The sequence below is a fragment of the Rhinopithecus roxellana genome, chromosome 21 (assembly GCF_007565055.1).
Source record: "Rhinopithecus roxellana isolate Shanxi Qingling chromosome 21, ASM756505v1, whole genome shotgun sequence".
Classification (NCBI taxonomy): domain Eukaryota; kingdom Metazoa; phylum Chordata; class Mammalia; order Primates; family Cercopithecidae; genus Rhinopithecus; species Rhinopithecus roxellana.
Genome location: NC_044569.1, coordinates 3,636,643 through 3,708,731, shown reverse-complemented (window position 1 = coordinate 3,708,731; position 72,089 = coordinate 3,636,643). Strand labels below are relative to the sequence as shown.

Below are 72,089 nucleotides of genomic sequence, written 5' to 3'. Positions count from 1 at the left end.
AAGTCAAGAAATAGATTATTCCCCTGTTTACACAAAATATTCCATGAACTGGAGGTCACTATGTTAAGCGTACAAGCCAAGCACAGAAAGACAAATAGCAAATGTTCTCACTCATATGTAGGAAGCTAAAAATGTGGATCATGAGATAAAGAATAGATTGGTAGTTACTAGAGGCCAGGAAGGTTAAGGAAAAAGAGGGATGAAGAGAGGTTGATTAGTGACATGGAAGAAATAAGACCTGGTGTTCAATAGATCAATAGGGTGACTGTAGTTAACATTAATTAATTGTACATCTCAAAATAACTAGAAAAGGATAATTTGAATGTTCCTAACAAAGAAAATGTCACTATTTAAGGTGATGGCTATCCCAATTACCCTGCTCTGATTAAATGAATGTATCAAAAAATCAAATGTACCCAGAAAATATGTACATCTAATATGTATCAATAAAAATAAATTAAAATATCCCTTGGCATAAAAACAAGAAAACTTCACAAATCATTTTACAAAGCCAGCATATTCCTTATATGGAAACTCAAGATAAATATCACAAAAGGGAGGCAGGAGAATTGCTTGAACACAGGAGAGGGAGGTTGCAGTGAGCTGAGATCACACCACTGCACTCCAGCCTGGGTGGTAAAGCAAGACTCCACCTCAAAAAAATCACAAAAGGGAAAATTACAGCCGTACCTGTTCAATAAGCAACCATCTAGAACCTTCCCTTGGTGCTCCCTGTCTTTGTCCCTCACTGCACTGCTCACTTCGCACTAGCAAGGTGAGCACCACTCATTCTTTGCACGGTGCTTGACACATAGTAGGCCCGCTACAGACCTATCAAACCCTGTAACCATGTGAATGAGTGGTTGGAATTCAGCAGGTCAGTGGCTGAGCCCAGATTGTTAACCTCATTTTCTAGTCCTTAGCACCTTTCACAACAAAACAGCCAAAGACAGCAGCCTGCTTGTCAATATTCATTCTGCAAAATTTTTCATAAATGTGGCTTACTAAGACCTCAGATAATTCTTTTGAGATAAACTAAGGCTACAGGGGACACTTGCTAAGAAGCAATGCTTAATGTGTTATTGAAAGGATATGTAATCACCTCTGGCACACAACACAGGTTGAGAGAAACTGCAGTTTTCCCTCACCACAGAAACCTTTGAGTGCCTTGGGAACTGAGACTACTCTGTTCTCTGAGGCCAGGAAAAAAACACCTCTCCAAAGTCACGTTTCCTTGCACCCTGCAGATATTACACTTCCTAAGAGTTGGATAGTCAAACAAAAGGATCTAAATATATTTCCCCTACTTTTTTGTTTTTATTGGTACATGATAGATGTATACACTTTGGGTGTACATGTGATAATACGTTCATACAACTTGCTAAGATAAAATCAGTGTAATTGAGATATCTACCACCTTAAATATTTGTCTTTTCTTTACGCTAGAAACATTTGAATTATTCTCTTCTACCTATTTTAAAATATACAATAGATTATTGTAAACTATGGCCACCCTACTGACCTATCGAACACTAGAACTTTATTCTCTCTATTCTTAACTGGTAAAGTGATAAGCTATTCCTTGGGTCATCAAGCCACCTTCCTCTAGAGTCATGCTTTGAGTTACTCATCCATTTGTGCCTTTCCTACAGTATCAACTTTATATGAACAAAGAGTCCCACATCATGTGATAAGAGCGGAAAGATGGTTCATGACCCATGACATAGGAACACAGATGTGATCTCCTCTCACCTCAACCTTCCACAGTTCACCCATTTTAACAAGACAAACTTCTAACTCATTGGCTAAGGAGTGAGTATCAAAAAACCGGCATAATCAGATCACAGGCTGTCTTTCCAATCTCATCTTCCCTCATTCTCGCTATGCCCCGGCCTCATACCTTGAAGTTTCCCAATCTCAGAGACTTTCATTATCACTACTCCCTCTGGTAGGATGACTCTGAGAAACTTCCCTTACTGTCAAGCTCCTACTCACCCTCCCAGGCCAAGACCTGATATCACTCTCACTAGGAAATCTTCCACCAAGCCAGAAATAATCACTCATGTGTCCCAAGAAACCATCATACCCTAGAGTTGAATTATAATTATATGATCATGACTTTTCTCCCCGGAATAAATTATAAGCTTTTTGAGGGCAGGGACCATATCATATTCGTTCTTGTATCCACAGTGCCTAGCACGGCAATGCAGGAGCTCCTTCTATTTTCGTCAAATGACCCTGTTGAGTGTCTACTAGTGGCCTGACACGAAATGGTCGTAATCTGATGTAAAACTTACAGTAATCAGAAGAACTAACAAGACCACCTTATAACAATGGGAAAATGGCACTCATGAGGAGGAAAATTGAGGGCAATGCCTTCTGAGACTGGCAAGAAGAGACGATTCCCAGATCAAATGCGAAGCCCGAGAAATGGAGTCCTAGATCTCCTTGAGAACATTTCTTTCTGCCCTGATTCTCTGATTCACTAGTTGATTTGGTTTCCAAAGTAAACTTTCCTTCAGGGGAGACGGTGGGTGATATGAGCCAATACTTTGGATTACCTAGTGCTGTGGAACAAACTACCCCAAAACATAGAAGCTTAGAAAATAACTGTTTTACTTGTTCATAGTTCTGTGGGGTAGGAATTCAGACAAGGATAGGCTGAATAGTCCTGCTCCCTGTGGCATTGGCTGGTGGCCCAACCAGGCTAGAAGTTCCAACAAAGCTTCGTGTACCTGCCTGACACTCAGTGTTCCCTGGTGGCCAGTTTCTCTGTCAGTCTCTCCACACAGCTAGCTTGGGCTTCCTCACAGCCTACTAATCTCAGGCTAATCACACATCTTGCATGGATGCTGGCTTCCAAGAGGGCATGTCCCAAGCAGTGAAATTGGAAGCTGCAGCTCTCTCGAGGCCCGAGCCTCAGAAGACTGCCAGAGACTTCTACCACATTCTACAGGCCAAAACAGGTGCCAGGGCCAGTCTGGACTCAAGAGGAAAAGAATTAGCTGTCATCTTTCAATGGGATGAAGGTTAAGACATTTGTAGTCATTTTTAATCCACCACACTCATTTTTCCTGGGACCAGATAAACTTTGGATAAACCAAATATCAAAGGTCTAAGCCTACCAAGATGAGAGTATAAATCTTCACAATCAGACCATTGCTTAGCATGAACAAATTACTCATCACTATAATACATAATAGGTATACTTAACTTGGCACTCAGTATATGTTCCTGAAACATGTCTATACTTAAGCATTTTGAGAAATGAATCACATTTTAAAGGCATCAAAGGAGTTGCTAAAGGAAATCTATTCTTCTGCAGGAATTTCTTCACTCATTTCTAAGCTGGTTCCAATTCTGCTTATCTCTATTTATTTCACTAAAAACTATTCAATAAATGTGATACTGAATATATTCCTAAACACCTCATTAAATAAGATGTAATTTTATGAATTGTAAGCATTTCACATAAGTTCACAAAGAAGTAAAAAAAAAAAAAATACTACCAGAATTACCACAGATACGTTAATTTGTTGAGACTCTCCCAGAGTTTGGAATTTTTACAGTTACTTTTGAAAAATTCTGATAAAATCAGAGATGTGACTTGTGGCCAAAACATCTTTTTAATCAAAGCCTCAGGCATTTACTTGGCAGAATCTTATGGTTTTGAGAGAGGTTACTTTGGGAATGATTGATAAGAACTGTCATTTAATCTTTGCTCTCTGGCTAGACAATAGCTAGATATCCGGTGTGAAACTGTGAAGGCCTGAGAGCTATGTAATACAGGGTTAATTAAGCTAGATAGGATGAGAAAAGACTATAAGGTTTCCAGGTCAAGTTCAATTTTCTCAAAAGGATCAACCCAGTTTTTCTCAGTAGCTGTGAGATCTGTCTCAATATTTTGTGAAGTTAATTAGTGAATGAATGCTCGAATGAATATATCACTTGCCCTTTACCTCAATATGCTCTCAAGAAACCCACAGACATACTAGAGGGCCCATTAAAATACACAGGACAGTGGCAACAGGAATGAGAAAGAGGAAACAGATTTCAAAAAAATATATTTGGAGGACCAAATGAAGACGTGATGATCCAGTTAGATGTGACATGTGAGGGAGACAAAACATGTGGTTTTTGAGCCTGGGTGTCTGGGTGGATGATGCTGACATCAAGCGAATTAAGAATAATAGTGAGGGTTCCAGTATTGAGTGGAGGGAAGAATCACATGGCAGGAATGTAGAGGACTTCCGGGGATCCACGGGAGATGTCCTGCAGGCAGCTGGTATATTTTTCTGATGCTTGGGGAGAGGTCAGAGTTAGAAAATCCAATTTGGGACACAGTACTGATGCCCTCAAAATGTGCTTGCTTGTCCAGAGTGTGTGAGAGATAGAAAGACACATGGCAGGATCAGCCCCGTGGAGCACCAACACTTACCTGGCAGGTAGAGGAGACAGAGAAAGAATAATGAAAAGTATACAAGAAACGTGCAGAGTGACATAGTGCAGGATTCACAGAACCAGAGTCTCTAAAAGGAGGGAATGACCAACCCAGTACTCCTATTAAACCCACATGTGAAACCTACATTGAGTGACACTCATTCAAGGAATACGTCTTCTCAGCATTGGATTATCCACAAGCACTCATGGTCCAAGCAGTTAGAAAGACCTCAATTCACATGGCTCAATCTGCCAATTAATTAGCTTTATGACTTAGAGCTAGTCTCTTCACTTTTCTTCACCTCAGCTTTCTTATCTGAAAAATGGGGATAATGTTCATTAAGCCCCTTCCTTCGGTTTCATAGGTTTTTGAATTTTGATGAGAAAATGCATGTGAAAGCCAGTCCATTGGGAACTAAAAAGCATGTATGGATATAAAGTTATTTCTTAACCTTGGTAGGCAGATTAATGATTGTTCATAAATGCTTGAAACTAACAGTATATGAGAATAACATAAATAACTCTGCATTGATGAAGCTCTTTAAACCACGAAGACTGAACAACAACAAAGTGTTCTTTGTTCTGGGAACTCATAAGTCCCTTTCTAGCAGCAACAGTACTGAGCTGGGATTCAGGGTCCTCCACTCAGCCCTTTGTCACCACCTTGTGCCTGTCTCCTTTGTCCACATGCCACAATCGATTGTTACTATTTGATGCTAGGTCTACTTCCCTTCCAAACTGTGAGCTCCTTAAAGGCAGACCATGCCCTATCTATTGCTCTTCTATTTTTATCTGTAGCCCCCAGAACAATGCTTGGAACACAAAAGGGGCTTCATCTGTATTCACTGAAAGAGCAAATTAATAGTAACCTCAGATTGTCATTTAACCTTACCCCCATTATAAGAAAACAAAGTGAGATTACATTTACTCTAAGTCCTTAACAACATTAATATTTTCTTCAGTCACATTAAGCAATACCAAGAAATACTTGGCATGTTATTTGGAATAGATAATTAGGAACATACATAGAGATGAAAGTTTCAAGTATGTTGCAATCATTCGAATGGGTTCAAAGCTCTTAAAGGGTGGCATTAGAATGACGTGATTTCAAGCGTTTCTCACCAGAGGAACAGTTGCCTCCATGCACAACAGAAAATGGTAACAGCTTGCGCAGCAGGTGAAGCTCTGGTCTAGAAAAGCTCTTTGCCCTATATCTCTCTATGTTGCTGGTTGTCCCTGAGCTCACTTGCATGTGTCAACCCCACCTCACCCCACTACCAAGTAAAAGATACTAGTTGGTTCTTAACCCCAGATAAAATATGCTAAGAACCTTAAGAACAGGGTGACTACTATAGAGGTGACTCTGGCCCCTCAGGATGGTGCATTTTTAATCTGGAGAAGCTGCAGCCTATGACTGACCACTGAGCTGCTGGAGGTGTTGTTGAAGGTCACAGGAGGACAAGCACTATGCATCATTTCACTATGGTTATTATCTGTAGGGACTTGTTATAATTGTTGCAAAATATAATTGTGCTGATTGATTTCTTCCACCTCATACTCACTGCTCATCTATATTTAAAAGTACATTTGAGGTGTTTTTTCCCCCAATACTATCTACCACCCTCAGAAATTTGAAAATAAGTGGCCCAAATTCAAAAATCAAATGTCACTTAAGAAATGAATAAGATCAGGGAGTAGCAGGCATGACTTCCAAATAGGCAACCCTGTGAGTATTAGTCTGGGTTAGTGGCCAAATTCTGATGCTCCTCACTTTTTTTTTAAGTCACTTGCTCATAAGTTAGACCCAAGATATGCCTCCAGATGGCCAACTAGGATGTGTCCCTGTTCTAAGAATCTCAGGAACAGCTGGAGTACTAGAAAGTTCACATTTCAGTCCACCCATTTTGATATAGGTTGTGATGGGCTCCAATGCCAGCATTCACAATGGTGGCGCCACTCTCCATCAGTCCTCCTTTGGCTCCATGCTGGTCTTGCTGGTGTCTCAGAGGCGATTTCAGTCTTCAGTGCAGAGTTATGCTCTACATTTCCATCACTAATCTGGTAAGCTATCAGCACACAATGTTTGTCATCTCTGCTTCAGCTATTCTATTTAAGTACTAACCCTACCATTCAACTCTCCATTCTTGAGGGTTCCTTAAGAATCAACAAAGACAACCCAAAAGACAACTTTAGTTATTCACTTAAAGAACCCTGTTTTCCTGAAATGATTCGGTCTCACAGAAAAGAACAAAAACAACTAAAAAAAAAGTATAACTTCATCAGTGCCATGGAAATAATCATACAGAAAAACATAACTTCACAGAGCTACCTTAGACCAAAGAGAAAATTGCAGAAAGGGTAGAGGACTGGCCTGGTGTCTGCATTGTTGCTGTAAGAAACTTGGCATCCTTGCATGAAAAGACCTTCAATTCAACACCTAAAAATACTTTTTATTTGAGAGACTCCCAGTGTAGGATTTATAGTTCAACCCAAAACACCAAAAGGGAACAGGACACTAACTCTTCAATAATGTTGCTACTAAATCTTAAATGGGGCCTTCAAAAAGCTATCTTCTTAAGAACGTAATCAATGAAACTTCCTAATTCAGAGCACATCACAGAAGTAAAAGCTTAATCTCTTAGTATGACAATTAGATCCTTGGATTTGCTGAGCTCCTGTAATTCATTCTATTATCCAATAGGTTTCAGGTTACGTTTTGTCAGAACACAGCTTCTCCTTATCCTGATGACTTTTTTAAGGCGTATTTTCATGTCACTTTTAGATGTCACTTATAGAGCATGTTATTTAACTCATTGCCTTGATTTCTTTTCCAGGAGTTACTGGATATTGACAGTGAACCAGCTGCTATGCTGAGTTCCTCATATGCTATCTTGTCAATCCTGATGACCACAACCCTGCATGGGCATCATGAGATTTCAACAATGTTCAAGTACAAGGTCACACAACAAGGATCAGACCTGTATTCAAACCTACCTCTGTCTGCCTGTAAAATCATTCCTTCTCTGGATATTCCTCCCTACAGTTAAATGTCATCTTCTCAATGTGAAATGTCTCCCCTTACCCCCAACCTTCTAGTCAAGATGGAAGTGAGGACCTATCCCAACACTATCCTTTGGGCTATACTTCAAGTTATCTTCTTCAAGAGCTCCCTGCAAAATCATTTCCTCCTGTGCACTGATCACACTCACAGAACAATATATGACTAGTGGAGGCCAAGTTTCAGGTGGGCAGAAATCAGTGAGGAAGATGAGCTTACTTGCAACCTTTAACCTTTTCCCAGAAGTAGAAGGTGAAGCTTAGCGTTGCAGACGAGAAACAGGAAAAGAGCGTCATTGCCAGTGCCCCCAGGGAGCAGATAGCCCCTGCTGGGTCCTGGAAAAGCCCAGGGGGACAGCTCTCTCTGGGTTATGGATCCAGGGGCTCCAGGAAGTTTCCCCTACATCTACCTTTTGCTCCCTTCCTCCCCTCCACACACAATGTGAGGGCTTGCTGCAGGGTAGAGTTAACGCAAAATGTGTCCTCTGACAGATCATATTTCCCAAACCAAAAAATCAATACCCATTGTTCTCACAATAGTAAATAATATTTGAAATTGAAATAGACTTGGAAAATCTGAGAATAAGGTCTCCCTACAACTATTGTGCTTTCTGTGAACTGCTTGTTTCTTGCAACCAATATACTTATAAATAAATATGCATCTAATTAATCTTCCCTACATTTTATTTTATTACAAAAGTAAACCCTATTTGTATATATACGTAGACTACATTATTTGTTCTTCCTTACGAAGGCTGTCAATGTTGAAGTATATTAAAGAGGATTTACTTGTAAACATGATATCAATTAATGACATGCATTGCCTAACAAATATAAAGTACACTCTTACAAATCATAGCCTAAGTCTTTCAGAAAAAATACCTACTTATTTATGATTATTAGTCAAAAAACACATTATGAACTCTATGGCACATGGCATATTCTCATACCTTGGCTCAAGATGACATTCGGGTGAATATTCTTAAATATAAGGTGATTACTCAGTCATCAATTGAAAACAATTTACAGTTCTTCTAGTCAATTATAATTATTGGTTTGCTGAAGCAGAGATCTCAATCTGTTTCACTCTCTGCTTTGGAAAGTCAGAAATGCAAGTCTAAATTTCACAAGTATGTGAATCACACATAGAGAACATTTTACTCACACTGCCCAAGGCAGGCTCAATAGTTTAGCCCAAAAGTTTCCATGAACTTTTTTGTCCTTCTATTTTCTTCCATGACAAAGATCCACAGATTAGAGCATGGCATGTCAGAACTAACTGGGATCTTAAAGACCTTCTCACTGTATTTAATTGCTTTATCAGCACTTGTCTTCTGATGGTGTTGATTTTTCAAAGACAACATTCTTGTTATACACTGTTTCAAATAGTGGTTGTATCAGTTAAGATGCTTTCCGTTCCAAGTAACAGAAACCCCAACTGAAAGTGACTTAAACAATGAGAGAACTGTGTTACCTGATGTAGCAAGAAGTCTAAAGGTGGCCAGTTCCCAAGATCAGGGTGCTTTGCATCTTTCCATTCTGCTGCACTCAGCAGGTTGATAAAGCTTTCATCTGTATTTGTAAGTTGGCTATAGCAATTCCAGATGGTACAAGCAGACGCCACATCCAAAAAAGAGGAAGTATTCCTCCCAGGCTTCCCTTTATGGATTTCAAGAGAAACATTTCCTAGAGGTTTCCCATACACCTCCCACAATTGTCTTGCTGTAATCAGTATTTGCCTCTAGGGCTAGGGAGGGGTCTCTGAAGCTCCTACAAACCCAGTTTCTAAACAAATGCAGTATGCTACTAAGAAGGAAGAAGGGTCTGGTTGATTTGGGATAAGTAGTCAATAGTTTCTGCCACAGGAGTCTCCCAAAATAATCCGTCTTGCCCTATTCACCTTAGTATTAGTATGAGTTTATTATCTGTTCAATCCCCTTAACATTTTCAGCTCCACAAATTGCGCATGCTTCCACATTTCTAGGAAGTCTACCAAAATTTTCAATGTACTTCCCTTTTCTATCCTGAGCCAGTTTTCTCCTAGGGATTCTGAAGAGTAACTAAATACAGAATCATGTGCTATGTGTGTAGGCCTAACCAGGAATCATGCTTCCACCACCATTCAATTCTGGAAGAAAATCTACCCAATTTTCACTTTCAGCAAGGAAACACGTCAACGCACCCACACACTGCCAGTCCTGTCTGGGAATGATGGAGCAGTGACCATCCCCACCTTTCTCAACCACAACTTTCTTCAGAATACATGTACTCACGAAGTAGTGCAGATTAACCATATTGCTCTTCACATCATTTGGATGCTCACAGATCCTCACCAAAGAGAACTAGAAAAGAAAAATGCCTCAATTCTGATTCTTAGCCAACCAGACTATTTAGCGGCTGAATCAGGTGTGCCTCATTCTAACATTCTCTGATTTGCTTCAGTCCTGGGGCACTTGGGCCAACACTTACTCTCCTCATTAAGATGTGAGTCTGTTCTAAGATTTCCAGCTTTTTTTCATTGTTGTTCTTCTTCTGTCTTGGCCCACAAATACAGGATTTGGCTGGTGAGACCGTTATGGATAGCCAGGTGGTCTTCAAAGGAAAAAACCAGATCGCAGGGAGTGTTGTCATAATCTATAATTTATAAACCCTGTCACTGTGTTAATTGCCATTAGAAATTCATTATTGTCACCACCACCAGCATTCACTGACGAGACACAGGTCAGAGCTCTCTCCAGCTGCCAGAAGAGTAAAACGTGCCAAGACTGTGGTGGGGTTGGCAGTGGGGGAGTAAGGGTCAAGAGACACTCCCAGGTGCAAGGGCTTGAACCTCATTAGCCCTTTCCCTGTGACTGTTTACCCATGAGTGTGCCAAGACTGCATATGCCTTGGGAAATTTCTACCTAAACTTGAACTGAGAGGCCCACAAAAGAATGATGGAGAGTACCATTACAGCAGGATTGTATGGACAGCCTCATCCTGAGGGGTCCAGATCACCTGCCTGCACCCAGTGTTGATCATGTGGACTCGTACACAGGAGCCCCATCAAATGTACAGGAATGTTCGATGATTCTGCTTGCAGGCATTTGTCTACCTTTTCAAAGCTTTTCTATTTTCATTTCCACACAGTCACTAGAGGGCACTTGAACCCCACTTTTACTGCAGACCAAGTCATTGACTCAAGTATTAGTGGTGCTTTTGGAAGGGGGGCGAGCAATGGGGAAGTGGAGGAGGGTAACAGGAGGGGCATATTTATTTTAACATCTTCGATAAACCCATCGGTATTTGAGAAAGCTTCCAAGTCAGACTTTGGGGATCAAAACCTTAATTATACAATATAATTGTTGTTAATGGAACGTGTACATTTCAACCCAGCAAGATTGGTGGTGTTTAATGCCAGCATGACATATTTCCCAAATCGTGGTCTTTATTTGTATAAATAGGAAAGAAGCAAAAATTGCATCAGCTCTCTGCATAATGAAGAGGGAGGGAAGTGCAGCCTGTGCTGTGGTGGCCAGATGCTCTTTTATCTCTTTTCAAATCAACATGCAGAGCTGGTGGCCCTCAAATAGAAAGCATCTTTCCTAAGGGATGGCAGAACTGTATGTTTGGAATGATAACATTCCATAAATAAATAAAAAAGATTATTAAGAATGCTGTGTAAATCTCCTAGTCAAACACCCCTTCAAGTAACCATCATCAGTAATTCAGTCTGGTCCCTTAATCCCACTGTATACAAATACACAGCATAAATACAGTATTTAACAAGCACCAGAGAGAAAGCAGCGCTCTTGCAATAAAGACTCATTTAGGAAGAATGAACATGCCTTGCCCCCAGTCTTGCTGGCCGCCCCCAGGATTCGGTTCTTGATTTGACTCTCCCATCTGGATGAGATGTCCAGCTCACGTGACGGAATCCCAGGCGTAACGCCCTATTTAAATAAAACCTAAAAATATTAACTTGGTTCCCACATCCTTTTTGTTCCACTTCAGGGAATTCACAGGGTATCCATTAGAAACCACATCACATTTACAAGGCTCCACGGCTTCCTTAAGCCTTGATGCTCCAATGGGTTAAACAGTCTAAGAGGTGGGGATGAGTGCAGATCTGAAGTGCGTGGGTGAGGATCTCCCAGCCTCTCAGCCCTGGCATGGGGACTTGCTTTCCCCCAGCCTGTCTGGTTCTCTGTGTTTATTCTCTGTCTGCTTTCCCCATGTCTCTCGCTGTTTCCCTCTAAATCTCCATCTTTCCCTCTCTGTCCCTCTCCCCTTCCCTCCTTTCCTCTCTGTTTCTGTCTTTGTAACTCTCCTTATTTTTACTCATTTTAGTGGTTCACTGTTTGGATCTAGGACCTTGGTCAGCATGAGCATTGTACTCGCAGAGGGGGTGACACAATTCCTTATGGTGAATACAGGCTAAACATGATGGCCCAGCTTTTCTCACTGGTTTCTGGCGAATTGTGACTACCTGCAACCTCCAGGCATGGGACTACAAACAGACCAGTGCTCAGCTGTTTCCTCAGCTGAGTTACTAGCCCAGATACAAGCACTTTGAGTACCTAGTTAAACGAATGCATACTTTTTCCTTTCTTCCTCAGCCTGAAAGAGAGAAATAAGATGGCCCAGGTGACTCCAGGGCACTCTGCCCATTAAGCATCTTCTGTGTGAGTAAGAGGCCATTTCTCCAGCTGTCCATTGCAGCATTCCACAACCCAGGCTGCTGCTGTCCATGCTGATGGGTGTTTGAGAGGGCAGAATGGACCCCTGATTCACTTCCCATCAGGAACACTTGCCACCAGGAAACACCCTCAATCTACTCTTCCCTTTCCCTTTGAGACCTTCTATTTCAGGGTCTTCCCCCTGCCAGACTGAGAGACAACAGACTGAGGACAAGCCCTCAGGACAGAGAGTCTAAGGCTCCATGTCCTGACGCTGCAAGCCCCACCTCAGCTCAGCTCAACTCAACACCTTAGACCTTCAGCTCACAGGTGATGGGGCCAATGTCATTCCACATGTGTCAAATTTCTTAACCATGATCTAATACCTGATTTTTCAACTGTTAGCAAAAGTTGGTTTTTAGAAGCATCTTATTCTTACTATTTTTATGATCTTCTTTGTTATATCCAAATTTCAAATCAAATATGGTGGAAAACGAACTATATTAATTTGCTAGAGCTGCCACAACAAAATATCACCAGCTGTGTGGTGCTTAAACAACAGAAATTTATTTTCTCACAGTTGTGGAGGCCAGAACTTCAAGATCAAGGCGTAGGGAAATTGGTTTCTCCTGAGGCCTCTCTCCTTGGTTTGCAGATCTCTGCTTTCTTGCTGTATCCTTACAGGGACTTTCTTCTATTTATGCTTGTTCTGGTGCTCCGTGAACAAGTTTCCTCTTCTTATAAGGACACTGGTCAGATTGGGTTGGGGTGAAGGTATAGGACACAATTCAGCTGCAACAGAAACTTTCATATTTCAAAGAGCATCTAAATTTTTGCCAAGCTCAGCCTAAAAAGAATTGGAAGGCCTGTTTCTAATCCACCATTGACACATTATATAACAATGACATTGAATGAACATTGCAGTGATAAAAGAAAAAAATAAATTGCAGTTACAAATCAATATCTAATAAATCTCTTAAGGATTTTCAAAATTCAGCTGCTCACAAGCAAGATTTTCTTCCCTGGTTAAAAAGAGGGAGAGAGAGAAGGAGTTTTATCTGTGATGTCTTTTGTTTTGTTTGTTGGGAGGAGGGAGTTATTATGATTGTTTTGGTCTTACAATATTTTCTACTTGGCACTTTCTTAACTGCAAAGCCTTTTGCTATTGTTTATATTTATCACATTCTTTTAATAAGCATCGCTCCTCTCCAGTTCTCTACAGGACACTTGTGAAAACTTGGAAAATATTAATTGCTAACAATCCACTCACAAGTTGAACAGGCAGATAAGAAGGAAAAGCCTTTCTTGTTTGACAAGCTTTCCATGAAACATAACCCCGGGTTTGTTTCTTCACTTATTTTTCCCTTTAATAAATGTAATGGGGTAGTTTGGAGTGAGTCTGAGCATTGTGGTGAAATAGGAAAAAATGCTGCTTTGGACCTCAATTACATTGCACAAAAGCTATCCCAAAGGTCTGTCTCTCCCACACCCTTGTGCCTGATACTTCAGCAGTTGCTCAAGGGGAGACAATGCCCTGAGGGACCTCTGGCACTGTCAAGCCAGTGCAGGGGAGGCCAGGAGACCCCACAGCCGGGTGAGGCTTCTCCCTTTGAGGCAGCCTCCAAGACTTAAAGGAATTCTTGTTTACTGCAAACTGGCTATGAACTATAGCCCCTGATGTTCTCTATGCCTGGGCCTCTATGTGTGATTTCAGAAAGCCATGTAAAAAAAAATAAGAGACCTTAGGTCAGATATGGTAAATATTGTATACACGTTTCTCTCTTCTCCTACCTGAATCCTGACTGAAATGACAATAAAAGAATTAAAAAGATGTAAACCCACAAGTTAGCAAGAACTAGAGAGGTAAGAGCTGTGGGTAAGAAATGTCAGATTTTTGGAGGGGGGAAATGGCAATTACCTCAGCAAAGGAGGAGAGGCTGTAATGAAAGAACACACAAGTTCACCCACAGAACCCTTGACAGACTAGACATCTGCACACCACAGGTTCCGTGGAAGCTGGTGGGAGACCGGGGCTTGGAGCAGAGGTACTGACTAAAAGTCTGTATTTGTACACAGTATGTATCCGCTTCTTCCCTCACTCCACCCCAGCTTACCAAACACTAGCTCTTTCCCTCTGGCCTCTCCCAACCCATCCCCTGCTCCATCCTTTCCAGGCAGGTAAACATGTCTTTTTTAGAGAACTTCAACCAGAGAATCTTCACATTCTGGTAACAACAGGGTGTGAGGCTGAAAACAAGGCACTAGGTGGAAGTCTGTCTTCCAAGTGCCCTTTCTGTCTCTGCTTCCAGAACACAAGTGCCCAGATATATACCTTCCAGGCACGAAAATGAAGAATAATTCTCTAGAAAGACTGACTGGCCCTAGGGACTAGATTCACAGAGACTCCACCTGAAATGTTCTTCATCAAGTAAGCCCACTCATATCCTGATAACACTTACTGAGGGGCAAGCCACCCCATGTACATAGTCTCCTCTTAGCTTTTTAGTGTACCACTTCCTAATTATAAATAAACATCTAAGGATCACCAGACATTTGAAGAAGACCTCAACTATGAAAAACGAGAACTAAAAAATAAACGTTTTTCTGAGGGCTGAGAAGACATAGAGACAATAGAGGGAGCAGAAAAATAAACAACAAAAACAAACAACCCTACAGTCATTATCATCATCAGAAAGTTTTGAGAAAGTGTTGCATTCATGAAACAAGAATAAGATGCAATGAAAAAGTATAATCAGAATGAAAAAAAGGAATTAGCCAAGATAAAAAATATTCTGTAGAGCAGTTGGAAGATAAGGTTGAGTAACTCTCCTTGAAAGGCCAAAGAAAAAGATGAGAGTGAAGAAAAAGAAATCTATCCAACATCTGAAATTCCAAGAAGGGAAAGTGGAGAGAATTATGGGGTGGAAATAATCTAATAAGTGGTTGAATCTCCCAGAACTGAAAGACATGAGTTTCCAGAGAAGGCCCAGCATCATGTGTTTAAAACAACAATCAAAAAACTACCTAAGCAAATATTATGAAATTTCAGAATATCAGAAATAGGACAGATTGTGAATTGGCAGAGAACAAAGGACAAGGAATAAAAATGCCATCATGCCCTCTTACTAGCAACACTGAGGCCAGACAACAATATAACAACTGCTATTCTGAGAAAAAAAAAACATGTTCAGTCTACATCTATACCAACACACACTTTTAGTCAAGTATGAGGGTAGAACAATGAACTTTCAGATAAACACTGACTAAGGAAATATACTTCTTATGCACCCTTTCTCAAGACTAACTGGAGTCAGTGTTTCCCCCAAAACATTTTATCAGCTAACAAGGTGCTATGATGTGGATATTTGACCCTTCCTATGTCATGTTGAAAGCTGATCCCCAGTGGTAGAGGTAGGGCGTGGTGGGAGGTATGGGTTGTGGAGGTGGGTCCCTCATGATTGACTTGGTGCCATTCTCACAGGAATGAGTGAGTTCTCACTCTTAGTTTTCAGGAAAATTGGTTGTTGAAAAGAGCCTGGCACCTCCTCCCCATCGCTCTTTCCTCCCCTCGCCATATGATGGCTGCTCCGCTTTCTCTTCCACCATGACTAGAAGCTTCCTGAGGTCCTCACCAGAAGCAGATGCTGGTACCACGCTTCTTGTACAGCCGGCAGAACTGCAATCCAAATAAACCTCTTTTCTTTATAAATTACTCAGCCTCGGGTATTCCTGTATAGCAATACAAATCAACAAAGACAAATAAACAAAATTGGAATCCAGGAAAGGAGAGAGTGGAAAACAAACCCCAGAATAACACAGGAGAGGAATCCCAAAACAACTATTCAGTGACCCTGACGACTCAGTGAACCAATGAAGACTCTGGGAGTTTGGAGAACTCTAGGAGGAAAGCCTCCAAGCTGGGAGTAGGGGCTAGGTGGGAGAATTCTGTATTATTTAATATCTCGAACTTGGGGAAAACTGTATGAGAAGCATTTACACAGCTGTCAGAAGATGCAAGGAAAATTAGTGATAGGTTCACAGAACACTAAGCAAATGGAAAAAAAAGAGACAGTTATTAACTTCTGGGGAAAACATTGTATAATAGACTAGATGTAAATATAGTACTTGTTTGGCTCAGTAGTAAATAATATTTACATTGCCACAATAATGTAAACCCTGAATATGGGCTATAAATATGAAAATGTGCTATAAATATGTTGAGAGGAAAGGGAGAGACGAAGGGAATGATTAGAGAAAATCTTCACGAGCATAATACAGAGTAAATAGATAATATCTAAAACAGATAAATCAAGCATTAGCAACATTAGCAAATTATTTATAAATGTGCAGGTACATGAGAAAAAAACTAAAATAGCTAGAAGTAGCTGGCAATGAATGGAGAGAAAATGGGGGTGGAGAAAAGTGGAACAAGAGTGCTGCTAGGTTTGATTTTAAACCTTTAACTGATAAATTGAGTCATGGAATTTGTGAGGGAGGGGATTGTTCATTTGTTTGTTTTAAGAGACAAGATCTTGCTCTGCCACCCAGGCTTAAGTGCAGCGGCGTCACCGTAGCTCACTTCAGTCTCAAACTCCTGGGCCCAAGCAATCTCCTGCCTTGGCCTCCCAAATCCTGGAATTAAAAGCATGAGCCCCCATACCTGGCCAAATTGCTAAAATTATGTCCACATAGATGACTTTAATAGCTATACAAATAATACATATAATGAATATAAATAAATAGATAAGAGAGAGAGAATGAGACAGACAGCAGAACGGACAGGAGGTAAGGTTTGAAGGAATAAGCAGGAAGCCTGCTGTTGATGCCAAAGACCATGAAGACCCAGGCTGAGCCAGGCACAGGTGCTGTTTTGCCAGAAATGCAAGACGAGCATTGGGGAATCAGGCAGAAAGAAACAGAAGATGGGCATCGGGGAATCAAGCAGAAAGAAACTGCTTTTTAGATTATGTAGGGAAGATTCTGGCTTGGACTGAGAGAAAAATAACATTGGAACTAAGGAAAATGTACTGACTCCCAGGAGAGTCGGGCAGAAATGAACCTGCAATGGTCATGAGCCAGCCTTGCATTGCCCAACCACAGGGGACGCTCTCCCCATCAAACTCCACATGACCCATGCTCCCTGGAGTTATGCAAGTGGACGCACCAGCCCTGTGGGTGGACATAGGGATCCAGGATCTAAATTTTACTTCTTCAACTGCCCCTTAACTCCTTCAAATTATATTTGTTTTCTGTAACTTCCTGCCTGTATGAAACTATATGATAATTCTTTTTTTTTTTTTTTGAGACGGAGTCTTGCTCTGTCACCCAGGCTGGAGTGCAGTGGCCGGATCTCAGCTCACTGCAAGCTCTGCCTCCCGGGTTTACGCCATTCTTCTGCCTCAGCCTCCCGAGTAGCTGGGACTACAGGCGCCCGCCACCTCGCCCGGCTAGTTTTTTGTATTTTTTAGTAGAGACGGGGTTTCACGGTGTTAGCCAGGATGGTCTCGATCTCCTGACCTCGTGATCCGCCCGTCTCGGCCTCCCAAAGTGCTGGGATTACAGGCTTGAGCCACCGCGCCCGGCCCCATATGATAATTCTTAAGACCTTCAGCAATGAAGATACATTGCCCATAAGACATTGCTGTCTTAGTCTTAAGAAAAAATGCTCTAAGAGAAATAATAAAATGAAAGGCCCCCAAGTGAAGTTCTTTTTTTCTTTTTTAGAGACAGGGTCTCACTCTGTTGCCCAGGCTGGAGTGCAGTGGCATGATCACAGCTCACCATAGCCTTGAACTCCTGAACTCCTGGGCTCAAGAGGTCCTCCTGTCTCAGCCTCCCGAGTAGCTTGGACTACAGGTATGCACCACTGTGCCCAGATAACATTTTGATTTTCTCTGTTGCTGTTGCTGTTGTTTTGTAGAGACAGGGTCTCTCTTAGTTGCCCAGGCTGGTCTTGAACTCTTGGCTTCAAGGGATCCTCCCACTCTGCATCCCAAAGTGTTGGGATTACAGGCATGAGCCTCTTGCCTTGGTAAGAGGAAGTTCTTAAGTCCTCAAATGGTAGCAGAAGTGATAACAAAGCAGACAGCTGGGCTTGGAATGGGGTCTCACAGCCATTCCGTAACAAAAGTGAGAGATCTCAGGCAGATCACTTCCCTAATCTTACCTAAGTGTCAAGACATTTACTGAGATGAGGAGTTGCGCTAAATATGGAGTATGGCCCATTCCAGCTCAGAACACTTAGCTATGTCTAAATTACACTGCTAGAGGAGCAGCAGCTGCCTCGTGGACAGAAGTCCTCAGCCACTGCCACTCCATCGGGTTCCCCCACAGGGTTGGTTACCATTTCACAACACTTCAGGTTCTGCCCAAAGGGCTTCTTCCTCTTCGTGCCACAAAAGCCACTCTACTGAATGTTCATCCTGTACCTCGAGTCAGGTCTAATCAGATTTCCTTTTGTGTGTATTTTCTTCCAATTTTAATGAATTTGTGGTAAAGAACTAGTCATAATCCTCTACTAGCTCCTTCTGGAACAGGTGTTTGGTGGCAGAGGTTATCATGTGGCATCCTTTGGTGTGTCCCTTCTTGTTGTTCCATTTGAGTTGGAAGGTGGCTACAGAGACTTAGCAGAAGACAAAGTCAGGATATAAGACAATCTTCTATATAGTTGCCAAAAGAAGTGCGAGGTGGTGAAAACATAAAACACACAGGGTCTGCAAGTTGACCTTAAACTCAAACTGTAGTCCTTTCGGCCCACACACCACCCACTGAATTTACAGAAGCCCACTTATTATCAAAGCGGTGCCCCAGCTGACAGGTAGTGTTGTCATTTCCACTTTCTTGGACTAGGGTCATCAAGATTACTGCAATCTAATTCTGAGTCTTCTTTTCAGCCTTTTCTGCTTCACACACTACACAACATGGCCACTCCCTGAGCATGCTTTATCATTTCTCATTTTCACCCTTTTTCTCAAATTCCAAGTCTCTGGACTGTTTCTTCTTTACTCTATATTTGGAGTCCTTTGCACCTTTCCAAATTCAGACCCTGACCCCCATCCTAGAACACTTTCCCCAAACCTCACTGGTTGAAGGGTTTCCTTGCCCACCCAGCTTCAGGACATTCATCCCCTTTAGGACTCCACAGCACAGACAAACCTTCATAGCCCTGCTTCCACCATCTTGAATATTACTTAATGATTCCTCTATCTCTGCTAATCTCACCAGATTATAAGTATAATAACATGTCCATCTCTTCAACTCTAGGATCATTTTTACTCAACACAACATGTCACTCAAGTTTAATAACCTTCACTACCAGAAGCCCGGTGTTCTAGAGTTAACCGCATTCTACTGGACCCTGGTGTGGTATTGGCCAACAAAGAGGCAGCAGGACAAAGAACACACAATGGAGCTTAGTGCTCAACTACCTGGGATCTGGGGCCAGACTCCACTTTGAAACTTTGGCCAAGTTATTTCACCTCTTTCAGCTTCCATTTCTTCCTCTGTAAAATTATCCTTTCTCCCCAAAAATAACTCTTTGGTGGATCTTAACATCTTCTATGATTCCGTTACATTTTACAATTCTTCCTTCGAGAGAGTTCTGCATAGGACTCTGAATGACAATCGAAGAGATGGATCCAAGCCTCAGTTGGGCTGATGAGACAACTTCCTTGGCCTCCCCATTTGCAAGCTCTGTATGAATGGTTTTGGTTGTTTGGCATAATAAAAATACTTCTAATAACAAATGTGAGGGTCCTGCAGGAAATTAAGCACGTGATGGTTGAAGATAGCTTTTCTTTCACCAAATGTTTCTGGTCAGCTTCTGCTCACTTCACGGGGAGGGAGAGGGGTACACAGGCTACTCCTGAGAGAAACCTATCTCTTGACTATCAGTAGGGTAGGGGTTGAGATTTACACATTTGAGTATATTTTTTCTTGTGAGGCTTTCATATTGAACAACTCTTTTTTTTTTTTTTTTTAGACAGAGTTGCGCTCTTGTTGCCCAGGCTAGAGTGCAATGGCGCGATCTCGGCTCACCGCAACCTCTGCCTCCTGGTTTCAAGTGATTCTCCTGCCTTAGCCTCCCAATAGCTGGGATTACAGGAACGCACCACCACGCCTGGCTAATTCTGTATTTTTAGTTGATACGGGGTTTCTCCATGTCGGTTAAGCTGAACAACTCTTTTCTCCTTATATACTGAATGACCTTCCCCCGGGGCCTGTGAGCTGCCCTGCACTCTTGGTACTTGGTCAGAGAGACAAGAAGCTGCTGAAGTCTGCGATCTGCCTGTCTGCTGGGTGGAGCCCTGTCACCATGGGCCACTTTTACTGACTTCTACCTCCATGTAAGGCAAGAGAAATGACAGAATAGCTGTGCACTCAGAAATCACAGTGTTTGTCCGAGTCTTAAGAACCATTTGCTACCATAATGATCACTGAGTTATGTGTTCAACTGTCCTAGGGAGAAGCTTACATTTGGGAGACTGGGGAGAAGGAAAGAGTGAGAGAGGGTGAGATTCTCTCTCTCACACATACACAGAGTGAGAGAGGAGACAGTAATAGAGGAAAGAGAAAAAGAGGGAGAGAGAGATGAGAATTTGAAGAACTAGAGCAGAGATTAAACAGAATACGCCCTCAGAAGCCTCATGCACCGGTGACAAGCCATGCAGCAACCGTCATGTGGAAGGGCTTTGATGGCTTTAACCTCCACCCTGAGAGCAGAGCTAGAGCTGCAGGGCCGGGTGTGCAGCAGCTGCACTCTGCCTCTACCTGCTGCAGTGGAGATTTGTCCTTAAAGTGCCAGCGAGGCGACGTTTTCATGAGCTGTCTCGGCAATTGATAAGTGAAGTGGAGACATTCACAGGTTCAGACCTGAAGCCTGGTCCTTAAAATGAATTGGAAGCATCTGGCTGTTTTGCTGTCTGTAGGTAATGATGCAGCCGCGTCACACACCCAGATGTGATTCTACATTTCTGCAGCTGTTCTGGTGGGAGTTTCTACACCCAGAACATCTGCTGCTGGGACTCTGTGGTACAATTCTCACTCCATCTCTCTGGGTTCTTATTCTTTTCCCAGAAAATGTACTTTCTTTCCGCTCAGTATTTTTTCTATTTTTCAAGGAGTTATTCCCAGCAAAGGGATGCCCACCAAATTCTATTTCATGTGGAAGAGAAATTCATATCATCTTCAAAATTCACAGGCAAACTGAGGGGGTATGATGCTAATTAGTTTTATGAGGTTTGATGACATAGAACATTAGAACCAGGCAAAGAATCATAGTTTATTGCACATTTAGAAGAAATGGCTTTAATAAAGTCACTTCTGTATGTTAAACAAAATAGGCATCATGTTTAACATTGACTTCTGTATGTTAAACATAAACAGAACATCTTTAAATTAAAAAATGTTTATCTCCATGATATCTGTCAGCATCATCAAACTGCACACATAAAGCTCTCTCAGTACTACATATTTAGTCAATAAAATACCCTCGTAAAGCATGATTCCTCAAACATTTTAGGTGATAATATAAAGTCACATAATAGCTTTAAAGATCAACAAGAAATATCAAGAGTCATAAAATATTTATCCACTTTGACCCTGTAATTTCTAGGAATTTATTCTAAAGAAATTATCTTATATAGAGAAAAGGCTTATTTATAAAGATACTTATCATGGGATTAATTACAGTGAAAAATGGATTTGATCTATTGTCCCAAAATACAGAAATAGTTAACACAGTGTCTCTACTTCCATAGGACACATGGAAAGTCAATAAGAGGGACTGAATTGTTCCAGCTGTTTGGGCAGCAATTAAAAAGATATTTACTGAAGCTAATCATAACATGGGGAAATGCTTCTGACATAGATTAAGTGCAAAAGCAACATGTAAAGTTGTCTGTACATTATGCTTAGAATCATATCAAAACTCAGCATTTGAAAATGACCCAAAGTAATTGCTCCAAAACAATCATAGCTATTGTGTTTGAGCGGTAGAATTATGAGCAATTTTCTTCTTTATTTTCCTAATTATTTCTGAAATGGTTATATTGCTTGAATCAACAAAAAGACAAAGAAAAGTGAGTTCTTACAGCGTGGCCAAGACACAGAATCTGCCAAGGCAAGGGAGTCTGGAAAAAAAGCAAAACCACTTAAATCTGAAGCAAGTCTTCAAACACAATCTAGAGCAAGCTGACTTCAGACAGAGGCCTGTTTGCCCACTACCGCCGCAGCTTTCCGCCTATTTTCTCCAGCATTTTAAGGATCCCAAAGTGAAATTAACCCAAGATTCTGAGTTTCACCTGACAGAGCTGAAATACAGTGACCAACTATGAGAAAGCCAACCAACCCAGCTTCAGATGAAGGTTCATGAATAACTACATATGGGGAAACTTATTTTCCTTCGTTTCAGTGATTGAAAAAACTTGGAACGCAGTTCCTCTCTTTGTTTCCACCAAGAAACTTTTCCAAGCCCACAAAACTTGGGAAGGATGAATATAGTACTTGTGTCTCACTGCACCCAAATGCCTTTGCCAACTCCTATTAAACTTGAAGGAGAAAACAGACAAGTGAATATTGCTTCAGGCCAACTTTTTTTAAAAACACTCCTCTCAAATTTTAAAATAATACAATTGATTTTTTTAATATCCAAAAATAGACTGCTATTTCATAGCATTTTGGAGGACAGTTTTCCTTTAGAAGTGAAAAGGGATGATTGAGTGATAGAAAACTGATTGATCTCAGGATTTCACAAGGAAATGCCGACCCAGCATCGGGCCCTCACACACACCATTATAATTCTTTGATTTCCTGTCACTGCAGACATTTTAAAAACTGAAAGTAAATAGGAGACATGGAAAATCAATGTGAGGTGCTGAATTGTTCCAGCTGCTGCAGCTCTGTTAATTACATCATATTTTTATGGAGACATTCGGCTCAGACGTGCCAAGTGACCGCATCTGGAAGCATCGCCTGCCATCCTGTTGGGGGAAGCTCTTCTCCCCAGGCATCTTGGTTAACTGCAAAAGGACAAGCTACCCCAGGAAAGCAGCTTGTACAGCCCAAGTCTCTGAGGCAAAATCCGGATGATCAGCGTGTCTTCCGTTACCATAGCGATGAGGTGCTGGGCACTGAAGAGGGGCCATACCTGTGCAGGAAGCGGGTTAGTCAGTAGGCACAGTGCAGACCTAAGGAAAATGAAAGTCTATTCTACTCGGATGGCCAGGCCTCGGTGGGCTAAGTGGGAGAGAGCCAAGAAGAGACCGCATGGAGCAGGCAGAGAGGAACACTGAGAGCAAAAGGACGGGGTTTAAAGTGCCAGGCCCAGGGGAGCCACAGCGGGCTTCCAAGACAAAGTCCTTTGAGCACCTACCTCCTTGCCAGAACAGTAAAATGAAGCTCTCAGCACTAGTACAGACTTCACAGACTGTTTCAATAAAGGCTGTTCCTCATTTCCTTGTAATTTACATGCTTCCGAAGTGCTTCCTGGTTTCTCTTCCTCCTCTCCATCTCATTTCCTTGCCTTTTTCTTTCCTCGCATCTTTCCAGAAGTTTCCAAGGCCCCACTTTCTTTCCAGCTTTATGGGTGCTAGGGCCAGCTTCTTCATCCAGGCATCTCTATCTCAGCACAATTCATTCTCCTTTTCTCTCTTTGTTTTTATCTCTACAGCACCTCCTTCCCTCATCTATTTCTTGCTTTTTTTTTTCTCATTGTAGCTTCTTGCACAAGTAGCTGGATGAAAGAAAAATCTAGTGTTACCAAAGACACTCTGAGACATTCCTCAATGTCCAGCCTCTGCTGCCCACCTTATCCTTAGTGATGGGGTCTGTCTTAGGCGCAGTCTTGGCCCAAGACTCTGATTTTCCAAATCCTGGATTCCTCAGAAAGCATCCAAGGGCTCTATACACATTTTGTTTTAATTTCATTATTTATATGTATTTCAAATGTATGATACCTATCTCCTATTCTCTAACCCCCAACCTGAAAAAAAACCCTACACATTTTTATTGTAAATTAAATGTACATTATATGTAAATGTCAATGCATGAAATACGTAAGTACATAAATTTAACACGTGGAAGTACATTCCATTTTTAATATAAATTCAATATAAATTGTATGTTTTTAAAACATACAACCTTTTGCACATTGTGAACTTGTGCCTATTAGTAAATCGTTTTGTCCAGATCTGGGAATAAAGGTTCTTATAGTTTCTAAGAACTGTCTCCTTGACTAGGAACGTGGTAGGGTTGCACTGATATTTGGATAAAGTCTGGCCTCTGCCTGGCAGTTCAAGTAAAATTGCTTAAAAGCACATCTTACAGCACATGAGTGAAGGGCTTGTTCCAATGCCAGCAAGGGTTCCTGCCTATGCTTGGGGCTTTCTTTTCCTGTAGGGTAATTGCATTCGTGCAATAGTAAGCTAGGTTGTACCATGTCAGAGACTATTTAAACTCTTGTTTCAATGTCCTGGTTGCTTTCTGCAGTGACCTTTCAATGAGAGGAATTTGAATATTTACTAAATATCATGAGTGATCCAACCTTAAAATATAAATTTCCTGTTGCTCCTCATGCAAAGAGTCTAGGTCACTTTGACTAAGAGAATCTCCTAAAATTGCAAAGCCAACTGCCGACAAACTTGTCATTTACAGCATTTATCTGAGCAAATTTGCTGATTCCAGATGATCTAAGGCTGAATTATTATCTGTAGCCACCAATTTCTAATTTTTGTGTTCATTCCAACAGCTTCATCTATATAATTTATCATTATAAAGATAATTGTTATACATTTGAAATAAAATGTATATTAATACATTATTTAATTGGCTTAATCAACTGGAATTTCCACTTAGATTTCATTTGAAAAGAAATGCTTTGCTACCAAAAAAAAAAAAAAAGTTGAGAACCACTGGCTTCACCACTGTCCCCTGGCCCCCTCCTCCTCTCCATCTCCCCGACTTCTGCTTTTGGCCCCAGGGGACCCATTGCCAATATCCTGCCTCCCCATCAACTGTCCTTGCTCTTCCAGGCTGTCCTCTGCTCCCTTGCCTCCTCCTTTCCAACTTGATCCATGACTCTTTGCCTAGAAGTCTGGCCATCGTGCTCTAAGCTGTCTGCTCTAGTGTGATAAACAGACTCACACTAAGGGAGTCATTTCTTAAAATGATTTGAGGGGTTACCACTGCATGGTGGGAGTTGGGGGTGGCAGACTGACATCTTACTATGAACTCTTGTGAGTTGATGTAAAAAGGTGAATCATCCACAGTGAAATTTTAGGCACTTTGACATTCAGAATAATCACAGGCAACCCATGGTCCATCTCATACCCTTTCAAAGTGTTTCCCAAACTATCAACTGAGCACACTAGTATCAGAACCACCTGTGAAGTGCTTACTAAAAAGGCAGATTCCTGGTATCTAGCCCGAACTCTTTGGAAGCTAAGACCTAAAGCTGCCTTTTTAGCCAGCTCCTCAAATAACTCTGCATGTTGAAGTTCAAGGGTCTCTGCCGCCACTGTCTGCACGTGGATGTCAAAGGCTGGGGTAGAGTGGGGACACTGCCTCTGCCTCCATGGGAAGATACAGACTGAATGGCAAGCCAGGGAAGAGAAGTACACAAGCAAGATGAGGACCATACAGAGACAGGACATAATACCTACTGAGCATTCTGAAAAGGAAAAGAAAACTAATGCAAGTTCTCTTTTCTCCAGCTCCAAATTAATTGGTCAGCAGTGACAGAGCAGAAACAGATAGGGGACATCTGAACCACAAGGCAGCCCAGCTCCCAGCACATCCTGGAGGAAACAGCAGCAGGAAGGGGAGGGTGGTGCACGGCAGTGCTTGGAGGCAAAGCCACAGGCCATGGGGGCCCGGTGGAGGCACCAAGCCCTGTTCCCTCTGGTCTGCCTACGTGGAAGGTGTTTGTTGCTGGATGCACTGCCTTTGCAGCCCTTCTCCAGGGCAGGCCCAGAACTCCTGGAAGGCCCAGGCGGAAAGCACTTGAGCAGAACAAGCAGAGTCCCACTTCCTCAGGCTGTCGTTTGTACCTCTGTTCTTCCTTAATAAAAATCCACCGTGCACTCCAAAAGAGTAACTAGGACACTTCGTTTTTATTCCACATGCATCTCATTTGTCTTCAGTAGGTTCTTCCATAATCTCATCATTATTGCTATGGCCCTCAGAGGACAGCTGACTTGCATTAATCAGGCAAGCCCCTCATCGCTCACCAGATTCTTTACACTTTTACCATGCCCTGGGGCATCCTAACTTACTTGAAAAATTAATAAACCTCCCCCCTCTTATCTTACCTTATTAATGTCTGTCTTTGTAACCCATTATCCCCGCATATCATCAGAGATCACTGGAGGGTGCAGTGAACACCAGCTTGCTCCCCTCATTCTATTCCTGAAACTGGAACACCCCTCTCCCTGAGTGGCCAGAAAGAAAATGGCCTTCGTGGGCCAGCAGGGTGTTTGTTTACCAGCTCAGATGGCACTGTGGACCACAGGCAGGAGAATTCTTAGGCTTCAACTAAAGGCTATTAAGGCCCATTAAGTTGTTCTCTCCTCCTCCACATCCCTCTCCCCTCTCTTGTGCACCCTAGTAAATCTGACTCATTAGCTTTAGATGTTTTGAAATAGTGGTACATTAATCACTTGTGTTTGCACACTGTTTATGTGGGTTGTTGGTCATGGTCTGTAGTTATACTGGCTGTCTCCCTTGCTTACTTAAAGGTACAATCCAATTGAAAATAAAGATTTTTGCAGGTTTGCTCATTACACACAGTGTCGGCAGCTGGTGAGTGTCTTTTGCAATTCATCAGAGGCCTCCCAGACCACCTGCTCTCAGCATCCTGCAAACAGCTGGCTCTGGGTAAGTACCATAAGCTATTACCTTATACAACAAATAAATAAATAAATAAAGGGATGGATGGGTAGACAAATAAATAAATAAGTTGAATTGTCGGCCCTGAATCATTGCTTCTGGAAGGAAAAAGTCCATTTTAAAAAAGGGAAAAAATATATCTAGCCCAAACTTTTGGGGTTCCATTTATAGGAAAAAAAAAAAAAGAGGAGGGAGGTGAAGCGCCCAAAACTTTGAGTGGAAATATTTTGTCATTTGGGTCACAAGGCAGTCAAGAAAAGAACTCTATGACAGGCTGGCAATGTGGTTTGGTATGGAACATGAGAAGTGGGGTAGGGGATTGAGTTTAATTGCCTGCTGGATTTTTCTTTTTTTCTTTTTTTCCAGAAAAAGCCACAGGGGGGCTTTGTGGAGCTTGAGCTAAGGCCACCAGATGTCCCAGGATTAAGAAGCCAACCCCAATTTCCAAGGTCGTCACCACTTTAGTTTTTTGTAACGTTTTCCCCAATTTTTAACCCTGAAATGACCCTCTGTGTGGCCGTGCCCTACTCCAGTCCCTGAAGAAAAGCTAGAGATGGTGGGAGCAGGAGCTGAAAGCTGGCCACTGGCAAGAAGGAAGGACAAGTTTAGAGAGGAGACAAGTTGCAGGTCAGCTGCATTGTGGCTGACCTTGACAATACAGAAACCAAAAAGCAGGTGAGGGTCTGGGAACGGGTGTCATTTTGAGAGATTTCCAAAGTTTATCACAGACAGCCAGAAACTTCTCTGAGGTCTACTGAGAAAGTTCTTACAATTTGAAGCTGGATCCTGGATCACCCAACACAACTACAATCCCTGTGAAGGAAGAAGTTATTCATGATACTTGTTAAAGAATGGCGAGGCAAACTCTATTCAAAGGGGCTACTCCGGTGGGGTTTTGTAATAGGGAAGAGAAATCGGGCTCAACTCAGAATACAAGGAAAAGTGGGAATTTACAAGCAAGGAGGTCAAGGGGCAGGCTGGGGAGCAGTCCATGGGAAATTGCTAAGAAGAAACCTCAGGGTTGGGTGTGGTGGCTCACACTTGTAATCGCAGCACTTTGGGAGGCCAGAGTAGGCAGATCACTTGAGGTCAGGAGTTTGAGACCAGCCTGGCCAACATGGTGAAACCTCATCTCTACTAAAAATACAAAAATTAGCCAGGCATGGCTACATGGCAGTGCCACTACAAGCACATGCCTCCAGACCTCCAAGGAGGAGTCACAAGGCTGAGGCAGGAGAATCGCTTAAACCCAGGAGGTGGAGGTTGTGGTGGAAGAAGTCACACTGCCACTGCACTCCAGCTGGGGCAACAGACTCTGTCTCAAAAAATAATAATAAAAGGGGGAAACCTCAGGGGTAAGGGGGACTCTGCCCAAACTGACCTAACAGGATTCTTGCTGACAGCAGGCCAGGGTGGCCAGACATCACCTGAGGAGCTGGTGGGTGGAAGATGAAGAACCTCATCAGACATCAAGGGTGATCAGGTATCACAGGTAGGACAGTCTGTCTACATTGACTTAACAGGGTTCCTGCTAAAACTGGACAATGCATGGAATTCAGTGAATACGAAAGTCCAAAGGTCAGGGCCTAGTTGGATGCAGGGCCTAGTTGATTAGAGTTTAGTCTACAAGAGAATCTTTGTCATCCCCCAGAATGATTTAGTGTGGTCTCCATGAATTGATCAAAATTTGGCTGTGTCTTTTTACCTTGTCCTTGTAAAACTGGAAGGGAATTCTGGCATGGGACGGGTACCTAACTGACTCACTGTTTATGAGCTTCGTCAATCAAATGCCTGAATGAAGATCTTAGAAACTGATATTTTTATCTTATGGCTGGTTAAAATCTGAAAAATTCTGCAGCTTTATTTTTGCCCCCCTTTTAAGCATGTTTTTAGTGTTTTTTTTTTTTAGAGTGTTTATGGTTTGAGTTAATGTAGAAAAATGTTTTGCATTTTACCACATTGAAAAGTTGGAAAATAAAAAATCAATATTCCTAAATTTTTCTTACTTTGATTCTTCAAGAACCTTGCTATTAAGAACCTAGCTACTCTGTGAGGCTAAGGAGCAGTAGCATCAGCATCAACTGGGGGGGCGTGTCAGAAATACAGACTCCCAAAATCAGAATCTACATTTTAACATTTCTGATCCCCAGGTGACTTCTTTGCACATTAAAGGTTGACAAGCTCCTCACCCTCTTCTGTGCCCTTGATTCTTTTAGGTCAAATGTATCTGGTGTAGATTGCTACCACCCACATCAATACTAAGGTGATCATAAGAATTTGAATAAGCAAATGCAAATCTAGCAATTTCCTCACCAGTTCTTTGGAGAAGCAGCACAACGTGGTAGGAAAGAATGATGGAGTCAAAAATCTAGGTTGACTTTGACTCTGCAACTTAGTAGAATCCTAACTTTGGGCTATCACTCCACTGAGGCTTAATTCTCTCACTTGACAACAGAGAGAACAGCAACTCCAACGCTCCCTTCAAGGCAATTCCAGAAATAAAGGAGTTCCTTTATGTGGAATCATATACTAAGCTCTACATGTGTTACACATGTACAATTAAGTTGTAGTAGTAATAGAAATAAGTGATGAGGGTCTTGGAGCTGGATCGCTCACCAACTGCATGAGAATGGAGAGCCACCCTGGTGGAAGGTTGAGAAGAGGTAGGCCCTGGCATACTGCAGTGCTGCCACTATTCACATTTGTCCTTGTGGAAGTGGATGCAATCACTTTTGAGATATTTCTGGCCCTTGAGAAGAATGTGGGATATGTAAAATAAAAGGAATTCCTCTGGACAATTGATTGACTGCAGAGAGATTACAATTAGGACAGTCATTCAACAGTTCAAGTAAACTTATGAAAGCCAAAGCAACTTCTGGGCAACATTTAAGGAAATGCTGATCTCAGGTAGCCAGCGGATGTACAGAGAGAATGATCAGGCTCACAGGTAGCAGAGCTTCAGAGAAAGCCGAATTCTCATCCTACAGAGTTTCCTATGCTGAGATCAAGCTCTATTAGGAAAACCCTAGAACCCTGAGACTTGGAATGGGGATATCTGAGTAACGCCATTGAGAATTTCAGCTCCCAGATTCCCCTGAGGCCTCTGGGTCTGCAGAAGAGGCCCACCCCACTTTACTAGAAATAGTGCCCTGCAATTTGCTTTGAAGCAAGTGTCTATATTAGTGTTTAGAGTCCCCAAGACCACTCCAAATTTGATTATTCGCTAGAAGGACTCACAAGTCTCAGAATAGAGTCATACTCACAGCTATGATTTATCGCAGCAAAGAATATGAAGCAAAATCAACAAAGGGAAAAGGGACATGGAGTGAAATCCCAGGGAAACCAGGCATAAGCTTCCAAGAGTTCTCTCCCAGAGGAGTCACACAGGACACACTGAATTCTGTCAGCAATGAGTTGTGACAACATGTGGAAAATGTTACCAATCAGAGAATCTCACTAGAGACTCAGCACCCAAAGTTTTAACTGAGGGCTGATCATGTAGGCAGTCTCTCCGTGGCAAGTACCAATATTCCAGACTTCCAGAAATGAACCACATTGTTTTAGTATAAACCATGTTGTTTGCACAGACAATTTAGGCACAGTGAGCCACTCTTACCCATTCCAGGAATGGTAGGAACCCTCCCAAAACCCAAGTTACAAATACTAGTCAAAGGCTAACCTTATCAGCAAGCCTTTCAAAGAATAACAGCCAGGCCTGCTATGTTAACTCTTTTCTACACTATCAGTTATAATTTTTTAATTTAATTTAATTTAATTTTTATTTTTTTTTTAGAGACAGGATCTTGCTATGTTGACCAGGCTGGAATGCAGTGGCACAGTCACAGCTTACTCTAAGCCAAACTCCTGGGCTCAAGGTATCCTCCCACCTCAGCCTCCTGCGTAGCTGTGGGAGGTGTGTGCCACCACACCTGGCTAATTTTTATTCTTATTTGTTTTTGTTGTTGTTGTTGAGATGGGGTCTATATTACCCAGGCTGGTCTTGAACTCCTACCTTCAAGTGACCCTCTCACCTTGGCCTCCCAAAGAGCTGGGATTACAAGTGTGAGCCACCCTACCCGGCCTTATAAATTTTATGTAACAAATCATCCCCAGGACTTAGTGGCTTAAAGCAACAAACATCTATTTGCTCACAATTCTGTGGGCTAGCATTTGCAGCTAGGATGAACTGAAATGGTTTGTCTGTGCCTTATGTGCTGTTGTGGGATTCTCTCCTGAGCTTGCAGTCAGTCAGTCATCTGACTAGGATTGAACTGTCCCCACAAATATCCTCACACATCTGGCAGTGGGTTGGTGGGCTGTAACGCAGGACCGCTAAGTTTTCCTACATGTGGCCTATCTATATGATAAAGTTCACAGCATGGCCACTGGGCCCCAGGAAGAAGACAATAAAAGTTGCATGGCTTTTTGAGGCATCAGTTTGTAAGTATCACAATATCATTTCCCAGTCTCCTCTGTCAGTCAAAGCAAGTTACATGATTGGCCCAGGTTCAACAAGGTAGAGAGATAGACTCTACCTCTTGATGGGGGGCATGGCAAAGAGGTACAAGCAGACTTTGGTGCCACATTTTCCAAATTTTCACAGTGCTTGTGCCAGTCATCAATTTGTTCCTCTCAGCTCCAATCCATCCTCCTTTGCTCTGCTTTGTGATCCTAGAGCTAGAGCTTGTAATCATTGCTTTCTTTTCCCATGGTATGATATCTTTATTAACAAAGGGCACTGGGGTGACACTGCAAGGTCACAGCCAAAGGAAGGAGATTCTCTTACTGGTTCCAAAGGGCCATTTTTCTTTGTCCTCGCTGCCAGCAGAACAGCATGCAGGCGGCCTAGTAATGCTCACCTTACCAGCTCTTGTGGACCAATTCCAGCCTCCCTGCACCCTCCAGCAATTTTCTCCACCACCCAGTGGGCTGTTTTCTGCAGACCAGCTCCATCTGTGCCTTCTACTAAGTTTCTTCTTCACCAACACACTGTATGTTCCCATGGCAACCACACCCTCTCCAAGGGAGTTTGGACCTCAGCCTCAACGGAGGAAGATGGAGAAGATATCTTTTCTAAGTTCCTGGTCTCTCCCTCAGCTCTGGCAGTGGTAGCTGTTTTCCACGTGTACTATTTTTATCTTCCTTAGACCCCTCTTTTATGCCTTTTTGTAGTTAAACATATTGTACTACTTAATACTTCTTAGGTTAAAGTTTCTCTGTTCAAATTACTGGTGTGATTTTTGTCTTCTGATTGGACCCTGATTGATGCCATGCCTTAAAAAATAATGTTTGCCTCCCCTGACCCCTGCAGCTCCTTTAAGCAACAGAAAAACAGCAAGGTTAAATTTCAGCACACCCTAACCAGAGATGTACTGGGCTTGCTAAGAGGCCAGGGACTATATACCAAAGAAGCTGTAAGCTCTGGCTAATACGTGCCAGCAGAAGTTGCAAAAGTGTGCATGGGAATGGATCCTGAGAGGTGGGGCTGTAGGACACAAAGTTAGACAAAGGAGAATTAATCAGTGTGGGAACATTCTCCCACGATACTCAAGTCTGGGCAAATACTCCAGAGAGAGTATAACACACTGCAAGGATGGCTCTCAAAAGCTTGAAAAATATCGTGGCCCATCCATCTATTTGGCCCAATGAATTAGAAATACCAAAACTGATATGGCAAATGGTCTGAAAGGGGCATTTAAAGGTCAGAGAAGTGGGTATGCTAAAAAGGATATACCAGGTAAGTCTAGGGAGCCCCCAACCAGCCAGAAATGTGCCAGAGAAGGGCCCCAAGGGCAGTCTTTTACAAAAGGGGTAAGAAATACATTCTTGACAATCAAAGGTGTTGCACAAATTATCCAACTAAAAAAAATCAAGAACAGAGGATCAAGAGCCTGCAAACATCTGCCTGAATAAGAAGTCATGATGTTTAACAAGCATCTGAACTTGAGCCAGTTCTCAGTTCAAGAATGACTGAAGGAGAAGCCAGGTCCCCATGACAAAAAAAACGTGCAATACCACAGAAGTGTATTTAGCAGTAATTCTCCAAGTTCTTCCACAAAGAGATCAACAGCCATTTCCTTAGATAACTGTCCAGTGGAAAAATGGGAACACCCAAAACTTACAAGGATCTAAGTGTAAGCTGACTTCGATTCCCAGGGACCCAAAGCACCATTATGCCCCTCCATTTGAATAGAGAAATATGGGGACCAGTCATGACCCACGTCCAGTTCACTAAGGCTACACTGGGTCCATTAATCCAGCCAGTGATCATTTCCCTGTACTGTGCTCAAAACTTACAAGAATTATTGGACCCAGGGTCTGAATGGGCTGTCATATCCAGGGACACAAAGCTCCATTGTGCTTCCCATTATAATAGGGTGAGGTGAAGGCTAATAATGACCCAGCTCCAATATCCCGATGGGTCCACTGGGTTCATGGATCCATCCAGTGATCATTTCCCTGTACCCAAATGTGTAATTGAAATGGATATACATGATAAATGGCAGAACTCTTACATCAAGTTCTTGATCTGTGGTGCAAAAGCTGTTGAAGCGTGGAAAGCCAAAGGAAGCCACTGAAATATTCCCACTGTCCCCTATCCAAGGCAATAAATAAAGACAATACCATATCCCAGGGGAAATGGCAAAATTCAGTGCCATCATCAAAATTTTGAAGAATGCAAAACTGGTGATGGCCATGATAGCCTCATTTTATTCACTACTCTAGTCCCTACAAAAACTCTATTGATTTTTCACTAGGAGGACTCACAAGACTCAGAATACAGTCATACTCACAGCTGTGATTTATTGCAGCAAAACAAAGCAAAATCAGCAAAGGGAAAAGGTACATGGAGCAGAATCATGATACATGATAAATGACAGTGGACTACCACCAATGACATGCTGGTAAACATTTAACAACAGGCTCTCCAGGGGTCAAGGGACGATTGCTATATAGTATTTGCCAATTTCCAGAGTATAATGGTCCCACCATAGGTTTAACAACCAGCTCACAAGGCTCCTGAAAATTGAACAGTTGGCTCTTACAGGCCAGTATGGGCCTGCTTTAGCACCAAAACTGTCACAACCTTAATCAAAGAGAAGTCTCAATTGCAGCTGCTATGCCAATGTGGTATCTTTACTAGAACAAATGGTTTGAATGTGTCTCCTCCAAAATTCAGATATTGCCAATGTGATAATATTAAGAGGTGGAGACTTTAAGTGGTAATTAGGCCATGAGGGCTCCTCCGTCATTAATGGGATCAGGGTACTCACAAAAGAGGCTTCACACAGTGTTTGGCCGGTTTGCCTGTCTGTCTTGTGAGGACACAGCATTCCTTCCCTCCCTCCCTGCATATTCCTTATGCAGCAATAAGGCACTATCTTGGAAGTAGAGAACAACCTTTATCAGACAACTGAATAATGACAGCACCTTGACTTTGGACTTCTGAGCCTCAAGAACCGTAAGAAATAAATTTCAATTCTTTATAAATTACCTAATCTGTGGTATTCTGTCAAGCACAAAACAGATTAAGACAAATTTCATCATCATAGCCATAACTATGTTGTTGGCTAACTTTTTGTTTCCATTTCCATCCAAAAGAAGAATCAGAAAGCAGTTCACATTCAATATGGGATGGTTAACAATACACTATTATGGTCTTCCCACAGGGCTTCATTAACAGAGTTAACTCTCTGCTAACTGCCCTCACAGCCTCTGTCATAAGATAGTCCAAAGGGACTTGGACATTTCACTAAACACCATATTGGTCCACAGTATCAATGACACTATGCTAATTGGACTTGATTTGTAAAAAATGACAAGTGCTTTGTAGTATCTCAGTAAGACATATGAGCTCCAAAGAAGAAAAGCCCTATGAAGATTTAGGAATCCCTTATATTAATGAAGAGTTTAGATTTAGGAATCCCTTATATTAATGAAGAGTCTGTAGGGACCAAGCTGACTTAGATCATCCCTTCCAAAACAAAAGACAAATTATTAGATTAAAAAAGTAGTATTATGCAGGTACAACCCTAGCACTGTGACATGGGCCAAAGATCCATCACAGCATCTGTGACAGGAAAAAGAAAAAAAAAAAAGAACACCCTGCAAAGTTTGCGATAAAATATCCCACTGGGAACCGGCACTGCCTTGTCCAAGACTGCTCTCCCCTCGATAAGGGGACACCCCAAACCAATGTTGCTGATGTAGGGGCATAAAGGCTTAACCTTTGCTTCAGTTTGGGACAATTCTCAAGACCCTCCAGCCCCACCCCAGAAATTCCCCTGCAGAGATCTGTGGAGAATCAGCTCGGCCTTCAGTTGGAAATGCTTCGCAGATCAGCCTCGCCCTCTATCCAATGCTGTCTTCCCCGCTTCTGTATAGACACCTTCTGTATAGACACCTCTCAGGAGTATCTCCCAGTAAACAATCTGCATGCAGCTCTTCATCTCAGGGTCTGTTTCCAAGGAACCCAATCTAAAAGAGCATATAATGGAACTCGGTCTCACTTTCTCTTTATTTGCTTCTTTCTCTTTGTTTCTTGTTATCAGCATCACCGATACCTGATAAGATTTCTTATAAAGGGAAAAATTTTCAAAGCAAAATCAGGCAATGTCTCAATGAACTTGAAGGGACTCCTCATGTTCATTGCCTCATAACAAACCGTTGTCTGCTAAAAACTTGAAATGAAGCTTAGACTTTGCTACCAAATCCAGTATGTCAAATACATGTTCTTTTCACATGCTACTGGGAGTGACTTCCAGCATAATTTTAAGAAGTGTTCTAAGGTCGTTTTCATCAGAAAATGAGCATAATCAATTAGTCATCATTATTTAATCAACTAAATCAATTAATTAAATAATGAACTAAATAAATCAACCTAATCAATTAATGATGTCAGCCCTGAGTAGGATGTAAGAAATAGTGGTTGCCTATGTGACATATATTTGCAGAACCATTGTAGAAATTATATAAGATGACATACTAGGAATGGGTATGAGCAGAGGAAATTACTGGTATAAACCCCATAACTGCTACAGAATTGAGTATTCTGGGGAGAAGAATGAGCTGTTTTACTGGGAGCAGAACTCCTGGGTTAGAAGCAAGGCAAAAGAGTTCTTCCCATAAAAGAGGTGACACTGGAAGTATTTAACTCAAATGACTATCAGATTGGGGGGCACATGCCTCCTTGACCCCAAGGGCACTGAACAGGTTGTTCTAGAATTCAGAGACTGCTGGGACACCAAACACAGAATTCTTCTGAGACTGTGGTAACTTAAGAGTTCCCAGGAGCAGGAAGGCTCACAGGATTGGCTATAGAAATCACAAAGAAAGGAAAATCAGTCCTGCTTGTGATCAAAAGGAATCAACTAAAAAACTGAAAGCGCTTGGGACTCTGAAAAGCCAAAAAGATGACTATTACAAAATAAATGGATAACAGTTCATAGCATCTAAGACATAATATAAAAAAGTAGATCTTACACTAAATGTGTGTATGTGTGCATGTAGGGAGAGGGGCAGGGTGGGTAATATGGTTTGGGAAATAACCTTGCAAAAGACTCTGTATAGCTGCGGAATCTCTACGGGAGGAAAACCCTTTGCCAGTCTTGACCTCAGATCCATTTCTCACTCTTCCTCTGCTCTGGTCTTAATACAGAGGGCTGACAACTCCAGGCTACATTTTTCCAGCCCCTGTATCCATCAGGATTTGGTCAACGGGAAGGCACTTCTGGGAGATTTATTCCTTCTAGGAGAAGGAAGAAACCCAGGATTTCTTCCAGGAGAAGGAAGAAATTCAGGTATTTTGCCCCCTTCTTCTGTGCCTCAGGCAGCATCTCAATAGAGACAATTTTCTCCATGGTTCCAGCTGCCACATAAAAAGTGCTTAAGCATCCAGCTGATGCCAGACACTGGCACCAATAACACTGTCTCCTCCCTGCCCCTCCAGCCTGGGATGTGGAGATTTCCCATTGCTGCTCCTCTCCGGGTTTCCGCACTATCCCCTGTTGGCCTTCTCAGCTCATTTCCCACTCATATAACCAATAATAGCATTAGATCCCTCTGTTTAAAATACTCAAATTGATAAAAATAATAATAATAACCCCATTTAAAAGTGGGCAAAGGACATGAACAGAGACTTCTCAAAAGATCACATACATGCAGCCAATCTGCACAAGAAAAAAAGCTCAACATCTCTGATGAGAGAAATGCAAGTCAAAACCACAGTGAGAGACCAGCTCACACCAGTCAGCATAGTGATTATTAAAAAGTCAAGAAAAAACAGATGCTGGTAAGGTTGCAGAGAGAAAGGAACACTTTTACACTGTTGGTGGGAGTGTAAGTTAGTTCAATCATTACGGAAAAGAGTATGGTGATTCCTCAAAAACCTAAAAACAGAACTATCATTTGACCCATATGCCCAAAAGAACAGAAATAGTTCTATCGTAAAGACACAGGCACACGTGTTCATTGCAGCACTATTCACAATAGCAAAGACAAAGAATCAACCTAAAAAGCATAAAGAAAATGAGGCACGTATACACCATAGAATACTACACAGCCACAAAAATAACAAGGTCATGTCCTTTGCAGCAACATGGATGGGGCTGGAGGCCATTATCCTTAGCAAACTAACACAGGAACAGAAAACCAAATACCATATGTTCTCACTTATAAGTAGGAGCTAAATGATGAGAACATAGGGACACACAGAGGTGAACAACACACACTGGGGCTTATCGGAGGGTGGAGGGTGGGGGGAGGGAGAGGATCAGGAAAAATAGCTAATGGATACCAAGTTTAATACCTGGGTGCTGAAATAATCTGTACAACAAATCCCCATGACACAAGGTTACCTATATAACAAACCTGCACATATATCCCTGAACTTAAAATGAAAGTTAAAAAGAAATATTCAGATTGTTTTTCTTTCTTGCTTAGACACTATTACAAAAAAATAAAAAATTTATTGCTGAGGAATAAAAAGATTCAGTTATTGAAAAGACCAGTTTCCTGCTGCAGCTTCTCATACCACCCTCCCTTCATTTGTATCCTCCTCAGGGATCCCAGCAGCTAAGCCAGAACATCAACAGTGATCATCCAGACCTCCAGATCAAGATGGACATGGAGGATCCAAACAATTGCTAAATTGATAAAGAGTAGAGTAAAATGCTACAGAAACTAGTATTCAGAACAAATAGCCATCCGAGATAGAAATGTCCCTACTCAAAGGTGAACAACATGATAGCTAAACAATAATTCTGAAGAAGAAGAAGAAAGAAGAAAGAAGAAGAAGAAGAAGAAGAAGAAGAAGAAGAAGAAGAAGAAGAAGAAGAAGAAGAAGAAGAAGAAGAAGAAGAAGAAGAAGAAGAAGAAGAAGAAGTAGTAGTAGTAGTAGTAGTGGAGGCGGAGGAAGAAGGAGGAATGTTTAGCTGGGTATTGGTGGCACATGCCTTTAGTCCCAGCTACTCAGGAGGCTGAGGCAGGAGGATCACTTGAGCCAAGAAGTTTGAGGCTGCAGTGGGCTATGATCATGCTACTGCACTCCAGCCTGCAGGACAGAATGAGATCCCATCTCCCCCACCTCCCAAAAAAAGGGCATGGAAAATAGTAATGAACTAAGAACTGTTTAGATGATTTTTAAGTCTAGAAAACCAAAGAAGCTTTTAGTTGACAACTACTTTGCATTCCCAAGGTAATCAAAGAAATAAAATGAAAGATGGTAGAATTAAATATATTGGGATGAAAAACGAATTAGAAGAGTTAAGTGAAAAATATCAAGGTCAGGAGATCGAGACCATCCTGGCTAACACAGTGAAACCCCGTCTCCACTTAAAAAATACAAAAAATTAGCCGGGCGAGATGGCGGGAGCCTGTAGTCCCAGCTACTCAGGAGGCTGAGGCAGGAGAATGGCGTGGACCCGGGAGGCGGAGCTTGCAGTGAGCTGAGATCCGGCCACTGCACTCCAGCCTGGGCGACAGAGCGAGACTCCGTCTCAAAAAAAAAAAAAAAAAAAAAAAATTTGATATAAATTAAAGCACAGAATTTAAGGCAGTCTTAGAAGCAGAATTAAATCTATAGAATTATGATGATGGCATAGAGCATAGGTTTGCAGAAATCACCCAGAACAATTAGGAAAAGAATTAAAATAATTCATTACCTCTTGAAATAAATAAGTACCTCTTGAAGCCTCTTGCTATGTGGGCTCTGGACTGACACCAGGTAGCCATAAAATGCCATAAACTGGGCACCATAACTCATACACTATAGTTAAACAATGTGTAACTTTAAGTTAAAAAGAAATCCTCAAATTGTTTTCCTTGCTTGCTTAGACACTATTACAAAAAAAAAAAAAAAAAAAAAAATTACTGCTGAGGAATAAGAAGATTTAGTTATTGAAAAGACCAGTTTCCTGCTGCAGCTTCTCCTACCACGCTCCCTGCATTTGTACCCTCCGGGTATCTAAACAGTTCTTAATTAATTACTATTTTCCTTTCCTTTTTGGGGGGGTTGGGGGAGATGGGGTCTCATTCTGTCATGCAGGCTGGAGTGCAGTAGCATGATCATAGCCCACTGCAGCCTCAAAATTTTCCTAATTGTTTTGGGTGATTTCTGCAAACCTATGCTCTATGCCATCATCATAATTCTACAGATTTAATTCTGCTTCTAAGACTGCCTTAAATTCTATGCTATAATTTAGCACTAACCATTGTTATTTCTGAATACCAGCGAGAATTTATGTCAAAAAACTGCATCAGCCCAGTCCTTCTTCTCCTTCACCTTTAAAAACTTGCTTATAACTCGCCGGGTGCCTCACACCTGTAATCCCAGCACTTTGGGAGGCCAAGGCAGGTGGATCACTGAGGTCAGGAATTCAAGATCAACCTGGCCAACACAGTGAAACCCTTTCTCTACTAAAAATACAAAAATTAGCCCTGCATGGTAGCACATGCCTGTAATCCCAGCTACTTGGAAGGCTGAGGCAGTAGGATCGCTTGAACCTGGAAGGCGGAGGTTCCAGTGAACTGATATGCCACTGTACTCCAGCCTGGGCAACAGAGCAAGACCCTGTCTCCAAAAAAAAAAAAAAAAACTTGCTTATAAGCTTATAACAAAAGCTGAAGGGAGCATTCACCAAGGCAACTTGGAAGGGTCCCAGGCTGTAGTCCTTAACCTTGGCCCAAATAAACTCTCTATGTTAATTTTGACCGTTTATTTCTTTAGGTTGACAGAAGGAAGGTTTCTACCTAGACTTAGAGGGCTCACTCTGTATTGGCAAAAATTATCACCACCATCATTATCATCATCTCACAGCAAATGAGATTGTTACAACTCTTAGACAGTTTGCATGAGTCTACTTGTTACACAGGGTTGGGCTGTTTCTGCTAGATGTTTTAAGGTCATAAAACTGTTGTTCCTGTAGTACCTGTGATACTTGCTTATTTTGTGAGTTAAAGCTGTAACAGCTGACTACTGGACTCCTCCAAACCCCTGTACTTTAGGAGTTTGTCTTTATCATGAAGCATCTAATTCTGGGGTCTAGACAAGGGACCATGGTGCGGCCTGGGAACAACACCTGGGCCTCATCCTCCTTGGACTGGCTGTGGCTCTTGTCCATGCTGGAAGATATTAGATCCTCCAGGAATTGTCCTGAGCTCTGCATCTGACACATAATTAAAATTGCCTACCTCCTAGATTTTTACTGAAAATAAGGGTTACTAAGAGTAAACATCACTTAATTATATACAAACATTGTATATAATTAAAACTATTGGATACAAGAGAAATAATTCTGTATACAAAGTGTATAGAAAAAGTAGAATATGTTTTTGGTTTTTAAAAGTTACAAGAAGGCATAAAAAATGTGATTTTTTGCTAAAAGGAAAGTAATTTTGTCTAATTTAGAGGATTTTATAAGTTGTAAATTGAAGGGAAAAATGACAAATAAAACTAAAGGTATCTAAAAAGTTAAGAAAAAGAATGAGGCCAGGCTCAGAGGCTCACACTTGTAATCCCAGTACTTAGGGAGGCCGAGGCGGACAGATCACCTGAGATCAGGAGTTTGAGACCAGCCTGGCCAGTATGGTGAAAACCCGTCTCTACTAAGAATACAAAATTAGCCAGGAGTGGTGGCACACACATGTAGTCCCAGCTACTTGGGAGACTGAGGCAGGAGAATTACTTGAGCCTGGGAGGCAGAGGTTGCAGTGAGATGAGATCACGCCACTGCACTCCAGCCTGGGTGACAGAGTGAGGCTCCGTCTCAAAAAGAAGAAGAAGAAGAAGAAAAAGAAAAAGAATGAAAAAAACTGTTAAGAGGTTATAAAAGGTTTATGGAAATCTTACTTTGTATGTTAAAACTGAATGAGATTGACTGAATTTGTTTATAAGGTTTTGTTATAATTAGCTTTAGCATTAATAATACACTAATGCAAAGGTAAAATTTGATTTTCCTTTTTAAACAAGATGTTTGTTTAGTATTAACGAGGTAGTAAAAGATTTTTGTTTACCTTTTAAGTAAACTGCAAACAAAAAAAAAGTGGGGAGAGAGGGAGAGACAGATACAGTTTGCTTCACGGTGCCTTTCTTAGGTCTTATGATTGTTTAGGAGAGTCTTCCTCTATCAAAAAGTAAAGGTTTTTGGTTTTTGAAATCTTGAAATTATTACTTTGACTAAATGAACAACTATCATTTTACAGTGACATGTGATTCTATTCCAAGCAAGTGTTTTAAACCTTTGATATTTGACAAACTTTCCAAAATCAAAATTTCAAATTCTAAATTCAGTCTCTTGAACCTCAAACTAAGTTTTTGCATATTAGGGCCCATGGAAGTTCAAGAGAGACATATTAGATTTACTTGGTATATTGAAGTCGTACAGAAAACACTGTCAAACATAAAATGGAGTTTAATTTACTTTAGGTTACATTTGTATAAAGGTGATATTAATATATCTTTCAAAATTGTATGTGATTCCTAAAATTCTAATATGTCTTCTTCTTACATGTTATCAGTAATAATTATGATTATTATGTTAAATTGCTTTATGCCACAAAATAACCAAATTTCCTTGTTAATCATGTCTTTAACCACGGCTATTCAAACACTTTTGTCATCTACAGACAATTATTGTTTTACCTTGATTATTCTCAAAAAATGGTTCATAATCAGCAACAGTCCAAAATTTGCTTCTTCTTTAAAGAAATTCATACAAAAGACTCTTACAAATACTCCTGATTGTAGGTTTCTGGTTTCTGATCACTTTGGAGCTTATACCATTGGACAAAAATGAAACAAAACTTTCAGAACTCTAATGGAAAAACTGATACATTTTTGGGAATTGCTCACTCAACATTAAGCAAAAAAAAAAAAAAAAGTTAATGACATAGGACTAACTGATAGAAAACTAACATAATTTTTCATGACTTTTTGTTTGAAACATTGCTGATTATTCTTAGGTTTTGTTTTCTAGAATCAAGAAAATGTTTTTCTTCTTCTTTGAGCTATTTATAGCTTACAACGAGTTGGGTAAAGTATACTTTTGTGAATAAAATTTGAAACAATTGCCTTTCTCTCTACCGATTTCTCCAGAATTTAGAAATGATTTGTGAGTATTCTTAATTCATGACAATATAGTTATTTGCATAAGTTCAGTAAGAACCTCTTTTCTTTTATAACAGGACACAATTGAAGACACTGATTATTTCACCAGAGTTTTGACTGGAATGGCATATTATCAGACGTAAACAGACTGTTTTAAGAAATTGGTCCTTGAGGAATCACCACACTGCCTTCCACAATGGTTGAACTGATTTACATTCCCACCAACAGTGTAAAAGCATTCCTGTTTCTCCATAGCCTCACCAACAACTTCATTACTGGGTATATACCCAAAGGAATATAAATCATTCTACCATAAAGACACATGCATACATATGTTTAGTGCAGCACTATTTACAATAGCAAAGACATTCAACCCAAATGTCCATCAATGATAGACTGGATAAAGAAAATGTGACACATACACACCATGGAATACTATGCAGCCATAAAAAGGAATGAGATCATATCCTTTGCAGGGACATGAATGAAGCTGGAAGGCATCATCCTTAGCAAACTAACACAGGAACAGAAAACCAAACACCACATGTTCTCACTCATAAGTGGGAGTTGAACAATGAGAACACATGGACACAGGGAGTAGAACAACACACATCGGGGTCTGTCAGGGGGTGGGGGTCAAGGGGAGAGAGAGCATCAAGACAAATAGCTAATGCATGTTGGGCTTAAAACCTAGATGATGGGTTGATAGGTACAGCAAACCACCACGGCACGCGTATACATACCTACATAACAAACCTGCATGTTCTGCATATGTATCTCAGAACTTAAAGTAAAATAAAAAAATAAGAAAATTTAAAAAAAGAAATTGAAGTTGACTTTATAGAACTGATAAAAAAGCCCCTTGGAGAAAATGGGCTGGAACCTGTCTACATGGTTTCTTTACAAAGTTTCTGGCCTGCGGTAAGTGAAGAATGATAGGATCCGAAACCTCAAGTAATTCTGGGACCTCGAAGAGGAATTCACCCAATTCACACAAGTATTACAGGAACAGTTTAATGACAAACCCTTGGCTTCATTAGCCTCAGGAGGCTTTTGAAAGTCTTATCTGAAATTCCTTATAAAAAGTTCCAGAAAACCCAATTTTCAAAAGACCATATGTGGCCAATCACTATTTTTGCCACACTTTACGCAAACAATCAAGTCAATTAAAATAAGACTAGGACTTACTTTTCAAATAAATTGTACTATGATTTGTCATTGGTAGAGACAGAGGACTGGAGGAAAATTAAGTTTCAGAAGAAAACTTTAATGTATCTGTTATTAGATTCTAGATTTTAGCCTTGTCCATTGCTTTTCAGTTTTTATGATTTCCATACAATTTGGACTGAATACTGAATTTCTTACTGGCTCCAAACTAATGTTTACAATTTTTTTTACTTAAAATCACTAAAATTAAAATTGCTTTTTCCTAAAGCCTTATAAGCTAAAACTAAACAACTTGATTTTAAAAACTTCGAAAAATCATTACAGCAGCTTCATGTATGAACAGCCTTTGTGCCTGCTGGTGTACAGACTACTCAGAAAGTTCACTGGAACACCTGATGCAAACTGCAAACCATAAAAAAAAAAATCTGTCAGATTGCCACTGTCTGCTCTCACTTCATTGGAAGATGCTTCAAGCCCAATATCTAAAAATCGTTTCAACTGGCTTCCCTCTGGACTCAGAAACTAAGTTTATAGTTTGTTCTAACCATTAGCCTTTGTTTTTCTTTTGTTTCCATAGGAATGCTTCTTATTAAATAACTGACTGCTCAAATCATAAAGAAGCCTGACAGTGGCGGAAGATCACCTGCAACACTGCTGCCTGCAATGAGACACAACTATTAACTGTATCACTGGACTAGCTTATCCTCAGGACTGAGAGGCTGGTTCAATGGATTATAAAACAATCCACCAACCCAATATCTGGACTGTGAAATTTCTGGGGGAAGTTTCAGACTGGGGAATGTAGGGGCTCAGAAAACAATATCCCAAAATGAAGGCCTCAGAAGCAGCCTCAGAAGCCGCCTCAGAAACAAAAGCTTTTTTCTGACCTTTTCCTACCCTCCTGTCTCTCAGAACCATTCTCCTTCAAGGCTATCCATAGAAACTAGAATCCCTCTTCTCCAAAGCAGTTCACAGAAACCAGAACCCCTTCCCGAAAACCAGCCATAAAACCTAAAAATATTCATCTAACTTTTCCTTTGCCTGTCTGTATAAAAACTGACCATAAACAATTATCTGACCTACCTTGTTTGACTGTAGGTCATAAGACTTCCATTTCAGAGGGCCCTGCCGCATACCCAGAACAAAAAAAAAAAAAAAAAAAAAAAAAAAAGCAGCTCAGACAGAGAGGGCAGGAATAATCTAGACAGACAGATCTTGCTGGATTCCCCCACTCACACTCTTTTTTTTTTCCAATTATATTTCTACAAAGCTGTCCATACTTTCACCTAAGCATAAAAATGGAAAATTTCCCCTGTATCTAGTGGTTTTCATTGTGGAGGCTCCCACGTATACATGTTAAATAGATTTGTATGCCTTTTCTCCAATTAATCTGCCTTGTGCATGTTGATTTTACAGCAAAACTTCAGAGGGCCAAGGGAAAAGCTTCTTGGTCCCTACATATGTATATGTCACACGTCTTTATTTACGTGTGTGTGTGTGTGTGTGTGTGTAGATCTGTAAGTTCATGCTGGCACCTCCCATTTCAATCCAACACTACAGGGTTTATTTTATCCAAGATTACCAGATACATACAGGATGCTCAGTTAAATTAGAATTTCAGATAACAAATAACTTTTTAGTATAAATCTGTCCCAAATAGTGTACTGTATTTTTATTTGCTAAATTTGGCAAGTCCGATTCTAGCTGTCTCCATTTTCATATTCCCAACAGTAAGAGATCTGACTCCCATTATCCTCAAAGCATTTCTCAGTCCTCCAGGACACAGCAAATCGCTTAACACAGCCCCATTCCCTCCTTGTTCACAGGCCTTGATCCCTGCTTTGCTTGCCTACTTCATTTTGGCCTGCTGATGGTCTTCGATGATGCATGGATGAGGAGAAGGAAGAACGAAAATAGTTTTAAAGAATGAGTGGGGTAAAGGAAGGGAAACATGGTAACTGCAGCAGCAAGCAACCCCAAATCTCAACAACTTCCCCCAAAAAACATTTACTCTTGCTTGCAGGTCTCCAGGTGGGCTGCACTTCTGCTGGGCTCAGCTGAGCTCTGATGGGCTCCTTGTGTCTTCTCATTCCATGTCCCAAGCTGAAGGGACAGCCACTGTCAGGGGGTTCTTGTGCCAGGAGACAGAAGCTCCAGGGACAAGCCAAACTCATGGTGTTTCTTAAACCTCCGATCAAAACTGGCCACTGTTCCTTCCATCTACACTGCATTGGTCAAAACAACCCCATGGCAAAGCCCAAAGTCAACAGGGCTATAAAATACAGCTAAGTGGGGAAGTGGATAAATAATTGAGAAAACAATAATGAAATCTATCACCATTGCAAATTAAATAAAAACAAACATAACCAACATAACAATCATACATGAAGAATAAAGCATCAATGCAAAAACAAAACAAAACCCCTCATACTGAATCAAAAACTGAAACTCAACTGAATTCTGTATAAAATAAAATAACTCAGGATGCTTGAAATGGAAAGAATAATTGCAAAAAAAGCAAAGATTACTGTCTGAAGATTTGACCCCATATCCCTGTGCAGTTAATCAAGCAATTACTTAATCTAAAAGTCAAAGGGGTCTCCTCCCGCAACAAACCAAGTTCCCAACTTCAAATCTCTCTTTTAAAAAAGTTCCAACCCACACTTAGCAGTAATAGAAATTACAGATGAGAGAGAGAAGACAGAGGTATATGCTAGACAGAGACTGTATTAATAATTTCTTGTGACATTTACAAAAATGGAACCATATTATACTACAGAGAAAACCTCAATAAATTCCAACTAATAAGTGTTATTCAGACCATATTCGCTGACAACAACAGACAAAAATAGATTAATGTTTTGGAAGAAACAAGGAATGAGACCCACTCCTGAGAGGGTAAACCATTCAAATTTCACTGGTAAAGGGAAAAAAGCAAAACTACACTTGTAGAATATTTAAGAGAATAACAATAATGGGAAAACTACATATATATGCTAAAGCTGGCATTTCTAATTAAAGAGGAAAAGATGTTGGAACAATTCGCTGGCCTTCTGGGTGAAAATAAGTAAATTTGTTTCCTTTACTGCATAATTCTTTAAGCTAGATGAATTCCAGATGGATTAAAAATTAAAACATAAAGAAGGGAATTCATACTTAGCCATAGATTTTTTAAATACATTTTAGGGGTGGCCAAGACCTTTTTTTATGTTGGACCAAAGGCAGAAACTAAATAGGTAACATTGGCATATCACATACCACTGAAATTTAAAGTTATGAAGAGAAAAAAAAAATGACTAAAAGAAATTAAATTCTGAGGGAGATACTGCTAAAATTTTAAAACAAAATGTTTAATAGCCCTAATATTCTAAAATGATCATGTAAGTCCATATGAAAATACTGAAACCCAACCAGAAAAAAAAATGCAAATTACATAAACACTTTAGAAGTGAAAAAAAATTAAAATGTTCAGTAAGTATATAAAGAGATGTTTGGCCTGAGTAGTAATATGTGTTTAAGTCTACATGGCCATGTGTATCGATCCACAGGAAAATGTCTGGAAAGATAGACACTAAAATGTTAACAAGATTATCAAAAGATTATCTCTGAGGTGGGGTGAGATTTTAGGGTGACTTTTCTTCTCTCCTTTTTGAAATGGCCTTTTTAAAATTAGCATACAATCATTTTATGACTAGATTACTCAGCATATGTAAAATATACAAATAAAAACTGATGAATCCCCTTTTGGTTTTTGCAAAGATTCTTAAAATTCATTTTTAGTTATGTTGTAGAAAAATGCTACTGACAAGGGCAAATACTCACTTTATATTAGAGGATAGAAAACACAGGCTACAAAATGATTATTTAATTTGTATTTTATAAAGGGGATACAATAAATGGCAGTGATTTTTCCTTAGCAATAAAATTGTGTGTCATTATATCTTCTTTTGTGTTTTCCAGGTATCTACAATAAATGGTTTCTTAAAAAATCAATAGTTTTTAAATAATGAATGTTATAGCTGCTACAGGTAATAGTCCCAGATAATGAGGCCCCCATAATCGTTGCAAGGTTTGGGTATCCCAGTTTTATTTTTCAGGAATAAAGCATGGGCCCCATAATAAATGCAGATCCCTGAGAGATCCTCTCCACAGATTCTAAAAACCAGGGACAGAAAGAAAAATACTGCATGATCTAATTTATTTGTTGAATCTGAAAATACTGAACTCATTGAAATAGCGAGTAGAATGAGGGTTGGTGGGATGGGGAATTGAGAGATATTGATCATAAGGTAGAAAGTTTTAATTAGATAACTATACTGTATAGCATAGTGACCATAGTTAATAACAATGTACTGTATATTTCAAAATCACTCAACGAGTAGATTTCAAATGCTCTCACTACAAACAAAATAAGTATGTGAGGTGATGGATATGTTAATTAGCTTGATATAATCATTCCACAGTGTATATGTCTATCAAAACATCACATTGTACCTTGTAAATATACACAATAACTATTTGTCAAATAAACATTTAAAAAATGAATTTTAAAATAAGAGTAGAGCTGTTTACACAGAATCTAAGCCTTGAGTAGCAATTCCTCCTCAACAAATTTTCATGGGGCACTTTCTAATACCAGTGAGGCATGAGGGGAGATGAAGAGGAACAAGATACGACCCCCTCTTCATGGAGTCCACTGCCTCACAGAAAGGTGCAGTGAATATACAATGTGAAGTGTGGATGACAGGCCCAAAAGGGAAGAGGGTGTAGGGGAGAGTGATCAGCTATCTCATTTTACCTGGGACTGAAGGTACGTGGGACTTACTTTCAGCGCTAAAACCAGGAAGTCCTGCCCAAACCAGGACAAAACGACCACCCCAGAGTGAGGACTGGGACAGCTTCCGAGCTCAGGTTCATCATAAGCGGGGTTCTGAAAGATAACTGGGCATATTTTAGGAGACAGAAGCCCTGCCCCACGGTTTTGTCCTTGCCCAGGTCTTTGTCGGGAAGGCAAAGGATTGTGTTGGAGAACAGAATCGTGTTTACAGCAGGTCATTTTCCACTTTTGGGGTTACCAAAGCCCTTTTGGAAATGGAATGAAAATTGATTTTATCCCTGACAGAGGCCTCGAATCCTGCTTCCTATAAAGAAGCTGGGCTGTACGCCGTGGCTCACGCCTGTAATCCCAACACTTTGGGAAGCCAAGGCAGGCAGATCACGAGGTCAAGAGAGGGAGACCATCCTGGCCAACATGGTGAAACCCCGTCTCTACTAAAAATACAAAAATTAGCTGGGCATGGTGGTGCATGCCTGTAGTCCTAGCTACTCAGGAGGCTGAGGCAGGAGAATCGCTTGAACCCAGGAGGCGGAGGTTGCAGGGAACCAAGATCGTGCACGGCCCTCCAGCCTGGCAACAGAGTTAAGACTCTGTCTCAAAAAAAAAAAAAAAAAAAAAAAAAAATGCTGAACCAGACATTGTCTGTGATGGATGGGCCTGCAGGTCCTCTTGGAGAACATTGGGTGTAAGGCCCCCATGCTGCACAACTGCATGGATGGCAGCTGTCCCTGTTAGGAGTTAGGTAGGATGCCCTTCAGGTCCCGCAGGATATTAAGGCCTTCTTTCCTGTAATCTGGGGGAGTTTCCTGGAAGAGCCCCATAAGACATTACAATTCAACTCTGAGTAACCCATTCATCCTTACCCAAGGAGGGGTCCTCTATTTGCAGAGAAATAAAGACAAAGCAAGTTCCTCCACTCTGTGCCTCTGGATAAGAGAACAGATTGATGTAAGCACCAGGAGTGATTGAAGGCCAAGCAAAAGCCAGGGAGGCAATTAAGCACCAGCTGGTGGTGACCAGCTCGGGAGGTGATCTGAGAGCAGAGTCTGAGTGGACAGTGAGTCACAGGAGGGGGGCCTCATGGGGGACTCCAGGAGAGTTGCCAGGTAGCCAGCTCTACAGAAAGCAGGGAGAGAGACAGCTGGCTACAAGGTATGAGGGCTCCGGCTGCATTCCCAGGGCTCCATGACACTGTATTCACCCAGCGCTGCTACTGATCCACGATACAGACAGGGACTTGCATCCCGGACATCTTGAAGAGGACACTCAGCCTCTGAGCATTACACTCTGACCACAGGGTTACTGAAAGAGTAAAGTGCGCTCCTATCTTTTCTGTTTCTAAAGGACAAACAAATTCAGTGATGTTCAACCCTTTTTTGGCAAGCCATTTCTCATCCCAGCATGCCTACCTCACTAACACCAAAATTACCGTAAGTTTGCTATTTCACGAAAGAGGCTTCTGGCATTTCTATGCCTTCCTCTGAGACTCATCCTCAGAGGGGGCAATGATGTCCCCTCACTTCTGAGTGGACAGTGCCATTCCCTGGGAATATCAGAAAGCAACAGGTCAGAGTTCCTGGCATAGGAAAAGCCTCCCCTGGGATATATTTCAAAAGCTGCAATAGCATCCCGCCCCCAACCCGGCCAAATCAAGCCAAGATTTGCCTACACATTGTTGAAGAGAACAGAGGTGAAGAGCAGTGTGTACTGAGGCACACTTAGGGACTTCTCTAAAATATACTGCAGCCATCTGCCAGGCCAGGTGGTTCCAGCATGGCCCAGATCAGCCTCCTAAATACCTGCTATCAGCAAACCACTGAATGTGCTCCATCCCTCCTGAGTTATACTCTCCTCTAGGGCTTTTCAAAAAGGGGTCCTTTGGAATACTAATGCCCTAAGGTGCCCTCCACTAAAAAGGGCTTCTTGGCCACATGACGCTGGGCAAACAGCCTGCTGGGCCCCCTGCTCTGATCCCAAGGGAGACTCCCCAGCTGCAGCCCAGCTGCCGCTCCCTGTCTTTCGGGGTAGGAGGTGGCAATGACACACTGTGACCACGCTCCAGTGTTTTCATGTGAGGGACCTGTGTACATTTCCTGAAAATATACTGTCTCAGTCAGGGTCCAGCAAGAAAGACGACCCAACAAGGAAGGTTCCAGAGGCTTTAGCCACTGATGGGACTATTTGCAGAGCTGTGGGTGGAGTGAAGGGAATGCCCAAGGAAAGGCTGAGGCACCTGGAAATTAGCAGTCTTGGGAAGCCTTGGCCACCCTAGGTCAAGGGCAGGGGGAGGAGCGAGCTTCCCCCTCCCCCTGCCCGCTGCAGGCCACTGAGGTCTGGAGCCACGGGGAGGGGCTGCCCACGGGAGGGGGGCATCGGAGCAGGACCAGGCTCCACAGCAGGATCAAAGAGGGAGGGAGGTGGGTATGGAAGAGAAGGGTGCACCGTGCATGTGGCACCCTCTACAGCAGCGAGCCTCCTGGGGACCGAGCTGGGAGGAAGACGTGGGCATGGGACGTGCAGGAGCTGGGAGGTAGCCAGCATGGACTAACCAGAGCAGAGCTTATGCATCAGCAACAAAGAAGCAAAGCATGAAAAGTGTGTGTTTCCCTATGAGACGTTTAAAAGTTGTTTTCTTTTGAATGCCTTAAGAATAAAGGGAGAGGGGACCTACTCCTAAGAGTCCTAAATGAGGTAAGAATGTTGAGTTTTGCTGTCATCCTTGTGGTCTGCAGTTTCTTTCCTAAGGAAAGCAGTGAGAAGCACTGAGACCACGTTTCCCTTTATAGAACGGTTGCCCTTTTGTGCTGGCAGGGACGTGGCTGCAGGCAGAAGGCACCTCTCTGTCATCGTTCCCTAAAGACAGTGAACTGTGCCAGTTCTGGGCCCTGAACACTTCTAAGAGCCAAAGGCTTTATTCACCTTCAGCCAGAGGCAATAATACCCCAGTGGTATTCAACGCTGCATCATGTTGGAAACAAAAATTCAGTCTCTTTCAGTTCGTTTCTATCTCTGGATGTCTTGAAATTTACATTTCATTGCAATAAGAAAAAAGAAATCAAAAGAGAGCTGCTCCAGAGAGGAGAGTTACCCCTAATTTTGATGGATCATGAAACACCCCTTCTTGGAGATCTAAAAGGTACATCATCAACATCTCTAAGTAGTTCTCCAGAAAGAAATCTATTTAGCTCTGCTTAATCCAGGATTTCCCATACTTACATGAAACTAGAACCCATTTATTTTAATCCAAGTACTCTTTGGAAAGTACAGTGATCTTCTGTAAGCCATATTTCTACAGTCTACATTTAGCAGAAGACTTAAGAGTGCAGTAATTTTTTCAGACAACTAAAGAGTAGAGCTAATAAGATGATGCTCAATGCAGAAAGGAAAAGTTACCAGCAGGCAAACTTACCAGAAAGGATAAGATTGGCGTTACAGCCTGCTAAAACAGAAAGGGTTTGGTAACCCGCATTCCATCCATCTGCATTTAAGGTGACAGAGACACACCCACTCATGCCAAGAAGTAGCTTACCTCATCCTAACAAGAAAGACCTCTAAAAGAAATCTGAGACAGATGTGGGAGAATCAGAGAAAAATGGCACTTTAGGAAGCCGTGGTGCTGACAGCTTTTCAGAGGTAGTGTATGGCGTACAGCAAGGATGTGTTCCCAATAGGAGCAAAACACAGGCCGGGCGCGGTGGCTCAAGCCTGTAATCCCAGCACTTTGGGAGGCCGAGACGGGCGGATCACGAGGTCAGGAGATCGAGACCATCCTGGCTAACACGGTGAAACCCCGTCTCTACTAAAAATACAAAAAACTAGCCGGGCGAGGTGGTGGGCGCCTGTAGTCCCAGCTACACCGGAGGCTGAGGCAGGAGAATGGCGTGAACCCGGGAGGCGGAGCTTGCAGTGAGCTGAGATTGGCCACTGCACTCCAGCCCGGGCGACAGAGCAAGACTCCGTCTCAAAAAAAAAAAAAAAAAAAAAAAACCCCACAAGTGGGCGGCAGCAGCTGGCAAGGACGCCTGAGGAGGGCCATGACCAAGGGAGAGCCCGAACGTCCAGGATCAGGGTTTTAAATCTGATTTCAGGAACAATGGAGAGCCATAGAGGCTTTGGAGAATCCTGAAAATGAAGATACTGTGCACTGCAGTGCACAGAAAAGATGGAAGAGGACCAGATAGCGTTCAGAGCAGCAGTGAGGAGATTATACTAGTCCTCATGAAAGAAGGCTGACAGCAAAACTGCGACTGTGACTTTGGAGCTAGAGAGGCAGAGATGGATCTGAGAAGTAACAAAGCTAGAAACTATATGTCTTACTGGTAAATTGTTACAAGGGACTACGGAAACAAGGGAGTTGAAAATGAACTAGATTTATGAGCCTGGTATGGAATGAGCCTTTAGACTATAATCTACCCCAGCTTGAATTTCTTGGCACTTCTTCCTCTCCATCTTAGTGCTTCATTATACTCTGGGTCAGCTGCCTTCTATGCTTCAACACCTTCTGTGCTCATCAGTGCCAATGCCAGAAACAAAGGCGGCTGGGTGAAGAAAATATAGCCAGAAATAATAGAAACCCAATGAGAAAGGAAGTCTGGAATGAATTCTTTGGAGCTAAAAGAAAATCAAAAGGAGGGCTAAAGACAACCTTATAAAAACCAAGTGAAAAGTCAAAAAACCAAACTAAAAGTCAGTTGTATCCCATGATCTGAAGTCCAGACTCCTTCCAGGACCTCAGAACTGAGCTTCACAGCAACCCCGTCTCCACTTTGAAGACTGAAAGCTCAGCTGTCATTCTAAGTGACCCTGAAATACATCAGTGCGCAAGTGGATGATGTTTAAATAATCCTCAGACTATGCCCGAAGAACATCTCTTTCCATGACAGCATCTCACAAGTACATTCTGATGGCGCCTAAACTCAATATCATCATAGAATCTAAGAAGCATTGACTCGAGTTCAGCTTCATACTGAAAAAGATGGAGGCTGACCTCAGGTGGATGAAGCAGGAGAATTACCTGTCCTGGTGCATCAATCCTTATTGTACCAACACATCTTCATTATTAGCCCAAAGCCCTTTCATTCACCAAATTGTTGGCATTCACCTGGCCATCCTCCTGGTGGCCCAAACTCAAAAGCTGGTGGTCATCTTTGATCTCTCCCTCTTCTTTGTTCAAGTTTTGTTAGTTCTGTATCCACAATGTTACTGACAAGTGTTTTCTCCTTTCTGTTTCCACGGAGCACACCTTGTAAATTTAGGCTCCCATCATTTCCATCATGTACTATTGCTGCGGCATCCCAAAATGGTTTTTATGATCTGCTTCTTGTCCCCCAAGTCCACTATGCAGCCAGAGTAGCTACCTAAAGCAAGGGTAAGGCCAAGCATGTCTGGCGCAACCATAACTGCTTGATTCCAAAATGTCCAAAGCCCCCTTTGCACAAGATATATTTGCATAGTATTAAATGTTACCATTTCATGTGCCAACATAGTTCTCTCAACATATTATTGAAAGACGTATCTCCCCTTTGACTACACTCTTCACCACAAATATATTTCTATTGTTTCCTATTTGGCTTGATGACATTATTTGTATACCATATGGCTTTTTCAAAAATTTAAGAACTCACAAGTAGAGAATTATTATGATCTCGACCTGTCAAAAATCTTGCCAACATCAAAGATAGAGCCCTTCTCAAATGCTGTAGATTCCCAGGTGCTTCTGCTAAATCTCTTTTGTTAAAAGTAATTTCTCTGTCTTTTGACCTCTATGGAAGGTTTCAACACAATCTGCATTGTATTAGAGTTAATTACATTCCTATCTCATCTCCCCTATTTGAACATAAGCCCCCTGAGGGCCAAAGCAGTGCCTTACTCATCCTCACAGCCTCATGTCTCTTAGCTTAGTGCCCTGCTTGACAAATGTTTACTATTTCATGATGAAATAAACAAACAGTCTTAGTTAGAACCTACACCCCCTTAGCAAACCGAAAATAAATGGAGAATATGAAACGTCAATGGGAGGCATCACTCCAGCTGCTGCTCCCACACTGTTAATTACACAATACTTTTATTGAGCAATTCAGTGGTAATTCTTGCCGCTATTCCTCCTTAATAAGATCCATTGTGCACCATAAAATAGTAACTGGGATGCAGTTTGTATTCCACATGCATCACATTTCTTTTTAGCAGGTTCTTCCATATCCATAATCTCATCATTATTACTATTACCCTCAGAAGACAGTTGACTTGCATTAATCAGTCCTGCTGCCATTCCCTTGCCAGATTTTCTGTAGTTTTATTGTGCTTTTGGACATTTTAATTAACTTGAAAAATTAATTTTAAAATCTTACCTTATTAATGCTCTGCTCCCTTGGAAATCCCTCCTTCTTGTTTATTATCACTGACCATTTGAAGATGAGATCATTAGTGATTAAAGCTCCAGACAACTTCCACGCCCATCCTGCTGCAGATTCTGTGCTATTTTTAAATAGAATGTGAATAATAACTCCAACTTTTAAGCAGGTGGGGAGGGAGTTCTGTTGCTTAGGGAGTTAAAAGACATAATTTCAATTATGCCATAACATTTACTCCACAACTACTGCTCTCTACAGAAGCTCAACAATGCTCGTTTATTAATACCATATACAGAGGTAAGTTTTGTTTTACCCATTTGACAAACTGAAATGAGTAAGGCACCAGACTTGGTGACTCAAGAACACTCACACAAAGCCAAAAAAGCAAGACGCGTCTGGTAAAACTAACTGGTTGATTCTCAGTGCTCTATCTGGACCATTATAAAGGCTTGATACCCTTTTAATATAATTTACTGTAGTGATGCTCAACTTCTAATTATGAGGATTTACTCTTAATTTTAGAAAAAGGACAGACTCATATATCCCTCATTTATAGTGTCTGTTGATATAGAAAATATCTGACAAAAAGCTAGTATGGGTTCAGTAATTGTTGTACAGGAATCCTTGTTTTATAGATATTAACTACTTCTCCGTTTAGAACACATGGTTCACATGCGTGCAGGATATATTATTTACTCGGTTTACAGACAATTCTTGACACGCCTATGTATTTACACCCTCCTTGTCTAAACTCTCTTGCCAGCCCCCTCCCAACGCAACCCCTCTGGCCAGGGCTCAGGTGCCCACAAAGAGGGAAACCACTAATTTTAGTCATACAACTCAATAAATGAATATTCAAACCAAAACACTGACACAAATGTCTAACTTCGAACATTTTCAAAATGGGGCTTATTTTTGCTACAATTCTTTTTTTAGAATGACAGAAAAATAGAGAACTACTCTATCTACCTGCCTTCAGTCTAAGTTAAACATAGCAAGCTATCTAAGTTACCTGTTGATTGGAAGGAGCAGATGCACAGTAAAGCTAGTTTATTACCAGGATATTTTAGGAATACAGAGTAAGAAGATGAGACCAATTTGCAAACAGTATGGTCTGTAATTCAAGTTCCTGTTATGTCATATACTGGCTGGTATTCTCAAGTAACTCACCTACCATCTCAGAGCCTTCGCTTATAAAATGGAAATAATGTAAGTGTCTGGACCATAAGGGTATTGAAACTATTAGATGTACATCAAGAAATTTGCCTAGTGCTCGGAACGTAGTGAGTACTTACTAGATATTAGCCAGTAATAGCAGCAACAATAGCAATAGAGGTGGAAGCATAGTTAGGCCCCATGGGAACTCTATGAGCTCAAACCTCCAACTCTCCAAGTCTGTCTTTCAGAAGCTACAGAGTCTCTTGTCAACCGCTCAATTCTCTTTGCTGCAGATTGTCTTGCTCTTAGCTTCCTAGTTTCTGCTATTCTGTAATTCTGCCTGAATATAGCTAAAATGAAGCCCTGCAACTAGAAAAGAGGATCCATGAGGGCAGGTGTTTGAGCTGATTTTTCCCCTATTGCCCCATACAATAATGGGCACTTACTAGGCCTTCCATCAATCAATATTTGTGAGAAGTGTGAGCTGTCATGGCACCCACACTGAATGCAACTCTACATGGTCTTATTAGTACCAGTAACCCAGCACCATCTTAATGACCCAGTCTCTGTTTTCAATTATATATCCCAGGAAAAAGGATATGATTGGCCCGAATATGGGTCCAGTGTCCATTGTAATCAACTCAGCAGGGGTCAAGGAGGCAAAGTTACATATGACTGCCCACTCTAGAATAAATTCTTTAAGAAGGGAATGGAAATAAGTAGAGCATTAGACCATCTTTTGTTTACATAGCATAAAAATTCAAAGGGAGACAATTCAGGACTGGCAAGGGGGATTAAGGATGGCTTCATGGACTAAGTGGTATTTCAGGTGGGTTTTAGAGGATGGGTTAGGGTTTGATGGGGAATTGTTTTATATTCTTCATGCTTATGAAATTTTGCTTAGTATTTCACAGTGAGAAAAGATGCACTCTATCATTCTAATACAATTTTTGCTGAGTATCTGTTAATACTATGTGCAAAGCTTCATAGTGAACACTGCGAGATATGCAAAGACTTATGAGCAGATTCTGCTTTCAGGATATTTCTGTTGGTTGAGGAGAGAAGACCTAGACATAGGAAAACAAGAGCTGAGTTCAAGGTCTGAAGAAAGCTCATTAGGCTACAGCAAAAACAGAGCTTGGCTTCCTGGAGGAGGTGAGACTCATGCTGAGCATTGAGCTTAGCATGAGTAGGCATAGAGAATAAAGGAGGAAAATGTGGCAGGCACTCTTCATGGCATACAAAAACTCCATTCCCAACCCCCCTCTCCCTTCCTGCTTCCATTAGAGTGACTGAAAAGCTACACACTCATTTCCAAGCTTCTCTTGGAGCTCAGGGGGCATAGGATTTCTGGTCAGTAAGACATAAGTGGAAGGCAATGTGGATTTTGCTCTCCTAATAAAGAGACAGGCATCACTGGAGCCCTTCCTTCTGACCTGAACAAAGATGTGGTGCCTAAGACTGCAGTAACGTTCCTGCAACGGTGAGAGTCTTTGTATGAGAAAAGTGAGCTCCCTTAAACAATCCCAGGCACAGAAAGTTGAGGAAACCTCCCCATCACCCTTTACAGCTTTCTTTGGATAATTCATCAAAATTTGTCCTTATGATCCTATATGTTTAATTGTTTCATTTCCAAATTTAGATCCAGACTTTGCTTTGCTTTTCTAAATAAATTAATATGATCCTCAAACTGTCACCTGGTGTGTCATTCATGATTTACTGGAAATAGATTCAGTCCTCTCAAAGTACCTCCCTCGCCAAGTCAATGCACGTTCTCTATCAAGACATAGTCCCCAAGCGCTCTTTGGGGATGGGCACTCTGCTCATGACTCATTAACTTTTTTTCTAAGTATGAAAGATTTTTAAGGAAGAAATGAATAGGTGGAAATGCCTTATTAACTTCAAGGAGGAGACACAAGAATGTCTAAATCTGGCTCAATATATGGAAAATCAGCCATGGTTTCAGTATTTTTTGACAACCCATCACCTTGATAGGTTGACTTCATCTTTGTCTCCAAATTCAATGAATTGAGTAAAGTGAGAATTTTAATAGAAGCAAAAAATGATCTCCATGGCTAGCAGCCCTCTGCTTTCTAAGGGTATTAGTAGTCTCTGTCTTCAGATGCTAAGTGTATAAGAGCTGGTATTATTTCACAGGATAAGAATAAGGGGAGGTGGCTTAGAAAATAAATGAAATTTGGCTGAGTGTGATGGCTCATTCCTGTAATCCCAGCACTTTTGGAGGCCGAGGCAGGCAGATCATTTGAGGTTCACTTGAGGAGTTTAAGACCAGCCTGGCCAAAATGGCGAAACCCTGTCTCTACTAAAAATACAAAAATTAGCTAGGCATAGTGGCAGATACCTGTAATCCCAGCTACTCAGTACTCAGGAGGCTGAGGCAGAGGAATCACTTGAACCTGGGAGGCGGAGGTTGCAGTGAGTCGAGATTGTACCACTGCACTCCATCCAGCCTGGGCCACAGAGCAAGACTCTGCCTCAAAAAAATAAAATAAAATAAAATTCATCTGGAAATTTTTACAAGGATAAAGTCACGCTACTTTTCAGTTAATTCAACTACAAGAGACTGAATATTTGTGCCTCCTCCCCCATCAGATTCACATGGTGAACCTTAATTCCCAAGGTGACAGTATTTGGAGGTGAGGCCTTTGGGAAATGATTAGGTCATGAGGGTGGAACCCTCATGCATGGGATTAGGGCCCTTACAAAAGAGACCCCAAAGAGCTCCCTCACCCTGCCACCAAATGAAGACACAGTGAGGCATGAGCTATATATGAGCCAGGAAACATCCCTCACTATACACCAAGTCTGTTGGTGCCTTGATCTTGGACTTCCCAGCCTCCAGAACTGTGAGAAATACTTTTATGTTGCTTGTAAGCCACCATGCCTGTGGTATTCTGGAATAGCCATCCAAATTGGCTAAGACATCGACATATATTTTTAACTACATAATCAGGGTTAGGACCCAGAGTTTAATGACCTCTCTAACTCAGAACAAGCAGGAGAGTTTTGTTCTGCAGATACACCCTTCCCTAAGTACTTCACAGGTGCTGGAGGAAGTGACATGCTGCTGAGGCTGTGGCTGAGACCCAGTCAGGTGGGCCAGGCTCAGTGTTGAAGGGTTTTGGACCTGTTTCGGGCAGTGAGTTGGTCCTATCCATGTGTGTACACTGGCAGAATCTAAGAGTTCTGGAGTCATACACCAGCTCCTCCATGTCCTAACTGTGTGACCTTGAATCATATTACATAAGTTGTGCGCAGGTAATGGAGCTTTCTCATCTCTAATATACAGCTGTGAGGATAAATTGCTATCATGCATCTAAAATGATTAGTCCAGTGCCTAGCACATAATAAGAACCCAACAAATATTACCTTTTTATATTGCTATTATTATTTTTACCACCAGTAGTTTCAAAAGGAATCCCTAATGCCCAGAAGGCACTTGGGAGGTACTGAACAAACAAACAAAGGAAAAACAATAGGACAACTGACGCAAGGTACTACATGATTCACTGTGGATTCAATGGATTCTAGGGTAAATCATTTTCTTTCAGCCTCTTCTTGCTTTGAAAATATGTGTTCATTTTCAAGTCAATCTCAGTGTTACAATCTGCAGATTTTTAAAATATGTTTCTGGAACAAAATTCCTTTAATTGGACAAAATATTACAAATGTTAGTGTTTGACAAATAACTGGTTACTTAGAAATGGGAAGCAGTGCTTATTAATCCTCATTGCAGGGAGATCTGTTTAAGATTCTCATTTGATTTGTTGAAAGGCTGAGAAGTCAGGTTGTTACATTCACCCAGAGAGGATACCTCTTATGGAGCACATTAGAAATTGGATATGCAGCTTCCCTTTTAAATGGCTGTTGAGACCTTCTCGAATAAAAGAAGAGAGAGCTGCCCAGCTCGTCCATCTCCATCTCACAGCAGGCCAGGTGTGGGAGGAGCTCTTTGAAAGAGAAGCTATTTAGAACCATCTAGGAACTCAGAGTGAGTAAACAGATGTGGGGAAAAGGTAATTAACACCAGCATCCTAGGTAGAAGCGAAGGCCAAGCTGGTGGAAATGATCAGACAGTGACAAAAATGACCCAGGACAACTAACAGACAGGAGAACCATAGATATTCCAGTCTTGGCTCAGAGCAAACGTTAAGCCAACAGCCAGAAATTAATTATTCTTGTGTATTTTTAAAAACATATCACCCAAGTATTATGCAGATTATACACAGAAAAAATGAAGCAAAGAAATGTATGCGCTGTTATGTAAAGTAAAGTACCTTAAGGTTCAATGGGGCACACTTGTGCTTTTAGCCTGGTGTCATTCTTGAGACTTGGATCTCCTTGTTCAGTTAATCACTTCTGTCTCCCAATCGAGCCCACCCTAGAATCCAGCCATTAGCCTTTGGCTCAGGGCAATTCAGAATGTATTTTTCTGTTACCACTTAACTACAGCCTTGAACTTCATCTATGTCAAGACCATCTTCTAGGACAAAATGCATGTGGCATATTCAAGAAATGGCAATGACTGGGCCTAGTAGCTCCCAACACTTTGGGAGGTTGAGACGGGAGGATCACCTGAGCCCAGGAGTTCAAGACCAGCCTGGACAACACAGTGAAACCCCTTCTCTACAAAAAATTTTAAAAAGTAGCCAGGCATGGTTGTGTGCACCTGTAGTCCCAGCTAGTCAGGAGGCTGAGTAGGAGAATCTCTCTGTTTTTTTGGCTTTAATTTTCAGGATACATGTGCAGAATGTGCAGGTTTTTTAGGTAGGTATACATGTGCCGTGGTGATTTGCTGCACCTATCAACCCTTCATCTAGGTTTTAAGCCCCACATGCATTAGGTATTTGTCCTAATGCTCTCCCTTCCCTTACCCCCACCCCGACGACAGGCCCAGTGTGTGATGTTTCCCTCCTTGTGTCTGTGTATTCTCATTGTTTGACTGAGGTGGGAGAATCTCTTAAGACCAGGAGTTCAAGTATGCAGTGAGCTATGACCATGCCACTGCACTCCAACCTGAGCAACAGAGTAAGACTCTGTTTTTTAAAAGAAAAAAAAAAAAATGGCAAGTATGCCAGGATGAGCTGAGTGTATAGTGCCCAGAAAGGGAGAGTAGGTAGTGAGGCTGGAGGGGAAGGCTTGGTCCAAGTGGTGGAGCTCATGAAGCCATGCTAAGGAGTTTAACCAGAGGTCATGGGCATGAGTGAGGTCTGGTCTCTGCAGCACTGGAGGGTCTCTGTGCTAGATACTCCTTTCTAGAATTTACTTAGCGACTCTATAGTTTGCATGCAAGGCTTTGTTTAAAGTTTATTTTGTTATTTTTTTAATGTGATATCCAATGTCAAAAATAATCAAATGACATTTTTACCTTACATAGTTAAATATTTTATAATAATGCTGCCCTTATCCACATGCTTGCCTCCTAAGGACACATTTTTAGTTTGTACCCTAATTGCTCACCTAGTTGACTCTTGTTTTATTGCCTCCCTCATTTTGACAAGAAAATATTTTTGTCTGTAAAATTCCACACTGCTCCACTCTCTACCATACAGATTCTCCTCTGCTTTATTGCTAGTGCTGTTCCTTGATCTCTACTGCCTGTCTTCATGATTGTCTTTCTCTCTAGGCCGGTAATCTCTCTTGTTCTCATGAGGGAAGTATCATGGCTGTCCAGGTCCCTGGACTTCCAAGACCTTCCATTCTAGGGATCATCACTACTGAGAGGCTTTTGAGTTTCACAGTTCAGTATTTTGAGAAAAAGAATCTGACTGGCTCAGCGTGAGTCAGGGATCTACCCCCTGTCCAATCAGGTTAGGGGATCTGGGCCATCTGGCAGAGGCAAGTCAGGAAGCCTCCTCTTCAAGCCAGGACTGTGGGGCACTTCCAAAGACATGAGCCCAGGCTGGTCACAAACTGCAGGCATGCCTACTTCATGTTCCTTCTCCAAACATGAATGCTTTTCTTATGGGGGCAGTTTCGTGGAAGCTAAAAACTAACAAAGAAAAAGAAACCCATTAACACAATTTGATTCTAACTGCTTTGTCACTGATTGCGGTTTAATTCTGGATGGGTTGTTATTCTTAGTTAACCGGGAAGAAAAGATATAATAATTTAGGGTAAATGAGGAGATAGAACATAATTCACATTATTTTCTGATTAAAGTCTCTAGGCCTGAGTTAAAGTGATAACACCAGGAAAAAGAGTATGTTTTGAAAAGCGATTCAGTTTATCAAAAATGTAATCAAGATATTAGGATTTCCATACTTCTTAAGATCTAGATGCCATGGCCTCACTCCCATTTCACACCTGTAAAAAGTCCAAAGTCTACTCAGGATTCCCGTGGGTTCTTAACCACATTTGTCTCCAGGCTTCTGCTTCCACTGATTAGTGCAGGTTATGGATCAATGCATCACCTGTATCTGCTGCCCATATCCCTTCTTTCACACAGTTTTCAATTCACATATTGACTCTGCTTCTTTCTGTCCTCCCACCAAATCAGAAACAACTCATGTAAGCCATAGTAGACTGCAATGAAGAGAAAGAGGGTGGCACCCCCTAACCAGGACCCTCCTACAGCTGGCCCTGCAAGCACTCAGCCCAGAGAGAGAAGGCTCTGCCTTGAGGTTAGCAGCAGTCCCCAGAGAAGGGAAAGCTGGAAATGGAGAAAGGAAGGCCGGGAAATGGCCAGGCCTGTGGATGCCATTCAGCAGAAGTCAAGAAATCAGATGGAGGGGCCTCCAGGGTTATTGACATCAGACGTCTGGAAATCAGGAGAGCAACACAGCAATAGGAAACCCAGGCTAGGGTTAGACCTAGCCAAAACTCTTTAAACCATCCCCCTCCTGGCTGACTGTTCTCTATAAAGCATTCTATACCATGCCCATGGCATACTGAAGCCCAAAGGCCATGAGGCTACACTGTAGTAGCTAAACACCTAGCAAGAGTCAGTGTAATTTTCCCTAAACCTGTTTATAGCATGTACATGTATGCCTCGTGACTTATAAGTAGGAAAATAGTAGCACTAGTGTTTCTGTAAAGACTAAGTTGAACTCTATGGAAAGACTTGTTAATACAAATAACCAAAAACTTGGTGTCAAATAAGCATAAGGAAAGATGCTTGTAAAAGATGAAAAAATAATAAAAATCAAAAACATTCTGAACCCAAACTTCTTTGAAAGTCTTAAATTATCTTCCCACTAACAAAAGAAGAAACAAAAGAAAGAAAAAGAAAAAGGCCAAAATAGCTGGAATGCACACACACTGCATCACAGGTGTGATTTATTCGTAGAAAACTGAAAAACTCCACAGAGCAAAACCATGAAGAAGAGGTCTTAGCCCTATGTTAAAAGCATGTGGGTTTACTATTTGTTTTAAATCTTTTTGATTCTTTATTTTAATTGTCTTTTTAAAAATTGATCCAGCAACATGAATATGTCAAGAAAGACGGTTTATGCTGAGCCTGGGAATTTGGAAAGCTGATGCTATTCTTCGTGGCACGTTCTCTGTATTCCACAGATTCTCAGCCAGCAACTACAAAGTACAAGGGCCAAGCTCAAAGAGGAAACAAGGACAGGCTTAGATAGAGAATGAAGGTCTGTGTCAAGTGGAAGAGGTCCAGGATGAGACCTAAATCCTAGGACACACAGGATGGGACACTGGACAGAAGCTGAGGCCTAGGGCTGGGGTGGGAAGCAGAGATGGGTGCAACTGGGTGTCCCAGGTTTGCTGCTAAAGCCCAAATCCTGTGTCTAGTTGGCAGCAAGGAGACTTGTGCAGTAGGAGCTTGAAGACAAAGGTGATTAGGAAGCCATAGGAATCTTGGGTAGACATCAGACTTTTTATGAGTATGAAATGGGAATTGAGGCCAGAGCATCTAGATCTTAAGAAGTATGGAAATCCCAATAATACATTGACTCCATATATGATAAACTGAATTTCCTTCCATTTCTTTTCAGGTTATGGATCAACACATCACCTGTATCCGCTGCCCATGTCCCTCCCTTTCACACTGCATTAACTTCAGATGTGGGCTTGACCTCTTTCTGTCTTCCCACCAAATCAAAAACCACTCATGTAAACAATAGCAGACTCTATGAAGTGCAGTCATCAGCTTTCCAAATTCACAGGCTCAACATAAACCCTTTTTCTTTACTTGATCATGTTGTTGGATTACAGCAGGAGTAACAGGGAAGGAGAAGCTGGCGGTAATTTACACAAGGGACCCAGTAGTTCTGTCTGAGCTACCAGGTACCAGGAAGGTGACCTTCATTCAAACCCTACTGGACAAGAGTAGAGATAGTTAGGTGACAATAGTTATTGCCCTGTGTATCGTCTTAGTTGGGAATGCCTCAGAAACTGGAGTGGTTCTCAGCCTACCAGTGGAGGAACAATGGATTCAACTCCTAGGAGATGGAAGAGCAGGAAGAAAAGAATCCATCCAGGACTGCAGAGCCCAGTTGTTGGGGCTTATAATGGATCCTTCCACCCTCTACCACCAGTCTCAGGTGTTTTCAGAACTGAGAAAAACCCTGGTGCTCAGAAAGGCTCTAGGACTCAGGATTCACAAAAGCTCAATGACTTCAGTTTGGGGCTCTGGACTCAGGTTCAAAGTTCAATGGGCTCAGGCTTCTGAGGAGTTCAATGGTGTTCAGAAGCTTTGTGAGCTTAGAGCAATTAGCACTACACAGCTGTGTTTGTAGCCATACAGGCTTCTGTGTCCAGCCTGAGGTCGTAAACATCCTTTGGAAAGATGTTTCTGTGGGAAAACTGTGCCTCCCATTGCAACTGTCCCTCTCTCCCATGCTCACATTGTTGTGCACACCATGGTTTTTTAACTCATGAGGAGGAGAAAACTGAAATGATATTGAGCTTGGGTTGGCTTGACATGAATGTCTCCCATATGGCATCATTTTGCACTGAATAATCCAACTTTGGGGAAATTGATGTCAGATTGTTGTGCACTTGTTCTGTTAATGCCATAGGACCAGAGGATATCCCTGTGGTTGGGCATGTGACCCTCTCTGAATGGAATGAACATCCATGGGGGCAAGCACTTTAGGAAGAGGTCAGTCTGAGGCCCAAAATATAGAGAAATCAGGGAGGTAAACCTTATACAGGAGGGAAGGAAACACTCATTTCTCCGAATCTGGGAATCCCTTTGGATTAAGAATGATGTGCAGAGAGGGAGAAACATTCAGGGAGATGAAGATAAGCTGTCTTTAGCCAAGTAGGAGATAGGCAGAGAGCTGATCTAGTAGAGCAGTGATCTTCAACCTTTTTGACACCAGTTTCATGGAAGACAATTTTTCCATGGATGGGGTGGGGTGTGGTTTCAGGATGAAACTGTTCTACCCAGATCGTCAAGCTTTAGATTCTCATAAGGAGCACACAACCTAGTCCCTTGCATGTGCAGTTCACAACAGGGTTTGTGCTCCTATGAGAATCTAATGCGGCCACTGATCTGACAGGAGGCGGAGCTCAGGCAGTCATGCTCACTCGCCTGCTGCTCACCGCCTGCTGTGCCACCTGGTTCTTAACAGGCTGCAGACTGATGTCGTCCGCAGCTCAGGGGTTGGAGACCCCTGTAGCAGAGAACCCAACAGTGGGCCTGTATGTGACTATTTCTTGTAAATTATTATCTCTAGTGAGCTCCCTTTTAGTATTAGAACTCTAGGCTGCTCATGATGGAACTCAAATCATACTAGCTTAAAGCAAAACTAGAATTTATTGGCTCATAGGATTCCAGGAAGGGCTGAACAAACAAACCGGAAAGGCAAGGATGAAGGTAGAAATCAGGAGCATCTGAACCCAAGGACTTGAATGCCTCCAAGGCTCCTTGTCTCTCGTTACCACTTCTACCTGCATGATAACACTCTCTCTCTCACCACTGGTGTCTTCATGTAGCAGTGAACATGGTCACTGTCAGGTCTTAAATTTTACATCTTACAACCACTGCTGTCAAAGAGATAGCCAGGGTCTTTTTCTTAGCCCAGGGAAGGATTCTTATTGGCCCAGTCAGGATCACTCAACCCCATACAGTCACTCACTTTTTCGTGATCCCCATAGCAGGCATCATGAGTAGAATTAACTTTATTTACTTAGTATGCCTACTTTGTCTTATTAACTGACAAAAAATTGTTTATATTTATGGTGTACAACATGATGCTTTGATATATGTACACATTATGGAATGACTAAATCAAGTGAATTCACATATGTATTACTTACATACATTTTTGTGGTGAGAACACTTAAAACTTAGTATGTCTAGTATATGTCTTCCTGACTGGCATGTAAATTTATGAAAGTAGACACATTTCTGACTTGTTCAGCACTATATCCCCAGCACCAATACAATACTTTGCCTGGACATGGTGGCTCACACCTATAATCCCAACACTTTGAGAGGCCAAGCTAGGAGGATTGCTTGAGGGCAAGGAGTTCAAACACAGCCTGGTCAAAACAGTGAGACCCCATCTCTATAAAAGACATTTTTTAAAAAATTAGCTGGACATGGTAGCATGTGCCTGTAGTCCAGGCTGCTTGGGAGGCTGAGGCAGGAGGATCTCTTGAGCCTGGGAAATCAAAACTGCAGTGAGCCATGATTACACCGCTGCACTCCAGGCTGGGTAAGAGAAGGAGACTCTGTCTCAAAAGAGAAAAAAAAAAGACAAGAAAAAAACAACACTTTGGTACTTAGGAACTACTCAAGAAATACTTCTAACTCAATATATCAGAAATCCAGTCAAAATCAAGCCACATGTGTCCATTAGCCATTAAAAATTAAGTTCTTGAAAAACATGACTGTGATAAAGGAGAAAGAAGTAGATAAAAAATCTGTATTCCTAATATAATCCTAATTTATAAATAAGATTAGCTTTAAAATGCAGTATCTCAAATTGGGGGATAAAATCCACAGGGACTCATCAGACTATAGGGCTACTACAGACCTTCATTCCATCCAAAGGTAACAAGGAGGGAAAGCAAAAAAATAAAGAGATGTTGTGCCCGTGTGCCATGTAGGGTTGTCAGATAAAATGCAGGATTCATAGTTAATTTTTTTTTTGGATAAACTACAAATACTTTTTTAGTGTAAGTATGTCCCAAATATTATGTACTAAATAATACTAAAATTGTATTTATCGTTTCTCTGAAATTCTAATTTAACTGGGAATCCTGTGTTTGTTTTTGCTAACTCTGGCAGCCCTAGTCTCCCTGGTGCCCACCCAGGGAGTGCCAGCAGTGCTGAAATAGCAGTGTGACATACAGAGTGAGAGCAGAAGACAGGACCTTGGGTTGTTCTGGCTTCAGGCTGACGTGGAAGGAATGTTCCAGCTGTTCCTGCGTGCTTCCAGCAGAGGAGGCAGATGGTGGCTGAAAGGGTCCCCAGAGTAGAGGCTGAGGAGTGGGAAATCCAGGCCATCTTCTGGGCAATCCATAGCCAGGACTCAGAGGATCTATTGTGGGGCAGAGCCTGCAGGAGATAGACCCCTTGACACAGGAGATGGACCCCCAATCAAGCCCAGAGAAGTAGCCCTGCGTGATGTCAGCTTGGACTCCAGAGCTAAGCCCAGCAGCAAGCCAGGAAAGACAACAAGCATCTTTGAACAGAGTCTGTGGATCTTCCCCAATCGCTAGGAAGATTTAGATGCCATATTGTGGAGAAGAAGAGGGGCAAATCTTTAAGAAGAGAAGAAGAGAGAAAGTTGCAGTAAGAACTTTAAACCTCAATATTTATGTACCCTGTAAGGTACATATTCCTGCTCTGTAATCAGGAATAGGCAGAGGTGGCCTTTCAGCACAGCTTGACTCAGCAGGTTTGGAGTGCAGGCACACAACTCTGCACGTTATATAAGCATGCCGCATGAGGCTCATTAGGTGATCACCCACATGAGCTTGTGCTTGGCTTGAAGCCACTGTTGTCTGTAAAAGATATAATTACCTTGCTGATGCTGTACATACAGCTCACGCCTAGACTTGCACCCATGGCTTGCTTGTGCCCACCACTCATGCCCAGGCTTGCTGGCACCCAAAGAGATAGTAAAAGCCATGTGGAAACTACAATTCCTCGAGGTTTTTTCCAGCTACCTGCCATTCGTCCATCCACTCTCCTTAGTCCTCAGCTTGGGCTGGAACCTGACACTTGGCATAACATAGGTCCCAAACAGTGTTTCAGGCCAAGTTTGTTATCTTTCTGCCATCAGTGAAAATGCAAACACCAGAGAAACATGAAAACCAACAAAGAAAATGAAGAGCATCACCATCTCTTCATTTAAGCATCCATCTACACATCTGTCAGTGGGTAGGGAAGCTTCCTAGGGATATAACTGATCTTTTAAGATAACATGTTTCTGAGACTTCCTTTGGATATGGAAAGAAAGGCACCCTGCACATGATCTGAAAAGATAGGATTAAGAGAAGAATTTAAATGTTCCATACAACAAAGTAAGCAGGATTTTAGAACTTCCTCCCCAGGAGAGATTTGAGAGTTCTGGCTGAGGAGGAATGATTTGTGGATAGGAGCACGTTTCAGGAATGTGATGAGAACTTTAGGCCAAAGGAAGAAGCAGCCTGTGAATATTCCCTTGTTCAAGATGGCCCAGGAATATTTAAGATCAGGCATGTCTAATCTTCCACTGTAACTTGTTCTCTGTTCTGGGCAGGGCTATTATCTAAGGCCCCCTCCATTAACTGCAAGCCCTCAGGGAAATCCACTGAAGGTAAAAGCTTGTGGCAGAGTCACTACAGACCTCACAGCTCAACAGTGAAAGCAAGAATTGCCTTCCAGATTGTGCAGTGCACAACTTGCACACTTATACTTGGTGACCCTAACTGGACTAGAAATGAAGAAACCTTCCTTCCTCAAAGTACATTAGCATAAGATGACCCTCAAGAAGGAGGACAAGGAAGACTAAATTGTATTATTACCTGGATTCAAAAGGAATATGATGCAATAAAATGTGAATAGTAATTATCTGTGGGTGCTATAATAGGTGACTTTTATTTTCTTTTTAGTGCTAATGTGCACTCATCTGTGTTAGTTTTGATGTCAGGAAGATTGATTAAGAGTCAAAGAAATTATCACACCCTAAGCAAACAGCAGTAGTTATGGCATAGCTGGTGCCCAGCCGCTCATCTCTGGATGCCAACTGGGGTCTGAGTCAGCTGACATTCCACTTGTCTTGGTGCCTGGCCCAGGAATTGGGAGGTCCAAGCCTCACCTGAAAGATGCCGGTGCCCATAACAGGGATGATGATGCTGGCAGGGTGGTGGTGTTTGGGAAGGAGGACAGGACTGTGACAGGGGAGGACAGACTTGGCAGCAGAACCCAGCCACATTTTGTGTTTGGGGACAATGCCGAGACACGTGTATTTTACCATAGCAGAGACTGACCAAACTGTTCTAAATGTTAAGCAAAAGTCAGGGAATAAGGAAGTGTTTCCACATTTTTATCTAGTACTTCTCTGGAATTTGCTTTCATTACTCTTTGTAAATATCGTACATGTCAAAACTAGCAGGTGTTTGCATCCTGCAATTTTTAATTTTTAAGGGGCCTTAGAAGCAATGCAGTTCTACTTCCTCCCTTTACAGATTGCAAACGTGGACCTCAGAGAGGAGAAGGGCCAGAGCCAGGATTTCATAGAGTCAGGTTCTGCAGAGAAGCAGCACCAAGACAATGTGCTGTTTCTCTCTCCCTCTATTTACATATAAAGAGATTCATTTTCTTTTTTTTTTTTTTTTTTTTTCGAGACGGAGTCTCGCTCTGTCACCCAGGCTGGAGTGCAGTGGCCGGATCTCAGCTCACTGCAAGCTCCGCCTCCCGGGTTCACGCCATTCTCCTGCCTCAGCCTCCCAGGTAGCTGGGACTACAGGCGCTGCCACCTCGCCCGGCTAGTTTTTTGTAGTTTTTAGTAGAGACGGGGTTTCACCGTGTTAGCCAGGATGGTCTCGATCTCCTGACCTCGTGATCCGCCCGTCTCGGTCTCCCAAAGTGCTGGGATTACAGGCTTGAGCCACCGCGCCCGGCCATAAAGAGATTCATTTTAAGGAATTGGCTCATGTTATTATGAAGGCTGGCAAGTCCGAAATCTTCAGGATGGGCTGGCAGGCTGGAGACCCAGGGAAGAGTCGATGCTATAGTTCAAGTTCAAAGGACATCAGGCTGAAGACCCAGAAAAGAGCCAGTGCTATGACTCAAGCCCAAATGCTGTCTGCTGACAGAATTTCTTCTTACTGGGAGGAGGGTCAGTCTTCTGTTCTATTCAAGCCTTCAACTCATAGCATGAGGTCAACCCCATCAGGAAGGGCAGGCTTTTTACTCAAAGTCTACCAATCTAAATGTTAATCTCATCTCAAAACACCCTACACAAATATCCAAAATAATGTCTGATCACACATCTGGGCACCATGGCTCAGTTAAGGTGACACATAAGATTAGAAGTGGAAATGGAATTGAAACCCAAACTTCCTGACTTTCACAAAGCTCCTTCCACTTGGTCATGTGACCCCCAGTAAGACTCATGCCATTGAAACAATAAATGCTGGAGTCTTAAAATTTCCAAGGAAGAAGCTAGGGGTAGTGAAATGTTATACTTAACAAATGTATTTACATGCTTTAAGTGATTTTCCCCAGCAATATGTCTACGTAAACACACTGCAAACCAAGGAAGAAAAAAATATAATTTAGAGAGACCAAATTCAAGACCCCCAGTTCTATGTACTCCCCGAGCATCCCAATCCTACCATAAAATAACATTAATGAAATATTTGTCAAGACATTTCAGAGCCATGGATATTAGATGTAGAATATTATGGATATTAGATACAGAATATGATGAAATACAAAGCATTAGGAGGCACACGCACCAAACATAAGCTCATGTCAAGTTCCTCAACTAGTTCTCTTCATGAATCCTGAATGTTGGGTGTGATTCCTCATTAGAGAAGAAGCACCATAATATCTACATCTTCCACTTCTCTCATGCCTCAATTTTAGCACTCTGAATTCCACCTCCTACCGTCTTTTTTTCTCCATTAAAGGAAAAAGAGAGAATGTAAGTTTTGCACTTAACACCACATTGAGAAGCCTGTATTAGGGAAAAAGACATTCCCACCTTTACTGCTCTGATCTACTGGAAGAATGTTTTATTAGCTAAAGAAGTAACACTACCACTATTTAAAATTCCCACCAGATTTCTGCAGTGACATTACCATAGCAAACTAACTTCAGTTTCAGTCTCACCTTTTTTCACAAATTAGGTAGTTCATTTGAAAATCCTAGATGCATTGGGAAATATTTGGAGGCTGCAGCTTTTGGTTAGAATCTAGTTATAAGAATAAACAGTTTTACTCTGTTCATCTCACAAGCGTCATCAAGTAGGAAGCAACTGCTGAGATGGACTGACCAACAGCTGCACGAGGAATCATATTACTTTAGTTCTAGCTTTGTGACAGCCAAAATAATGAGACCTCAGGCTAAAACATCAATCTATCCTGTCCTTAGGACAATGATCTTGAATAGGCCATGTATTAGTCATCTTCGGCTGCCATGACAAAAACCATAGACTAGGAAGCTCAAACATTTATTTTTTCACATTCTGGAGGCTACAAGTCCAAGATTAAGGTGCCGGCAAGGTTGGTTTCTAGTGCAGCCTCTCTTCCTTGCAGATAGCTGCCTTCTTACTGTGTATTCACACAGTCTTGTCCTCTGTGCACTCTTACAGAGAGAAAGACGGGGAGAGCTCCATGGTTTCTTCCTCTTCCTCTATCAGGACACCAGTCCTATCGGATTAGGGCCCCACCTTTATAAACTGATTTAACCTAATTACCTCCTTAAAGGCCCTATCTCCAGGTGGAATCACTTTGGGGGTTAGGGCTTCATCATATGAATTGAGGGACACAATTTGGTCCATAAC

General features: G+C 41.7%; 1 long non-coding RNA gene across 1 annotated transcript; it reads right to left on the bottom strand.

Annotated features, from left to right (window-relative positions):
• Positions 1 to 21,415: 21,415 nt before the first annotated feature.
• On the bottom strand, positions 21,416 to 55,075 carry LOC104678029. The gene is made up of 3 exons (XR_750122.2): positions 54,994 to 55,075; positions 23,527 to 23,886; positions 21,416 to 23,301 (listed from the first exon to the last, which is right to left on the bottom strand). It is a non-coding gene; the product is annotated as an uncharacterized LOC104678029 (long non-coding RNA).
• Between the last annotated feature and the right edge of the window lie 17,014 nt (positions 55,076 to 72,089).